The sequence below is a fragment of the Quercus robur genome, chromosome 3 (assembly GCF_932294415.1).
Source record: "Quercus robur chromosome 3, dhQueRobu3.1, whole genome shotgun sequence".
Classification (NCBI taxonomy): Eukaryota; Viridiplantae; Streptophyta; class Magnoliopsida; order Fagales; family Fagaceae; genus Quercus; species Quercus robur.
The window spans coordinates 35,375,083-35,447,171 of NC_065536.1; the positions used below are offsets into that span (position 1 = coordinate 35,375,083).

Genomic DNA, 72,089 nt, shown 5'->3' on the forward strand with positions numbered 1-72,089 from the left:
TATGATAATGGGTACTTAAATGATCATTAGAGTCTAGAATACCAGATTTTGTCGAAGCAAGATGGGTGCCTAACACCTTTCCATCCTGTAACCTAGCCCCCGAACCATAGATCTTAGGTTCGTAGAGTAGTCTTTAATGTTGGTAGATTGTAACTAGAAAACAAGGCCATGCAATTCTTTTACTTGATTGTAACTAGGAAACAAAGCCATGTATAGTTTCTTTCTATCAATTGTAATTTTTTAAATAAATAAGAACTTGATGTTATTCATGTATTTTGTATTTTTTTTTTTCTTACTTTTATGTAATATAAAAAAAATAAATAAATAAGTGGCGACTCCACATAATCCCGAAAAAGAGAGGTGTCGATGCCTATCTCATTTTTGAGAGCCAATTCGGTCTCTCACAATCCTCACATAGCGTTAAATGATTTACAGCATGGCATCATAGCACTAAACAAGCATGTTCATCATATTCATCGATTAACTCATTTTAGACAACCAGATCAAATGCATATACATGTGATCATGCATGACTTACCTCACTTATCTTACTACGTCACAACACATGCATCAATGCATGTTCATGTTTATGTGCATGTTCATATTATTCATCAAGCATAAAACCCTAATCATATAATCTAAGCAAAAGATATTAAAACATGTTATACTATTGACCTAAACCTAAACATGTGAAAAATAAACTAAATAGAAGCTAAAACATGCATTTAAACAAAATAAAAAACAAGAACAAAAAATTCTGGGTTTCTAGGCTGAGCCTACACACGAATGCAAAAACCTGCATACACAAGAACATGAAGCTGCGTACGCATGCACAAGCCTACGTACGCAACCCTGCCCAGAAATGCAGCAAACACACACCAATCAAAATCTAATCTAAGCAACCTAGCATGCTTTCTAAACAATCAAACAACAAGCCTAAACTACATAGGAAGATTTTAAAGCAACAAAACAAAGATAAAAACAAATTTAAAGAAAAATAAAAATAAAAAAAGATAAAAGCACGAACAAGTACCTCACACAAGAAGCTTTTTAGAGCTTGATTTTGACCGTTCCCCTCGGTCAATCTACAAAACAAAATACCCAAAGGGTTAGTAAGTTTAACTAGAAGGATTTGGACTAAAATAAGTCCTAGCCAAAAAATTTTGTTTAGGATGCTTTTCAAAGTAAAAAGCTTCTCTTGAATCACTTTTTTAGAGTAGATTCTGTGTGTTTTTGAGAAAAGGACCGTGGGGCCTTTTTACAGTGTTCAAAGAGAAGGGGCAGAGGTAAAATGAGGTGTCTATAACCACGTGTGTCCATCATCCAAAGTGCATGACTATCTTTTTAACAACATACATAAATATAGCATGCACAATGCAAACACACAAAGTAGAAAGGAAAAGCAGACATATCCATACCTAAAGGGTGTGACCAACGCAAGGTATAAGGAAAGGAAGCCCTAGTCTAAGAAAGTTGCTAGACATGGTTCTAAATGGAAAGGCTAGGAAAGAAAGGACCTCTCGGAGGGGCTAAATCCCCTAATCTACTAATCTTTGCCCTTTTGCATGCATTTAGAAGTTGCACCCATGCTTCGTTCATACATGCAAAAAACAAACAAAATACGAGGCCAGCAAACAAGCATAGGAGAATAAACAAAGAAAGAAAGCATAAACAAGCACACAAAGCAAACAAGCAAAAGAAAGGAGCATGCAAGCAGGCAAACACACAAAGGGAACAAACAAACATGCTAGCAAACAAAGAGAACATGTGAACAAGCACAAAGAAAAAAAAAAAGCATGTTATCAAACAAACAAGCAAAGAAAAGGTGTCCTTAGGGGATTAATGTGGGTTTGGATTTGGTGTCCTTAGATCTATTAGACTGGAGTACGGACGACACATGTGCCATCAAGAAAAGCTCCTAAAAGGGACTTGGGATTTTGCGTATAAAGACGGGTGTGAACCCGTACAAAATCAAAGGTAGGAATGATGATTGATGACATGGACAAACAAGCAAAGACATATGCATGAACATGTTGACAAAAATGCAAAGATGCAACTAAAGCAAAGAGGTCACACAAGATGGCATAAAGCAAGCAAGGAAAAAAGGCATAAAAGGTAAGGTGAAGCATGCTATCACATATACGAGGATAAAGCTAATCAAGTTATAAGGCACATACAAGGCTAACAAGATAAGCTTTAACATGCAAAGCCAAGCAAGAGAGAGAAAGGCAATCGACAAACAAGCCAACATCATCAAAATGTGATCTCACTCACATGGTTGTGCCCAAACAAACCACAAAAGGGAGAGGATGCAACCAAACAAGACAAGAAATGCACAAAAAGGCATACAAACACATGCTAGAAAAGGAGAAAAAGGCATGTGAAGCAAAGCAAGGATGCAAAAACCTAGATCTAAGCATACAAGCATGGATCAAAAGATGGAAGCATGTATCTAAGCAAAAAGCTAGATCTAAACAAAGATCCAAAGGAAAAATTTAGATCTAAGCATGGAACATCCAAACATAGCATCTCAAGGATAGATCTAAGAAAAGGAACACACCAAAGCATGTAAAAAGACCAAAAAAGCATAAACATGCAAAAAGGAAACTTATCCAAACCCTTTATTGAACTTAGGTGTTCGAATGTAGGCCTAGACCAATAGATCTAGATCTACACCCTACCCAAAAGCAAGACACAAGAAAAAGGCATGAACAAAACATTTAACGTTATAAAGTACTCAAGCATAGCATCCAAACAAGGCATTTAAGCACATAAATATGGAAAAAAGCACAAACAAGAAATTTAGACATATCCTAGCTCGAGAAACAACATCAAAGTAATAAAACATGCTAGGAAAGTAATAAAACATGTTAGGAAAGCAGGAGAAAATGGGCTTTTGCCCATAATTTTTAAACTATGCAGCAATTTATCCCTTTTTGAAACTATATAGCAATGTGTCCCTCTTTTGGAAATCGATTTTTAGAAAATTGAGTTCCCCTTATAATTCGGCTTTACTATTTCCAAGTTATCTTCTACATCTATCTGGTGTTTTGGTTATAATTTTTCTCATAATTCCAATTGATTTAGGATTAGTGTCTTTTGAAAGGAAATTTAATTCTCTACAACTTTTCCAGAAATAGAGAAAACCAAATTTCAATGTTTGCAGGGCCAAAAATGTGATTCAAGTCGTTGTGAAAAATCGTAATAGTTTTTTAGCATTGTTTGAAGGGAAATCGTATTAATACCGATTGGTATTATTTAGGTTTGGTATTAATAAGATTTCAATTAGTACCGATTGGTACTAATAATTTCCAAATTAATACCAATCGGCACTAATAAGAAAACTCAAAATATCGATTGGCAAAAATTGGATCGATAATAAGAAAACATGAGTTATAAGGGGAACTCGATTTTAGAAAATCAAGTTCCAAAACAGGGACATATACCTAAATAGTTTGAAAACAATGATAAATTGCTGCATAGTTTAAAAATTAAGGGCAAAATCCCATTTTCCCTTAAGAAAGCAATAAAACATGCTAGGAATTTAAAAGAGAGCAATAAAGAGGAAAAACAAAAATGGCTATAGATTGTAGCAAAAAAGCTACATCTACACTCTCAAAACCAAGGTAGATGGACCAAGGAGGAGGAGATGGGAGCAAGAACACTACCCCAAGATTTTTGAAGATATAAGAATCAAGGATTTATTTGTGTGTGTTTGGGAGAGGATTTAGGAGAAAAGAGAGAGAAGAAAGCTCTAAAAAATACTTTAAGTTGCCCAAAAATTGTTTTTTCTTTTCAAATCTAGGAGTTGGGGGGGAAGGGGGGGGAGGGATTTAAATATTTTTTACCTGACTCTTGGGCTACTAGTGTGCACTTAGTGCACGACAATTACTTTTGCTAACGTCAGCACTTTTGTCTTTTCCTCTAGCTTTTCTAGTTTGACTTTGATTGATCATTTGAAGGCCTTTCCCCGTTCTGATTGACTTGATCTCGGTACTACTGGAAAGGTATGGAAGTCTAGTTCCCAAATTACTTGCAATTTTGAAAATCAGACAGTCAAATCAAAAGTTATGGCATCAAGAAGCAAGATGATGCACCCAGCACGGTTTTCAAGATATCTCAACCGTTTTAACTCCAATTTTGACCCATGAGTAGTCATTGGAAAAGGAATTCAATATTGTTTGTAATGGAGTTGGTTTCAATCCATCCTGACGATCGAATCAAAATTAGGTTTACGGTCACTTTCGTGAGTCAACTTTGGGTAAAACTTTGTCAAAGTTGTTAAAAAGCTCCCATAAGCTTGGATTTGATGCAAAATCATGAAAAATGTTGTTTTCTGTGGTTTTGACCAATTTTGACATTCAGTCAACCCTAGGTTGACTAGGGGCATTTTGGTCATTTTAACCTGAAAAGTCACTTAAAGTGCTCTTATGCCTGAACAGGTTGAAGCATGATAATCTAGATATTCCCATGGTCCCCCAATAAAAAAAATGATACTTTTAGTATTTTTGAGGCCTAGCTCGCAAATTGAGGGCGAACAAAATACAATATCCACATCATGTACTTTAGAAAATCATTTCCAAGAATAAGTTTTCAAGCAATTTTGGAAAAAGAATTTCATGGGATTTTTTGTAGGATAAATCTTTAATGGTGAAAACTCTCATGATTTTCCTAGAAAATTTTAAGGACTTCAAAGTTTTAAAGTTCTTCAAAAATATCCTTGGAAAGCTATTTAAGAAAGTACATGGATTTGAAAATATTTTTGAAATCAATTTCATGGACTTATTTTAGAAAACAACTTGGAGATTCTCTTTGGAAAAACATTTATACTTTTTTTTTCTTTTTTTTTTTTGCTAAACATTTAGGGACTTGTTTATAAAACAATTTTGAAAAAATACTTTTGGAAAAAAAAATAGAAAATCATTTTGAAAATAAGTTTGAAAATCAACTTTGGTTTAGAGAGTATCAAGCCATATTGTAATCTTTAGTGAAGGGTATTTTAGCATGGAAATATCTTTTCCCACAAGAAAAATATCACAATACAAATAAACCCAAATATGTGTTTTCACTTCTCATACCCATAAATTTCCTAACATTTATTTGTATATATCTAGGCATATTCAATGAGATTTCACATACATAATTTATGAATAGAGAAATTAATCATGTGCTTAGATTAGGGATGGAACCAAGATCACACTCACCCTCAACCCAAAAAAGGGAAGAAAAAAACACCACAATTATAGATTCACATACATTAGAAATGTATAGAGTGGTGAGAGGAAAAAATCATATCAATGTTAGGTTTTGAAGTTGAGGGAGAGAAAAAAAAATACTTAAAAATTGAATTGGGCAAATCGAAATTCATTATGGAAGTTGGAGGTTGTAAAGGCCAACAACAAGTGGAGGCGTGCATGATTGAGTGGTGCATGGGTCAGTGAGATTAGGCTGATCAACCAATTCTCATGTGGAGTGGGTCAGTGGCATCGAGGTGAGTCTCACATGGATGATGGGTCAGTGACTCTGGTGAACTGGCTGTGGCAGTGATGGGCTGGACGGCATGGATGAGTGAGTCACTGAGTCTTAGGGGCTATTTGGATTTTGGTGTTTCCATCACCCATCACTCTGTTTTCATCACTCATCACTCAAAAATGGTGGGACCCACGCAAAGAAAGGCTATTTGGATTTGTTTTCAAGTTTTGTTTCCCTCACTCAATTTTCTGATTTTTTAGTAATGAGTTAGCAAAACGGAAAACAAGTTTTGGATGTTTTTGAGTTATGGAAACTAAGTTATGATGGCATTTTTGTAAATACACACACATTGACGGACCCACGATCAGAGCACTTCTCAGGTCCAGCCGCAACTTTTGACAAACCGAACTGATTTTTTTATGTTTTGGAATGGGTCTAGCCACAACTTTTGACGTTTAAGTTTTTTAAGTTTTAAAAATAGGTCCCACATTTTTAAGTTTTTAAAGTTGAAAAACAGATCTGAGTTAGGTGGCAAACCCGGTTTTGGAGATATTTAGGGATTATTGAGTGATAGGAAATGAGTTATAGAGTGATGAGTGATGATATTTGAGTGATGAGTGACCATTTTTTTCACCCAAACAGCCCCTTACTCTCTCTCTCTCTCTCTTTGAATTTGGTTTGTTAACTCTAGGTCAAAGCTAATAGGTTTTTAATTTTTTAAAGTTTTGTTTCTGTTAATTTTTTGGGTTGGGCAATTAGACTAGGCTAGTGGGCTGATAATCTTAGAGAGGAAAGGGCTAAGGTTTTGGAAGAGAAAGGTCCAGCTATAAAAATAAAAAAAAAAATTTAAAATTATACTTGGAGGTAGAGCTGTAATGAGCCGAGTTTTGCCGAGCAGTGTATGTTCAAGCTTGGCTCGTCGGTAAAATTAAAAAGCTCAAGCTTGGCTTGAACTTGAGACAAGCCTAAAATATTGTTTGAGCTTGAGCTTGTGGGAAAGCCAAAAAGCTTGAGCTTGGCTTGGATTGGCTTGATTCATTAGTCAAGCCAAGCTTGAGCTTAATATCAAGCTCAAACTTGAGCTCAGATCAAGCTTTTAAGCTTGAGATCCAACAAAATTATCTTATCAAATGCTTAAATCTCCCAAAATCAAGTAAACAAAAATAAGAAAATAGCATACTCATTTTATTATGCTTCTAGTCTGACCTATGATTAGCCATTGTTCATATTGCAACTTTACAAAATTAAATTCATCCATTCATTTTTTATTGTCTATAGCTTCATCAATTGTTTAAAATATAATTTTTACATCCACATTAGATGATAAAGAACTAGAAAAAGACTTGTTTGTAACTATTGTAAATGAGAAAGAATTAACATGTTTTATAACTTTACATTACATAATGGATAAGGAAGGATCATATGTGGCCCACTTATAAATTTTTTTAAAAAGGAAACTAAAGTCTAAAGTGGTGCTTGATCAGTTTAGAGGAAAGTGAAAAATTAAGGTAAAGGGTAGTGGTCCATTATGAGACATTTTATTATTAAGAAATGTGTAATGAGTTTATTTAGAAAGCACATATAAAGCCTATAAATGAGTCTATACTTGACTTGTTTTGTATCGAGTCTTATAGCTCACAAGCTTGTTCATGAACAAATAGTTTTGCTTGGGCTTAGCTTGTTTACTAAACAAGCCTAAAACTAAGGCTCAAGCTTGACTTATTTATAAACTAACAAACATGAACAAGCTTTTTATCGAGCCAAACTTGAGTTATTTATGAACAACTTGGTTTATTTACAGCCCTACTCGGAGGGGAGAGGGCCTAAGTTTTTCATTAATATCATTCAGGTCATAAACTCGACAATGAATGATTGTTCTGCAATCGATAACCTGATACATGAAGCACGGTCAAACCTGTTTTTAAAAGGTAAACTCAAATCAATGTATTAACTATACCCCAAAGGGGAAAAACAATACATAAAAAAACTACTTAAGAGACACGTAACTCAATAGGGTCAGTTTCCTTGTTAAAAAGAAAATCAGCTAAACACATGGGAATAATTTTTTCCAATGTTGAAACTACTGCTTTGCATTTCTAATATTTGTTGTTGGTTAAGTTTTTGCTTGAGAGCATATGCCCATCTAATGTTGAAATTTGAAATTGATCATTTTGAACATTTTTTATTTATTTAATCTTACTAACTTGGGATCATTGATCATTTGTTCAATTGTAATGTGCTCAGTTTATCTTTCAATGTAATTTTTGGGTGGATTCATTACAAAATGTTTTTTCATTTCCATTTTAGAACATGCACATTGCATTTGACAAAATATCTCACTCACTCTTGCATTTGTTAAATTAAGTTAAAGAGTTGTGCCTCTTCGTTTTAGTTGCCCTTGATCATCACTTTTTTTCTCATGTGCATTTAAGCATACTAAGCCATCAACATCTTTGGCAACGTAGCACATTAGAACTTTGCACAATACCTTTCCCAAAACAAAATAAATAAATAAGCTGCAACAATTTAGTAGTCTTCCTAAATAAAAATGTGTTATAATTATGTTTTATGTATTAATATATGTACATAACTAATTAGTTGCTTTTAACCACACCCAAAAAAAAAATTAATTAATTAAAAATAAACTAATTAGTTTGCAAGTTTAAAATTGCATGTCATTGAGATATTCAGTTTTGTATAAGCATATTTTATAACTTTTTGTGGTAAAGTATGCCACTTTATATTTTTATTTGATTTTTTTTTTTAATTTGTTTATCACAAGAGAAGAAACAATTATGTTAAGCCAATTTTGAAGACATGACATAGTCCATTAAGGCCTTTCATTAGCTATAGTTAGATAATTGTCTTCTTCTTCTTTTTTGCTTTTACATAGTATATTCTCAAAACTTTCAACCAGAATCTAATCACTGTTTGCGACGGGTGGGCCTATAATGAGGTAAATCGTTGGCCTAGGGAATTTTTTTCAAAGTGTAGGTAGTCGGACTCAAAGTAAGGAGCACACCCCATCGAACCTAGTATAAACAACTTGAGACTGAGTGCCCAACCAACTCGGCCAACCGCCTAGGTTATAGTTAGATAATTGTCATGTCACCATTTTAAAACCTTACACACTTCTTCTTCTTCTTCAAAGTATAAGTACAATTTAAATCATTTTCAAAAACAAACAAAAACAATAAGCAACAAGCAAAATACGTTTATGCCCAAAGGAATTAGTGACCCATTTTTTAATTTATTTTTCCTTAGTTCAAATCAGATCAAATTTTTCCTTAGTTCTTTTGACCTAAATAGTATGAAAAATTAATAAAAAAATATTTTCCCAAAAAAAAAAAAAAAAAAAGGTGATCATTTAGGTGTTAGTATGACGTTACATGTTTAGTTGATTGAAGAAGATTGATCCCATTTTGAAAACCCAACACTAGACGCCATGTCCCAGAAGCCTCTCTCCCCACAGGACTGGGAGTCCCTCATCGAAGATTTCCAACACGGCGGTTCACGCCGCCGCAAATGGAGCTCGACCCCCTCACTCCTCGACCTCGCTCTCTACTCAATCCTCAAAAGGGATTTCCCTCTCAAAATCCAACTCATTATCTTCCTCGAAGAATTCTCAGACAATTTCCCAGATTTCGATCAACACTTCTTAGAACGACTCATCGACACCCTCAAAATCATAGTCCAATCCCCAACTGATAATCTTCACATTACTCTCTCTCTCAAAGACCAAATGTTAGTTTCCACCACTTCCATTTTCATCTCCACCATCCACCAATTTAACATCGTCATCATCGAGAGCTTGGTCGAGTTCCTGTTGATTCTCATCAACCGTCCCAACCATGGACCCGACCGCCAGACACGTGGCGTGGCTTGTGAGTGCTTGAGAGAACTCGAGCGATCTCACCCTTGTTTACTCTCCGAAATCGCTGGTCATCTCTGGAGTTTGTGTCAAAACGAGCGAACCCATGTAACTCAAAGCTACATGCTTTTGTTCACTTGGGTCATTCATAATATTGTTGTTCACAATGCGAATGTTTCCATTCTTAACACCTCTGTTCCTTTGGTTCCTTTCAATGTTCCGCAATCGTTGTTGTTGTCATCCGATGGTTGTTCTTCGAATTCGAATTCGAATGGGACTAATAACTATAATTACAAGGAGCTGAGGCGGGCCATGGCGTTCTTGCTTGAATCGCCGCAGGTTTTGACGGCTTGCGGGATGGTGGAGTTCATGGCTATGATAATTCCCATTGCGGTCGCGTTAGAGTTACAGGCGTCGATGTTGAAGGTACAGTTCTTTGGGATGGTTTATTCCTATGATCCAATGTTGTGTCATGTTGTTTTGAAGTTGTATTTGAGTTTCTTTGATGCGTTTGATGGGCAAGAAGGCGAGATTGCTCGTCGTCTTATGTTGATATCTAAAGAAGCACAGAGTTTTTTGGTGTTTCGGTTGCTTGCTCTTCATTGGTTTTTGGGTCTTAACCAATTGGTTTTGAGCAGCAAAGGTGATAAGAAAAAGAAGCCAATAATGGCTTTTGATTTGATGGGTTTGAGCTTTTATCCCAATGTGTTTGATCCGCTTGCTCTCAAGGCCTTGAAGCTTGACCTGCTCGCGCTATGTATGGAGAGCTTGAAATCCAAGAGTGATTCAGAGATGGGCGACTCTGTGGAGAAGATTTTTGCAGATGGTATTGTGTCTGTATCGGCTTACAAGTGGTTACATCCACGGAGCACTGAAACCAAAGTGGCCTTCCGTGCCTTCCATAAGTTCTTGATAGGTGGTTCGTCTCATTTTGACACTGATCCTTCTACCACTACAGCTATCATGGAGTCCACCATCTTCCATTCTTTACAGGTATTTTTGTGGATTTCCTTTCTCTTTCTTTATTCTCCTCTTGTTCACATGCTTGAAATAAACTTACTCTGTTTGTTTCAAGGCGAATTGACGAAATATTTACTTGTAGAGCTTATTGAAGATATGTCATATATTACTAAAGATAGAGCTAACAAAGACTTTCCACCAAAGTAAATAGATATATATGGTATTTACATTTCCAGATATATCATATATGTACTAAAAAAAAAATACCCAATTTGATTGTTTTCCCCCCTTATCATGTTTCAATGAGGGGGATGTTGTGCTAACTCTGTCAAGGTAGAGTGGCAATAACTGGAGCAGTGCAATGTTATTTGCAGTGTCATAGAGTGCTCCATTTATACGAAGTTTGAACTTATAAGCACTGCTACCATCAAATGAAGTAGGATGTTACTATAATTATTTTTGCTGCGCTTCATGAAATTAATTCCATCATAACTTGTCAAAGACAGAAAATGTAGTCTGACAAGAAGGGCTGACGGAACAAATAGATCTGCTTAATGATAAAGCCAGAACTTCTTATTTAAATTTTTACACAACCGTTTTCTTGCTTCAGTTTTTCATCAAAACATTTACTAATTTGCACTCTTTGGTTTTAAAGATATACAGCTCTTTTCAAACCAATACTTGCTGCATTTTGATGTACATTCCAAAACCCTTCAAGTATCATGATGTGATCGATACCTTGTTAATAAACAAACGAGAAATCATTGTGAAGGATGTTGCAAACCAAATTTATTTGAACTTTTTGGAGATTTTTGACATTCTGTACAATCTTTTTCTTCTCCTTTTGAAGAGTGTTGTAAGCAATACTTATTTGAGCTCATTTGAAGATTTTTGACATGCTATAAAATATTTTTTCCCTTCTTGTATGTAAGTAGCTTTAGTGTCTTAGGGTGAATTGGGATGTTATGTTTGATACGAAAATAATAAGATCAACCTTGAATGGTAGGGTTGGGAATGAACAAGTGGTGTATATGTTGCAGTTTGTGGGTTTTCAGAAAAGTGGAGAAAATGGATCATGTGTTGTATTTCTACTGTTACATTTTCCATTTTGATTAATGGGAATCCTTCAGATTTCTTTGGAAGCTCTAGGGGGATTAGGCAAGAGGATCCTTATCTCTGTTGCTTCTAGATGTTGTTATGGAGGCTTTGAGCCATATGTTGGATGTGGCTGCAGCTGCTGGACAGTTCGGGCTTCTCTGTGGGTTCTACAACTAGTACTTCGATGATGGTGTCTCATCTTTTATTTGCAGATAATACCCTTATTTTTTGTGATGCTGACCCTAATCAGTTGGTTACTTTAAGGGAGATTCTAACTAGAATTGAGGAGGTTTTAGGGTTAAGAATTAATTTGGGGAAATCAGAGTTGGTACTAGTTTGTGAGGTACATAATTTGGATGTGTTGGTGGGGCTGTTGGGTTGTAGGCATTCCTCCCTTCCTTTGAAATACTTGGGACTTCCTTTGGGGGCTAAATTCAAGGAGTTGTCAATCTGGAATCCTATATTAGAGAAGATGGAACAAACACTGGGTGGAAGAGACTTTATTTATCTAAAGGGGGTAAGGTAACTCTTCTTAAAAATACTCTCTCCTCCTTACCTACTTATTTTCTTTCCATTCTTCCTATACCTGGGAAGATTGCTAATCGCATGGAGAAATTACAAAGAGATTTTCTTTAGAGTAGTATGAGTGGTGATTCTAAGTTACACCTGGTGAATTGGGCTAAGGTTTGTAATCCAATTTAGGTTTAGATGATCGAGATGCTTTAACTCTGCTTTGTTGGGCAAGTGGCTGTGGAGGTATGGTTTAGAGACAAATGCACTATGGAGGATGGTTATAGAGACAAAATATAGGAATGCTTAGGGGAGTTGGTGCATGTAAAAGGTGATAAGTGGGTATGGTGTTAGCCTTTGGAGGTTGATTAGAAGTGGTTGGCTGAACTTCTCTAAACTCCTACGGTATCATGTAGGTGATGGTACTAGAGTGAAATTTTGGAAGCATGTGTGGTGTGGGGATTGTACCCTCAAAGAGGCTTTTCTAGATCTTTACTTCCTTAGTAGGGCTAGTGACTCTTTAGTGGCGGAGGTTATGTGTTGGTCTGATGGGAGGATTCATTGGAATTTTCATTTTCATCGTTCACCATAGGATTGGGAGGAAGATTCTTTTGATTGGTTTATGGACATTTTTTACTCTTCGAAAGTATGGGAGGTTGGCCTTGATAAGGTTTGTTGGAAGCTAGCATAGAGTGGAGGTTTTGAGGTTAGAAGTTTCTATCTTTCTTTCTACCCTCCTACTCTTTCTTTCCCTTGGAGGTTGGTGTGGCAATCGAAGGTCCCTCCAAGGGTGGCTTTCTTTTCATGGATAGCTTTGTTAGGTAAGATTCTTACAACTGATAACCTTCGCAAAAGGCGCATTATTGTTCTTGATTAGTCCTACATGCGTAGGAGGTGTGGAAGCCGGTGGATCATCTTCTATATCATTGCCCCATAGCTTTTGAGCTATGGTCTTTGGTGTTTTGTTTGTTTGCTCTTCATTGGGTTATGCCACATAAGGTATTTGAGTTGTTTGAGTCTTGGCAAGGTAAATCCAAGCGACATCGGAATATAGATTTTTGGAGACTTGTGCTGCATTGCTTTATGTGGTGTATTTGGAGTGAAAGAAATGCTAGATGCTTTGAGGGATGGGAGCGATACTTGCTAGAGAAGTCTTTTTTCCTACATACTCTCTTTGCTTGGAGTGTGGCTCCGTCACATTTTTCTTGTTTTTCCATCGTTGTTTTACTTGATTAGTGTAATTTTGGTTCTTGATTTTTTCCCCCACAATACATCCCAATGTACTCGGGTTGGCTATTTTTTTCTTAATAAAATTTTCTCGTTACCTATCAAAAAAAGTGGTGGCATGGATTAGGAACAACCAACATATATAAATCCAACAATATGTATGCTAAAATATAGGATTCCTGTTTTTTTTCCCATAGTAAAACTTTGTAAAACTCCATAAATTACACAATATTGAAGGACCAGATTCCTAAGTAGGATTCATATTATCAACTCCCAAAATTTGAGGTTAGATTATGTTGATTGAACTGCACAAGTGATTTTTCTTGCCACTTAATTTCTCATTATCATTATTACTGTCATTAGTATTTTATTGGTGTAGTTACAATGATGTATCTATGATCGGATATTTCAACTATCTTTCTTGTAGGACAAATCAGTTTTCAATTGGATAGCTGCATTTTGTAAACCATGATGTAACAGTGTCATTTTGTTTGCTTTGAATACTACCAGAATCAGATTATCAAAATAATAATAATAATACTACCAGAATCCAGTAGTTTGTATTATTTTAATCGGTGGCATCATTTATGAACAACGTTACCACACATGATTCAGTTTTGTCTGCTTTATAGCTTTCAGTATGGAATTTTATTTTGGTTTTTTTGTTTCTCTTTGTTTATGTTTCAGTTGAATTGTAAAATATAAGATATTAGAAAAGGAGACAAGAAGAATGGAGAGAGAGGTAGTGAGATTTGAGAAAAGGTGTAAGGCTACATTACTGAGTCCCTCACTTTAGGGTTTATTGCATGATTACAAGAATAACCTTATGCTAATATAAAATAACAAAAAGTAACCATTACTGTTTCCAACTTCTAATTTTCAGGGGATGCTATTGGACATGATGTTAGAGTGTCAAAAGTTGGTTCCGGTGATTGTTGCTTTTGTTGACCGCTTGTTGGGCTGTCAAAAGCACTGTTGGTTGGGAGAGCGCCTGCTTCAGACATTTGATGAGAATTTGCTTCCAAAAGTTGTAATGGATTATAAATTGGCTTCTTTCTTTCCTTTATTTGATAGAATCGCTGAAAATGATACAATACCTCCAAGCAGATTGTTAGAGCTGCTGATCAAATTCATGGTTTTCCTTGTTGAGAAACATGGCCCAAATACAGGACTAAAATCATGGTCTAAGGGAAGTAAGGTTCTTGGTGTCTGTCGAACCATGCTGATGCACCACCATAGCTCTAGATTGTTCCTTAGACTATCTCGCCTCCTCGCATTTACTTGCCTTTATTTTCCTGATTTGGAGGTACGTGACAATGCAAGGTATGATTACTAAAATCTCTCTCCTCCCCGAAAACCAGTGGGGGAAAATATGATGTCTTTTACTTTTATACAGTTTAATAAGCTTTTTTTCTAAATAAAGTAGAGATCAATAATGAAAGCATAAGGGAGCTGCAAAATATATATGACATGTTAGCTGTTGCTGATTACTTCTTATATTCTCATCAAGCATGGGATTTTGCAGGATCTATCTGCGGATGCTGATCTGTGTACCAGGAAAGAAGCTTAGAGACATGCTAAACCTTGGGGATCAGCTCCTTGGCATTTCACCATCTCCACTTTCCAACTCAATTTTTAACATCCAGTCTCCTCGAACCTCTCACAATATCAAGAAATCTAGGAACATCTCATCCTATGTTCACCTTGATCGAGTGGTACCCTTACTTGTCAAACAATCTTGGTCATTGTCTTTATCAACTTTGGGTGTTGACAGTAACAAACCTGGTTACCTAGAGGGCATCAGAGACAGTGAATCCCCAGTTGAGGAGAGAGAGTTTGATGGAAGTGCTGAAATCCACATCCCAGAGACTGAAACAATTAATCAGCCACAGGAGCCATTGCGAGTGATGGATTCGAAGATTTCAGAGATCTTAGGAACATTAAGAAGGTATTTCTCAAGCATACCTGATTATAGACATATGCCAGGGATTAAGGTTAGAATATCCTGTACTTTGAGATTCGAATCTGAGCCTTTTAATCGTGAATGGGGAGTAGACTCCCCTGCTAGTGGGTTGGATAGAGTAGATGCCCTTCCTGCTATATATGCAACTGTGCTTAATTTTTCGTCCTCTGCACCATATGGATCTCTTCCATCATATCACATACCTTTTCTCCTTGGTCAACCTCCCAGAAATGACTATGATTCTCATCAACAAGTGCCTTTAGATATTGTTTTAGTAGAAAATGGTAATGGTGAAGAGGAAAGTTTTAGAGCTCCTGTAATGATTGAATTAGAACCACGGGAACCAACACCTGGTCTGATTGATGTTTCTATTGTAACAAATGCGGAAAACGGTCACATTATTCGTGCTCGGCTTCATAGTATTCCAATAGGCATAGAAGACATGTTTCTTATGGCTACTGTCCCATCTGACATCCCAAAAGAGGTTATACCTGGTTATTACTCAGACTTGTTCAGTGCTCTTTGGGAGGCATGTGGTAGTTCATCCAACACTGGGCGGGAGACCTTTCCACTGAAAGGAGGCAAAGGAGTTGCAGCTATTAGTGGGACCCAATCAGTCAAGCTACTTGAAGTCCCTGCAACTTCTTTGATTCGGGCTACAGAGCGCTACTTGGCTCCCTTTGTTGTAAGCGTGATTGGTGAACCACTTGTCAACCTTGTGAAGGATGGGGGAATCATTAGAGATATCATCTGGAAGGATGTGGCTTCAGATTCTTCTCTTGTTGATACCACCTCAGTAGCTAGTTTTGATAGAGGCCCACTTCATCTTACATACTTTGATGATGAAGATGAGAGGGACAGTGTTGTCAGTACCAGCAAAAGAAAGATGGGTTGCTTTCTTATTTTGATATTTCTTCCACCAAGGTTCCATCTTCTTTTCCAAATGGAAGTATGTGATGTTTCAACTTTAGTTCGAATTCGAACTGATCATTGGCCCTGCTTAGCTTATATTGATGATTATTTGGAAGCTTTATTTTTGGCGTAGGGGCAACTTCTTTCCATAATGAATTGAGTACTGCTTCAGTCATCTGTTCATGTCTATGATGCTGTAAGATCATCAGCGATTTGTTCTAAATTATATTTGTTTCATTCATAGGAGGGGTTTGTTTTTGGCACCCAGGTAACTTATGTAAATACCCATATAAGCGAGTTCCTTCGTATTGAATTCTTTATCTTCTTTATAAAGTAAAATAAAATAAAATCAGAAAATCTAATTATGCATTCTTTTTGCCAATTTCCCCCTTTTTCTTCAACCCTCCCCTCCCAAAATGAGTTAGATGATCCATATTTTGCTGTCTTTATATATCTGTAAATTGCTTTAGACAGAATTTGTTAGATGCATCGACTCAATTCTTTGAGATCATCTGGTGTAATAAACTACAGAGAATTCTTAAGATCTTCAAGAGTTGCTGGAGATTGTTGATTTATTTTCCCCTAAGGGTGCGTTTGAATTGACTTCAAACTAATTCCGGAAATGATTTTCCGGAAAATTCGGTGTTTGGCTGTCTCAGAAAACGTTATTTTCCGAAAAATCATTTCCGGTTGACCACGAATTTTCCGTTTGACCACGGAAAATGGTTTCTGCCTTCATTTTCACTTCATTTCACTTCCGGAAAAAGAGAGAGAGAGAGAGAGAGAGAGAGAGAGAGAAGAGAGAGCCCAGATCAGAGAGAGAGAGGGACGATCGCGCCGACGAGCGCACCGCGCCGACGAGCGGCGCGATCGACGAGCGCGATCGACAATCGCGATTGATGAGCGCGATCGTCTCTCGTCGATCGCGCTCTCGTTGATCGACGAGCGCGCTCGTCTCTCGTCGATCGACGAGCGCGCTCGTCTCTCGTCGATCGACGAGCGCGTTCGTCGATCGCGATCGTTCGTCGATCGCGCTCGTCGATCGACGAGCGCGCGTTTGAATCGACGAGCGCCGCTCGTCGGACGCTCGTCGGACGAACGTTTCGCCGGATTTGATGTATTTTCTGGTAAAATACATAAATGAACCAAACACCAAAATGAAATTTCCGTAAAATGAATTTTGTGACAGCCAAACACATGACAACGTTTTCCTTTCCGGAAAATAGCATTTCCGGAAAATAGAATATTTTCCGGAAATGATTTTACGCGAACCAAACACAGCCTAAAAGAAGCATTTGCGCAAGTCATTTTCCCCCCAAAAGCTGGATTGCTTCTTTTTTTTATGTTATTGCGAGATTCCGATGTGGAACCATCAAGGAAAAGAATTAGGATTTGAATTGGGGGATAAATAAATGAGTAAATTTACACCGATCTTTCTTGAAGTTTTATAAAAAAAAAAAAAATTGTTTCCTTAACATTACCTTAAAAAATAAAAATAAAAATAGTTATCATCCCATAATTTTTGGGGCCTTAGGTCTAAGCCTAAAGCCTGCCCTAGTGTGAGTTGTCTTTACTGACAAATTACGTTGAAGTCCTTGAGGACAACCAAAGTCCTAATTTTTTTGGCCTCTACTAGACAATGACGAAAAATGTCCCAACATTATCAACAAGGTGGAAGGATCAAATAAGCATTCAAAAAATTTGATGAACCTTTTACAAAAAGCTAAGTGTTAATAAAGTCACTTTCTGAGCTACTTTGTAAGAGTTAGATTGCTATAAAAAAGATGGCCAACCAGTAACTATTTTTTGGTTTTCTACTTTGTCCAATTTCTACTCTTTCAATATGTGTATGTGTGGATGACCACTAGGAGGAAGAGATCAGATAAACCCCATTCTCATATTTCTCTGTCTTGCCCTACTATTTTCTTTATTTCACAAGTAACCCTTTGATAGACAACAACGAATTCGATATAGTTTCTTTTTCTATATAATAAAGTGTCTCTTTGTCTCTTTCTTTATGTAACTGGTAACAAAGCAATCTCATTAACCTAAAGAACAAATAGATCCAATAAAAATCCCTGTAATGGAATGATTAACTATGAGAGTGAGATACATGATTCCACAATCAAGCATTAATTCTATTTCATTGGCGATCACTTAAAATTACTAGTGCAGTAGAGTTTCCTATAAGATTTTATTTATTTATTTATTATAATTTGATAGTTGGGAGAGGAATGATTTGAACATTAGACGTCTTAGTTGAAAATACCATGAAGTGCTAGATGAGCTATAAGGCTCTTGGAAATTGTTGTCACCTAATTTGTTACACAAGTTCAGGCCCATGAGTGAAACCTGAAGCCCAAAGAATTTGGACCTCAAAAGAACAAAATACCAAGAATAGTATATGGTCTGAGGTCTGGCCAAAACCATTTAAGAATAGAAGATCGAATGAGTATAGATGGTTGGGATGGCAACCTTTTGCATAGCATCTCTTCATTAAATGATAAGAGGGCCCAAAGTCGGCCCAACCCTCCTTGAAAAAGGAATAAAAGAAGGCCAAGAATGGTCCTAGCTAGGAATAGCCTTTAAATAAGGTAAGAAAAGGCCCAAACAAGACCCAAATCTTTTTTTTTTCTTTTTTAAGAAATGATAGAAATGTTGAGAATAGCCTATTGCAAGATAGCCTGCAAATAGGCCTAAAATGGCTGAGAGCCTTTGCATGAGAAAAGAACTCAGTAGTATTTAAAATTGTTATGTCTCTTTCTCTATCTGTCTCTAAAGGTGTATTTAAAATTTTCATTTTTTTAGTTAATTCTGTCAAGCTATCCGTTTGTATTATATCTTTTTCATTTGATTTTAGTCTTTCATCAATTTTTTCCTTTAAACTATTACACTTCTTGTCTTCTTTATTAACTACTTCCACTTTTTCCACTTTTACTTTTACTTTTACTACACTATCACTATTTGCTTTTTCTTTTAAATTATCATTATTATTGTTTTTCCTACCTTTGTTGACTTTTCCTATCTCATCCTTTGTTTCAAGTTTCCTACTTAGAGATTCTTTAAGACTACTATTTGCTTTTGGTTTTTGCATGTCTTTTATAACTTTTCCTACTACATCTTTTGTGTCTAACTGTCTACATAACTTTTCACTATTTTATCTTTCAATCTTTTCTTTTACTTTGTCTTGTACTATAGTACTAGTCCTTTCTTGTTCTATTTTATCTTTTAACTTCCTACGTGGAGATTCTTCAAGAGTACTATTTTCTTTCTTACTTGTCTCTATTAGGCTCTTTTGTCTTTTAAATTTTTCTAGTGTATCTTTTACTATACCTAATGGTGCCTCAAAGGAATGGAACCAATGTGTTGAACAATAAAAGGGTAGAAAAATATTTATAAAACATAAGTCTAGAACTGTTTCTCACATACAACAAGAAGAGTAGTTTAAAAGAGGTGGTGAGGGAAAGAGAGAAGACTCCTTGTTATTATTTTCACCCTAAGACCTCAAAATAGTAATGCTAGCTCGTTACTAAATAGACTTTTGTTCTTAAGTTAGGGTTAAAGGGGAGAAAATTAGTTGTGTTGATCTTATTGAGAGTTTTTAAACCAAGATTGGAACATCCTTAAGGGCTAATATATGTATAATAAGTGAAGCTATTGACCCTATGTTATTGAACAAGAAGAAAGTTTCAGAATGCCTTTGTTTAGGTAAAGGAATAGGTTGTTTTTTGTCATAATTAAGGAAACGCTTGACCAAACGTGATTGGCTGCATATTCATAAATGATTCAACTCGCAAGAGAGCTGCTGTCTATGGCATAACACATCAAAAGTTGGCCACGGAGTCAGCTTATTCCAGGGGCCTAAAAATGGTTTATTTGAAACTTTAACCACACACAGCAGGACCTATAGGTCTCCATTTGGGTGAATTTCAAGTATCTACCCACTTTTCATGAGCATTAGGTGCTACAAATGTCCCCAGCCTATCCATAACACACATGACTTGGGCTCATAAAAGTAGTCTAAAAGAGTTTACCCATGCTCTTCAAACCACACTCACTCAAATTTGTGTAATGGCGCTTGAACTTAGACCATGCTTAAAAAAATAAAATTTATACATGATTTGGGCCCGAGGAGGTTTGGCTCGATTGGAATTAGGATTTTAAAAAATAAGACATGAAAACAACCATCAACTAATATATACATATAGATATATGAAATCCCTTAGGAAATTTTAAAGTATGCAGATTAATCGTATATTAACCTAACTCCTACTAAGCTGTATACCTCTATTTTTTCTCTTTGAGGCTTTTAATTAATTGTGGGTAAAATATTATTTTGGTTCCTAAATTTTGCCAAAAGTTTGTTTTTCATCCCTAAACTTTAAGAAATTCATTTTTTCATCCATAAACTATTGAAAAGTTCATATTTCGTCTCTAAACAATTCAAAATGTTTTATTTATGTTCTTAAACTTTACTAAAAGTTTGTTTTTCATCCTTAAACTATTGAAAAAGTTCTTTTTTCATTCTTATTTTTGTCTCTATACTATTCAAAAAACTCTTTACAAAGTTTAGGGATAAAAAAAATAAGTTTTTAAAATTTAGGGACGAAAAACAAACTTTTAATTAAGTTTAGGGACCAAAATGGTATTTTACCCATTAATTGTTTATGTGAAAATCCGGTTTGCACGGGAGAAATGGCTCCTCTCACAGAATCGGACCTATTTTGCAAAAAGGATCAGGCCCAACTAATCTGAAACTCTTAGCCTTAAGCCTAGACCAAGTGAAGCATCGGGTAGCAACCAAACACGTGTCAAAGGATAAAAATATAAATAAAGGCCCCTTCAAAGATCCAACAAGTTTTTGAAAACACTTAATAGTGTAAAATTGAGAAGGGTCAAAATCTAGAGGAATAGGGTCCAAGACTCGCACAATCATAGCAGTTTCAATCGTGATTTTGGAAAACAAAGCTTCAAATAGGCATTGCACGATCAACATAATGATGCACCTAAATCTAATGTTGAGGAGGCTGCTTCCACACTGATATTGTTTGATATATACAGTTTAATAAATTGCTTATAGAAGAGAAATTTTTCATTTTTGATAATTTAATAGTTACAATTATAAAAGGTTTTTCAAATAAATTATAGTATGCTATGCCATTGCAATAAATAATAATCACAAAGCTCTTAACAAAAGAGAAAATTTTTGGCTTAAGAGACTTTCTTGTCAATTTCTATTGCAATATTTTCCCTACAAGCCATATTCTTATGACGTATTAGATTTTTTTTTTTCTCCTAGATATTGAAATTATAACTAAAACAAGAAAATGAGTTTTGGATTACAATGGCAACCTACGAGGTATAGGACTGTAAATGAACTAAGCTGTTTATAAATAGCTCAAGTTCAACTCAATAAATTGGTTGTACATGTTCGTTTATTTAGCAAACAAGTCAAGCTCAAGCACAAGTTTAGAATCAACTATTAAACAAGCCGAATTCGAAAATAATAATGCGCTCGTAAGCAAGCTTATGAACATGCAAGGTGGATATAACTATATGTAGTATTATATTTTTATATGTATATTTGTCCAAAAATATATTTATATAGACTTGAAAATAAATTGTATAAATTTGTGACTAAGTTCATATAATATCAAATTCATATTTGTAGTTTATTTTAATAATATAAATAGTTCATTCGTAGTAAAATTCATAGGTTTGTGAAGGAGTAAGAATTTTATTCAATTTAACTAATATTGGGGGGGAAAAAAGTTAAGTTAATCAAGTAGCACATAAACAAGCTCAAAACTTTATTTACTAAAAAATGAACCATGCTTGAACATGTATGTAAACTTGTTTGATAATAAACTCGAGCTCGGCTTGTTTGAAATAAAATTAAATTAACAAATTTGAAATTTTAATACTTGGCTCGATTTGACTCTTTACAACCCCCAAGTCAAGGCAGCAAATTCAATCTTTCAATGTGATCTTTTCAAGCAATTCATCTCCAACACAAACAAAAATGCTAAGAAAGGATATGCACAAGCTTTTGCCATGAATTGGTTTGGTAGATGACACTAGATGAAAATTGAAAAAAAGCACATAATAGTCTTTTTTTTTTTCTTTTTTTTTGGTTAAAACATAATAGTCATTTAACAGGGCTTCTTAACCATTAATCATACTTTAATGACTCAGTCAAAAGAAAAATTACTTTTAATGATATTGCACTTTAGGAACCATTCACATGAATGATGTAGATAAAATAAGTGGAACTGAATCCTACTACAGTATATAAATTGATTAGGATGCATCTCAGCCCATATGGAAACTTAGAGGGGAATAAGAATCATAGTTTTTGGTACAACATGTGCATTCGAGAAGTTTAGAGTGCAAAATATAATTAGGGATATAGTTTAGGATTATAAAGTATATCTTCCCCAAAATTTTACTGCAAATCTACAAAGAAAAGAAATAAAAACCCAATTTGTGTCGGAAAGAAAAATTAGATAGATTCAAATATGATGAACCGAGATTATTTGCCACCCTGACAAAAATGAAAAATGTATAAGGCTGGGGCATTTAAACATGGAAATAAAAAATTAAAAATATGCTAACTCAATTAAGAAATATGGATTAAAAATCAGTTTGTTTTAGTTCATATAATACAGCTTTCACAAAGTATATTAGACTGACCTCCTCAGAAAGTACAAAAATATGAAACTAAGAGGAGTTGTGGGGGAAAAAAATCAAAACCTACTTTCTAACCCAAACGACTATCTTCGCTCATAGGTTCTTGATCCAGACAGAAACCTCCCAGAATCAACAGAGCTCCTACTTTTTAACTCTACATGCTTCTCTTCCTTCTGATCAAGTGCCAATTTTTGCTTCCGCAGCATCTCATCAGCATACCGCCGCCACAAGACTTCCTTCTCTTTCCTTGGAATCTTGTTGTATCGAGGATCAGGCTTTAGAAGGCGTTTAGCTGTTGACCATGAATTGAGGACTGTTTTCCCATTTTCTGTATCTTGGGCAGATGCTTCAGCAGTCAAGACTTCAGCTAACAAAGATCTGAACTCTTGTGCACATCGCTAAAAAGACAACCAGTGAGATCAGTATCTTGAAGGTCAATTTATATGTCCACTGTCACAGTATGTGAGCTACAACTGTGTGAATTGCTTAAAGAACAAATTAATCAAATGCGTTTAAGTGGGTCACATTGGCCACATAGCCAAATTGCCAAAGTACATTTTTCAAGCTTTGCCTTCAGCATTGCAAAATGCAATACTTCACTCACCATATGATCAATTGCACAAATAAGGTAAGAGAATGTCATTGACATAACACACCCCCCCCCCCCCCCTCCTTATCTTTAGTTTTTGCTTTTTATCTTTCTTTTTTTTTCAAAACTGCTTCCTTCATAGTAAGCAATAAGAAATATCTTATAATTTATGGCCATATGGAACATATGTATTCAATGCATTGCAACCAGATTACAACCAAATCTATTCAAATAATTTATGCCGAAGTATAAGAAAAATAATGCATTCAGCTTCCCATCTCTGAATCTACCAAAACTTAGTAAAGTTGATCTTCTGGAACCAGTGCCTCAAAATAATTATTTCTCATATAACGTAAATTTATTTAAATCAAAACAACATATGCTCTTGTTCAATTGGAGCCAAGAGCAAATACATCAATCAAAATGCAGATCTATTTATAGTTATGGAAGAATGAGCAATCTCAGGATGATACAGGTTCCAGGTCAGATTTGCAAAATAGATATTGAAATGGAAATATGACTATGATCATGTTATCTGGAAAACTTTCATTTTTTTTTTTTTAGGGAGAATGGGGTTTGGGCCAAGATGGAGGGATTGAATTCACTCGTACATTACGATAGCCTGCTTCACAGTATTCATTAATGGCTCACCAATGGGTTTTCTTCAATAGCTTGAGGGGCCTAAGACAAGGCAACCCCCTTTCGCCTCTACTCTCTCTTAATGATGGAGGTTTAGAGGCAGATGTTGCATAGGACAGGGATATAGGTCATATATCTGGCTTCAATGTTGGGGTGGGAATCAATAGAGGACTCAAGACATCACATTTGTTGTTTGCTGATGACACAATATTGTTCTATGATACAAAAAGGGAGCAACTCCTCTATGTTTGAATGGAATTGACTTGTTTTGAGGCTGTCACATGGTTGAAAGTCAATTTGAACAAGAGTGAAGTAGTCACAGTAGGAGATTTGGGAGCTTGGAGGAGTTGGCTGATACTCTTTACTGCAAAATCAAGAGTTTGTCAACGAATTACCCGGGCATGCCTTTGGGCGCGTCCTTTAAGGCTTCGACAATGCAGAATCCCATTATAGAGGAAATGGAGAGATGGTTAGCGAGGTGGAAAAAGCTCTACATGTCGAAAGGGGGCAGGCTAACCTTACAAAAGAGTACACTTTGCAGTCTCCCCAAATACCTACCTCTCATTATTTACTATCCCAACTTGTGTCAGACCATTCAAAGAGATTGCAAAGAATTTTATATGGAGATAATTGGGGGAGGAGTTTAAATTTCACCTGGTGGATTGGGATAGTGTGCTCCCCAATTGTTTATGGTGGTTTGCGGGTGCACAAATTGGGTACATTTAATCAAGCCCTCCTAGGGAAGCGACTATGGCATTTTGCAGTCAGTGAATAGAACTCACCAGTATAGTTTATCGAAAAGTATAGAGCTGATGGGGATATATTTGCTCTCCGTATGCATTTTGAAGTGGGAGATGGGGTACGGATGAGGTGTTGACATGATAGGTGGTGTGGGGACCAACCTTTGAAGGAGTTGTACCCAAACCTGTATTCACCTCCAATTGACTCTGATGAATCTGTATCTTCCTGTTTGACAAGTGAGAGTCACTGGGACGACTATTTAATTCAACAGTTTAATGATTGGGAATTGGACTCCATTGCTTCCGTGCTTAGCTTATTGTACTATAGTATGCCACATAGGCATATAAATTGCAATGGTGTTTGAGAGGTAATGGGATGTTTTGAATGTGAAAGCATCGAAGATGCAGCTGAAGACTTCTTTCTTAGATTACTTTGTGATGGTCCACAGTCATGGGTCTTAATGATAGTGATATCCTCACAGAATTACCAATTCATTTTCTTTTTTAGTAATTTTTTTATAGCAATTCATTATGCTACCTTGCGCAACATATTTTTCTTGAGGTGGCTTTTACTTACCAAAAAAAAAGGTATATGTTAGCTCTATATGCTCTAATTGGCAACCAGATAGAGAATGGCTAATCAAATTTTTTTTTATAAAAAATATATATATATTAGGATAAAAATATAGATAAAGTCAAAATTTAAAGGCTGCCTTTTTTGTTATATTATCCGTTATATGTATAATGTATCTGTAATTCTGTATCACAAAATCCACCTACCCTCTATTTTTTTTAATCACAAAATCCAACTACCATCTGCTTGTTTTTAACCCTCTACTTATTACTGCATTTCTATTTTACGAAAATAATTCATCAGAACCTAAATCACTGACAATTCCAGCTGCACAAATTCTGAATTCTACAAGTCAAAAACTGCATACAAATTTTAAACATACCAACAGCATCGTCTGACACAAAATGTGTGGAGTACTAGTCAGTTAAAATTAATTTAATGTAAAGTTTTTTTTTATATGTTAATTTAATATAAAGTATTTAGATTGAGAGATATCAGGTCATTGAACAAATACCTAGGACTGGACACGAAAGGAGTTGGTGTATGATCCAAGTTGGGTGAACACTTCAGATCTCAAGCCAAATGTCACCCAGACCAAACATTTTGTAGTCCAACTGGTTGGCACCTCTTGGTGTTTCCAACAGATGTTAGAAACATCCAAAGTTTGAATCCCCCCCTCCCCCAACTATCGATTTATATCTATACACTAAAAAATTTATTCTCTTTAATTGTTAGGATTTCAACCTCAAAACTACCCCGTTCCCATCCATGTACTAAAGAAACCAAGATTTTAGGGTATAGTTTAATATAGTTAGAAGTGCACAGTAATGCTTCATTATAATCAACAATTCTAGGAGATCTGGCTGCAAGAAGCCAATTGCAAATATATTATAATTAATCAGCCCAACAAAAAACATGGCAGAGTCAAAGAATTACCTCATTCAGCATCTTTATGTGTTCCCGGAAGAGCTTTTCTGTGTCAGATACATCCAAGTCAGGGTTGGTTGCACGTGCTTGTGGATCCTTCTCCAATTTAGGCTTAGATTCTGTCCAAGATGCCTGATCACAAGTAGAAGAAAAAGGTGAACACATTAATTCGTGTGGATAAGACCAAACCCAATCAACTGTAAAACTATAGTTAGCAAGAACCAAGTGACCAATTGGACCTGAATGCTTAGACCTAGAGCATATAATTACTTTGTGTTTGTAGGCGTACGCCTCTGTGTTTAGAGAGAGAGAGAGTGCAGATTTTTTTGGAGTTACTTCCCTAAACAGTACAATGGGCATCATGGGAAATCTCAGCAATAACAACAATAATGCATAAGAATTCACCAAGGCGATGAAGCCAAAACTAATTTTTCCTTAAATATTTGATTGATAGACGCAGTAACAGGATTATGTGACCAGGGGTTGATGGTAACGTAAATTTTTATAACAGATTTTTTTTTTCTTCCTTTTGCTAATGGGGAGTAGGGCAGCAGGAGGATTTCACTTCTACCAGGTAGATATAATGAAATTTAAGGAACTATACTAAGTGACAGACTTCTCCTTTTACTGTCTTTTATTTTCTTTGATCCTTTTTTATAAGAAAAATGAAAGATAGCAAAGGTTCCACCAGGAATTGAACCTCTATCATTTTCTTTACTTTTTTTTTTTCTCAAATAAATTAAAATTTAATATTATAACTTTCAAGGCAGGAATGCAAGATCCAGAACAAAAATAATAATAAATAAATAAAAAGACATAGGAGAAAATGATAATGGCAGCATTTATAGCTAGGCACCATTTTGAAAGCTCTTCACCTGCTGTAACTTCTTTCCCCCACCCCCCAACACCCTTTCAATGAAAAACACAAAGGATGCAACAAGTAGTACAGGAGAGTGTACCAAAGGAATGGCAAATAGAAAAACAAAACCAAGATCAAAGACTAAAATTAATATATACTTCAACTTAATCATAAAAAGCTAAGGGTTTGGACGTCATCAGATTAGTGTTATTCGGAGGCTGTTCCAAATTGCTGTTGTGGTGTCTTTGGAGGGAGAGAAAAAACCAGTTCTTTGAGCATTCTGAGCTGTCTTTGCCGGATCTAAAATTATTTTTCTTTCATATTGGATGTCAATTGTGGGTAGTTTTTCTCTATGCTCGGTTAGTGATTTGATAGATCATTGCAATTGCATGCTTGATTGTACTGTCCCCAGTTGTATACATCCTGTATTCTTGGGTGACTTGTATTTTATTCTGGTCTTAATAAATCTCAATACTTATTAAATAAAAAAGAAAAAAATCATCCAACAAAAACCCCATTAATCCTATAAAGCTCAGTACCTCAAAGGCCCAGCATGTCTTTCTTACTACATGTAACACAAAAGGGAAAAGTGCTCCATATCTCTACTCTAATATCTACCAAAATGCCTTTCCAATGAACCAACAGTTCCAGAACCTTTTGAGGCTAACCCACCAAATATCAAATGGAAGGAATGCACGTGATGCAATTTTCCAAGCATCTGAGTTGCTGCAATTTGTTGAGTAAATTTACAAAATGAACATGACATCTTTTATAACATACTCAGTCCCTTTATTTTAAACAAATTCACTCAAATTCCTGCACATATGCAAAAATATCCCAAGTCATTCATGAAAATCAGTAATCACACTTGTATAGCCATACAGTCAATGGCCCTAGCAAAATCTTAATATTGCAACAGATCTTAAAATCACAAAGTACTACAGATGGCCTTTTTTCTTTTTTCTTTTTCTTTTTGTTATGGAGTACTACGGATGGCTTAACATGCAACATAACCACTACCATTCCTAGTCCAGCACCACCAAGAATGGAATCATTAGTGATAAAAATATGTTACCAGTGGATCTTTAATTGTCTCTACAAGTAAAGCCTGGAAGGATGAAACTGCCTCCTTCCTACGAACTTTCAGCCGCACCCTCTCCATTTCCTGTTCTTCTCTTTCCTTTCTTTTCCGAAATTCTCGCTCCCTTTCCTTCAATTTTTCCTGAAATCAGTATAAGGAGGTCAAAATTTTAAAACATTTTCCATAAAAATTAAAATTCAATATATAAAGGTCATATAGTTCCATTTTTAACCATTTAAAGTGCTACAAACATCTCCAAAATGGGAGAATTGATTTTAATATATATATATAAACAATCCAAACCATTATGCTCCCTTGAAGTAATAATCAATCAGAGATACATATATTTGTGCAGAAGTATACAAGTGCATAAGTAATAAACAAACTTGAGGGACTTCCCTCATCAATAGGTCCTTTCTTTTCTTTTTTACCTCCCAATTTCCCCTTTTTTTACACTTGACACGTCACACATTATGTTTTTATAACTAATCAATTCAGATCTCACAAGTTCTTATTCTAACTTATACACACATGAGAACAAAGGCACACTCCTTTTTTTACCTATTATTGTTCTCAACCTGTAAAATTAACAGTGCAAGTTGCAGACCCACTCTTTTAATTTTAATTCTCACATGTCCATATAAATCAGCAATGTAACATCTATATAATGTGATATCTGTTAATTTGGTATAACCATAACATGGCAAATTGAGCACCATACAAGAAGATTAAATGAAAAACATTAACAAAATAAATCAATATTTAACCTGAAAGAAATAATCAAGGGCTATTAAAAATTCAAATATAAACTCAACTATGCTTTCCCACAGAATATTTTTAGCAAAGGCATCTAGATTGGTTAAATATTCAAAAATAACCAAAAAGAAAATTACAGATGGGTAAACTTTCATTTGTGTTCCAGCATCTACGTTCAAGCATAAAGCACACTGAGAGAGAGAGAGAGAGAGAGAAAGAGAGAGAGGAGTTTCTAACAGAAAAGTAAGGAAAAATTCCAGACCTGCTCCTCCCTTTTGGATTTTGCTTCTCGTTCTGATTCCTCTTCTGCAGCCCTTAGTTCAGATATATACTCATTAAATAAAAACTCCCTATCCTCATGCTTAACAGATTTGTATCTTGGGTCATTCCTTAGACTATCTTTCACCTACAGCAACCAAAATACACAATTGATCCTCCAATGAAAAACTAATACATTTTTTTATACATATTTAAAAATTAATAAATAAATAAATAAAATCTAATAGACCAATTATCTCATGCTTGTTATTTGCAAGCGCACAGCCAGTTTCAAAAAGTTCTTTATCTGTTATTTAAACTATTACCCTTATCCTGCATTTAGATTGAAAAATATGTCACCCCTTGTAATCACTTCCAAATGTTCTGCAGGTCATTCTAAGATCTTCAAGATATAAAACAGCAAGTAATTCTAAGATCTTCAAATTGGCATGCTGAATGTCCACTGGTGTGGAGTTCCTTAGCACACAATTTGCATACACGCCCATCAACCAAAACTATCATATTGAGGAAAGATGAACTAACATTATCTTGTTAGCATCAGTGGCTCGGGAAACATAATTCAGACATCTAGAATTTGGTTCCAGGGTGCTTAATGTGGATTGTGTGGTTGGAACGAAATCGTCGTTCCTTTGAGGATAATGAGAAGACTTTGGACGAGTTAAAAGTTTTATGCCAACGTAGTCTTTGGGAGTGGTCTCGGTGTTGGGGTTTTACTGAATGTTCTTCTCTCTCTGAGTTTATGTCTTCTCTTAGCTTAGTTTCCTAATTTCTTGTTTTGCTGTGTTGTTTGTTTTTTTTTCTTCTTGTTCATCATCATGAACAACTTGTACTTTTCTTTTCTTTTTTCTCTTTATTAATAAATTTCTGATTACCTATCAAAAAAAAAATAAATAAAGCCTTTGACAAAATACAGCAAATTAGGGAGGTGTCTCTTCTTCCCCACTTCTAAAGGCCTTCAATACCCTTGAGCTTATTATTTGTGTTAATAACTCTAAGACGGTTTTTTTTCAATACACATCTAAAGCACTTTTTATTAGTTGGCACACATGCCTTGGTGAGTCCTAAACCCACAACCTCATCCTTCACCTTGCTCTACAAGGGGAGGAGGTGCCATTTGTCAATGAGCTATAACTCAATGGCACCTCCTTCCTTTGTAAGATTAGGGTGGAGGTTGACATTGTGTTCAAAACATGTATAACTTACCTATCAAAAAAATGGGAGGTGTATTTGAGCTAGAGTTCGCTGGTGATTACACATCCCAATCATTCCCTCCCCATATGCAACCATGGAAGACTAATTTGTTGCAACTTAGTAATTTCATCAATTCAAGCTCTGTAATCAAGGGCAGATTTGTAATTTCAACAACTCCTACAAATTGAGGGTAGTTTGGTGATTGAGTTCGGTCTAGAATTTTCCAATTCTAACAGCATCAGGTTACTTTACTCCTTTAAGTCTAAGTCACTCTTTATTACCTTATTGGTTTTCAACTTACTAGTCAAATTCAAAGTCCTAATTGAGTGGTTTGAGTATTTAAGCACATATTAATTGCAATTGCAGTTTTGTAAAATATAAATCTTAAATAGACTTTGGCTAGGAAAACAGAAGCTAAGGAAAAATCAAGAAACTCGGAATTTTCAATAATGGTGGGATACAATGGTGGTAAGTGGTGATTCTGTCCATTGAATTGGAACGGACACAATACTGATGCAAGATGAAACCAAAACAATGCAACAAGAAAATTACAGAACAGAAAAATAAAGGATAGGTAACCTAGGAGTGAGCACCAAGCAAGAGAGAACCTCTACAAGTCAGCACCTTGGGTTGGTTAGAGTTAGCACCAGGCCATCGGTAGAGTTCCAGAAGAAATTTTATTTATAAAAAATTTTGTGCTTTAAAGACATACTAGGACTAAACCCTAATTCTAACTAACTAGGAAATCCTTATTGAATTCCAAAAATACCCTTAACTTTAAGAAATTAAAAAAATACTAATAAACCCAATTAATTGCTAATACCTAAAATTCTTACTTATCAAAAAAAAAAAAAAACTGCTAATACCTAAAATAAAATTCTAATTGCCCAATATAGATTAAATTGACTTCCAAATTTAAATAAAACTAAATTACAATAAGTACTTCTTTGCGCTTCCCACATCAGATATGGTTGCCACCATTGTTTGTGTCCATTGATATAAAAAGAAGGCAGTTATTCCAGAGAGGATATGATAGCAATGGCTGAGGTGCAGAGTCCCACTTTTGGTGGTTGTGGCACTTTTGAAGTAGTAGACTGTCAATAAGATAACTGATTCTGAAGTTGGTGACAGTTGCTCAAGGGCTAGTTCACACGATTTTTCTTTGTCAGGTCAAATTTTGGTATCATTAATAAAAGTGAACTCCCAAATACTAAACCAAAATTTAAAATTATTTATAAAAATAAAAAGAATAAATTCCATCTGGAGTGGGATTGGTGAGGATTGAGGAACATTAACAAAAAGCTACAGCAAGATTTTTTATGGAGTGGGATTGGTGAGGAACATAAATTACATCTGGTTAAATGGGCTCAGATTTGTGAACCGGTTTGTAATGGAGGATTAGGTATAAAGAACCTCAGAAGATTTAATCAAGCTTCGTTTGGAAAGAGGTTGTGGAGATACAGGAAAGAGAGGGAGTTTCATCTTTGAAGAGGGGGGGGGGGGGGAGATGGTGCACTAACAGTGTGTTGGGTGGGTTCCTATAGTGAGTCTATGGAAATCTATAAGATGGGAATTGTCTACTTTTTCCCAATTTCTTTCAATTTGATGTGGGCGATGGTACTATAGTGAAATTTTGGGAGGATGTATGGAATAGTGATTGCCCACTCAAGGAGGCTTTCCCGGATTGTTAAAGACTCATCAATAGCTGAGTTCTTTCATCTCTCTAATGGGGTGCCCCATTTGGAATGTTCAATTCTCTAGACCGGTTCAAGAATGGGAGTTGGAGCCACTAGTTTCATTAATGGATCTTATATATTCCAAGGCTATTAGGGGTGAAGGGAAGACTTTGCTGGAAACCTGCCAAGAGTCGGGGGACTTTGAGGTGTGTGGGTATTATCATTCCCTATCCCAAAGCCTGATGGCATGTCATATCCTTTGAAGTCGGTGTGGCATTAGAAGGTTCCCTCTAGGGTTGCCTTCTGTTCTTGGACTGCTGCTCTAGGGAAGATCTTATCTACTGACAATCTCCAGAAGAGACATGTTGTTATGGATTGGTGTTGCATGTGCAAAAAATGTGGGGAGTCTGTGGATCATCTTCTTCTTCATTGCCCTATAGCTTTTGAGCTGTGGAAAATGACATATTGTTTATTTGGTCTCCAATGGGTTACGCCAAAAAGAGCTATTGAGATATCCGCAGCCTGGAAGGATTCTTTCAGCAAGCATAGAAACATAGCTTTCTAGAAGGCTGTGCCACATTGCATAATGCAGTGCCTTTGGCAAGAAGAGAATTCTAGAAGTTTCGAGGGATGTAAACAGAATATCCTTGATCTAAAAGCCTTTTTTCCTTCGTACTTTGTTCGATCGAGCGTTGGCTTTTTTTTCTCCTCCTTGTTTTACCCTTCTAGATTTGTTTGAGCATTGTAATTTGAATTGATTGTACTTCTCTCTAAGTACACTCCCGGTGTACTTGGTTTGTTTTCTTGTTAATAAATTTTTGATTAATTATGAAAAATTAAATTTAAAAAAAAATAATAATAATAACTCAAATTACAAAACAAACTCTATACTGTCTTCTTGATCTAATTTAATGTGAAGTATGTTATCAATACTATATATGTAATTGAAAAAATAAGAAAAACAAAATATATGCTCATGCATTCTCTGTATTATGGACTATTCATGCACCAACTCACAATTGTATGCCATATGCTAAGCAACCATTTCTACTAACTTTAGCATTGTCAAAAAATGGGTCCTTTTGCCAATACAAATCTTCTTCCAAGGATAAAAAGAATTAAAAGACCACTAATTTATTAAAGGATACCTTCACCCAAAACAATCCCTCCAAAAAGCACGTCAAATTTTGGGGAAAAGAATGCTCCAGCCATTAAAAAGTCTAATTTCTTAGTAAATTGCCACTTGTCCCCAAACCTTAAGCTAACAGAAAATGAGCTAATAGAAAATGATAAATTTAACTAATTTCCTTACACTATTTTCATTCCATCCTCCTCTTCTTCACTGACCACCCCACCTTCCTCTGTCCTGCCGCTACAACCACCTTTTTTGCCTCGACCAACCACTACCATTTTACCTTCTCCTCTTCCCAACATTGTGCCTCTTCCTAACTATGCTTCCAAACCTTCTCTTCCGGTCAGAGGGGGTAGTAAAGGTTCTTTCCGCATAGATTCCAAAACCTTTTCTTTTTCTTTTGACGGCAGGCGGGTTGATTCTTATGCCATTCTCGAAAGTTGTCGGAATTTTAATAGTTCCGTTTGGTTGAGTCGTAAGGGAATGTTATGGATTCTCTCATGTTTTGCCAATATTCATGATTGGGTACCAGGAAAGGAGTTGTTGTACAAAAGATATAGAGAAAACAATAAGTTTTACGAATTTCGGGGAAGGTCGAATAAGGCTGGTATTTTTGCGGATATAGCTGTGTTTTTTGGTGGAGCTCGACGTGGTTGTGTTATGGTACCTGCGAGTTCAAACCGGGCTGGGTGGTGCTTGTTCTCTAAAGAATTAGATAGTTTCCTATCTGGTTCTAACAGTGTTGGGGGGGAAGGGAGGACATCCAGTGGAGTTGCTGGTGGTGGTCAGATGGATGGCAGTGGACATGATGGGAAGAATTTTTTCAAAAATGGCAACCAGCGGAAGTTTAGGAAATTTGAAAATTCTAGAGCTATTTTGGGACATAACGTGTTCATGGGAGAAACTGCTGTTGTTACAGTTTCTAAAAAAAATGGCAGACCCACGCGTGATTTCATTTTTAAGGTGACTCCTGACACCTTGGAGCTGAGGGTGTCTTTTTCTGAAGGGGGTAAAAGGGTGGTTTCGTGGATGAATCCACTGGATTCTCACAAGTCCAGCAAAAGTGGGAACCCAGATGGAGGCAAACGAGTTGTCTCTTGGGCGGACCATGTGAAGGCTCTAAGGCCTGTTAAAGATGGGCCTGTGGTTTCTCAGACCCAAGCCCAAGCTCTTGCCCAAGCCCAAGCCCGAGACCCCTTAGCTTTCCCGTTAAAAAATATAACCCATTCAGTGGCTGTACCTACCTTCGATCCTATTGGGGTGAACGAGTTCATGGTCTGCGTTCAGGGCACGAATGGGTCAGGCGAGTCCTCGACGGAGCCCAGGGCAGCGGCAGCGATGATGGGTTTTGAGGCTCCAATGAGGGCGTTACTCCCTTCTAGCCTAGTTCTGGAGGTTCGTACTCCTTTCTCGACGACTTCCCAGTCAGCAAGGGGTAGCGGCGGAGGCGCCGACAGTGGGTTCTAAAGCTCCAATGGGGGTGAAACTCCGTTCTAGCCCAGTTCCAGTGGTTCGCGCTCCTACCTCAGTGGCTACCCAGTCAGATCGGGAGGTTGAGAGGCAGATTGGGGCTGATCCGACGAACACGGTGGTCTTTTATAGTCTTGGGCAGCTTGACGGAATGGAGAAAGATTCACACCCAGCGGTGCCGTCGCCGGTCAATGCATCGGTGTGTGGTAGTCCTCTCCATAGTCATCAGTGGCAAGTGTCAAATCAGTTTTCTCCTTTGAACAATGTGGGTAGGGAGGGGGATCCTTGGTCTGAGGAGGTGGAGGACGTTTTTACGGAGTTATTAAGCATAAGTGACAATGAGGGGTGTGACACCCATACCGGTAGGACTGCTGTGTATGCCTATGGTATTGGGGAGAACAACTGAAGTCCACTAGAGTGTGTTCCATTGTCTTGTTGGGTCCCTAGGGTAGCTGAAGATTTGGTGTATGGTGGCTGAGGAAGGCGAGGTTGATGCATCAAAGGTGGAACATTCGAAATGGGTGTCTACAATGATGAAGAGCTTCTGCAAGATTGTGGGCTTTCCTATTGTTAAACATGAAGCTCAGTGTGTGGCTTTATTTCGTTTATTAGAACAGGAGTGTATGGAGGTAGTCAATGATGGGTGTATTCAGCCACCTGTTAAAGCTGGTCAGAAAGGTCTAAGAGAATTGCGGGGTCTGTTTTCTTCAGTTAATTATGATGGGACTCTCCCTCGGAACAGAGGTTCGTCGTCTGGTCTTGGGGCTATTGGTAGTAATTAATTTTTTTTTTTTTTTTTTTGATAAGTAATAAGAATTCATTGATAATAAAAAGATACACCCAAGCACACAGGAAGTATACAAGGGGGAGCAAGTCAAGAACGAAAATTACAAAAGTCAAGTAAATCCAAAATAGAAAAAGGATGGTTTCTCCACACAGAGAACCAATCAAGTAAGGTTCGGAAGAAAAGAAGCTTGAGGTCGGGCATAGCACGCTCAGAGTCTTCAAAGCATCTACTATTCCTCTCCTTCCAAATACACCACATCAAACAAAGAGGAATGACCTTCCAAATAACTCCATTGCGGAGGCTATTGGTAGTAATTAATGTCTTTAAGACTTCTTTCTTGGAATGTTAGGGGGTTAAATAACCCTCAGAAGATGGAGGTTTGTAAGAATCTGTTGAAGGAATGGAGATGTGATGTTGTATGTTTGCAGGAAACTAAACTTGCTTCTATAAATTCTGCTCTTGTGCGGAGCTTATGGGGTAGTCCCTTCGTTGATTGGGCTGTACTAGATGCGGTTCAAACATCTGGGGGGGTTTTGCTGATTTGGGATAAACGGGTGGTCGAGAAAATTGATGTATCTGTTGGTCGGTTCTCTGTTAGTGTTCTTCTTAAGGGAGTTTTGGACGGTTTTGAATGGGTCTGCATTGGTCTTTACGGCCCCAATGTTGATCATCATAGGGCTGCTTTGTGGGAGGAGCTGTCTAGGGTGCGTGTCAGGTGGAACACAGCATGGTTTTTATTAGGTGATTTTAATATTATTAGATTCCCTTGTGAGAGGCTTGGTTGTGAATCCTTTTGCCCAGCCATGTTTGCCTTCTCGGACTTTATTGAGAATAATTATCTAATGGATTTACCATTGGAAGGGGCTGCTTTCACCTGGTTTAGGGATGCTGAGCCGCAAGCTATGTCCCGTATAGACAGGACCCTAGTCTCTGTGGATTGGGTGGATCATTTCGGGATTATGTCTCAAAGGGTGCTCCCTCGAGTTATTTCTGATCATTGTCCGCTCTTGGTCGAAGCTGGTGGAGTGGATAGGGGTCGCTGTGCTTTTAAGTTTGAGAATATGTGGCTCGGAGTTGAGGGTTTTGTCGAGAGAGTTAAACAATGGTGGGAGGGGTATAGCTTTTTGGGCTCCCCAAGTTTCGTTCTAGCTCAGAAATTAAAGGCTCTTAAAGAAGATCTTAAGAAGTGGAATAAGGAGGAATTTGGAGATTTGGCATTTAGGAAGAAGTGTTTGCTGTCTGAATTAATGGGTCTAGATGCTAAGGAAGAATTGTTGGGCCTCTCTTATGAGGAAGAATCCCGCCGAACTCAAGTTAAAGGAGATATTGCAGCTTTAGCCGCTTTAGAAGAGACTTTTTGGAGACAAAAGTCTCGTGCTTTGTATGTGAAGGAGGGAGATAACAACACTAGGTTCTTTCATAGACTAGCGAACTCTCATAGAAGAGCTAATCACATTAGAAGCATTGATGTAGATGGTGTCTTATATGAGGATGGTCCTACTATACAATCTCAGAGTACTCTCTCGAGCCTTCCTACGTACTATCTATCATTATTTGTCATTCCTGTAGCTATGGCTGATAGATTGGAGCGTATTCAGAGAAATTTTTTATGGGGCTCTTCAAAGGAGTGTTTCAAATATCCGTTGGTGGCCTGGGAGAAAGTGTGTTTACCGATAGATTTGGGTGGTTTGGGGATCAGGAAGTTAGTGCATTTTAATAAAGCCTTGTTAGGGAAATGGTTATGGAGGTTTGGGCGAAAAGGCACTCATCTTTGGAGGAGGGCTATTGTATCTAAATATGGAGAGGGTCAAGGGGGGTGGACTACTAAAATATGTAGAAGGGCCCATGGTTGTGGTCTGTGGCGGGGTATTCATGATGGTTGGGAGGGGTTCTCCAACCATGTGGCCTTAGAGGTGGATGATGGCACTCGTATTCTTTTTTGGCATGATAAGTGGGTTGGAGATAACTCTCTTAAAAGACTCTATCCTCAGTTGTATGTGTGTTCTAATGACAAGGAAGCTTGCATTTCTGATGTATTATGCTACCAAGAGGGTGGTAATGATAAAATCTGGAATTTGAGATTTCATAGGGATTTTCATGAAAGGGAATTAGGGGCTGCCTGCTCTTTCATTGAGTTAATTCAATCTCGGATCCCTAGGGGTGGTGGGAGGGACACTTCTCACTGGAGTCTCAAAGGGAATGGCAAGTTTGAAACCCGGACCTATTACAATATCATTAGGGGTGCAGCTGCCTCCAATTTCCCGTGGAAAAGTGTTTGGAAAGCTAAGATCCCTAGGAGGGTGGCCTTTTTTGTGTGAACAGCTGTTCATGGGCAGATCCTTACATTGGATAATCTTATGCTTAGGGGGCGTATTTTGGTGAATAGGTGTTGTATGTGCCATCGGAATGAGGAAACTGTGAATCATCTTCTCCTCCACTATCCGGTAGCTCACTCTCTGTGGGTTTATATGCTTCAGATCTTTGGGACATAATGGGTCATGCCAAGCTCTGTGGAAAGCTTGGTGTATTGTTGGAGTTTTGGGTTCGGAAAATTTAATTCAGACATTTGGAATATCGTTCCTGGCTGTTTGATGTGGACTGTTTGGACGGAAAGAAATTGACGCTCTTTTGAGAATATTGAGAAATCCTTGGTTCAATTACAAGCTCTATGCCAGAAGACATTATTTGATTGGTCTAGGTGTTGGGGCTTTTCGGATTGCTCCACTATTTTCAAGTTTATTTCTTCTCTTAGTTTTGCTCTTTAAGTTTGTTCTTGTTCTTTGTTGCTGTTTGTGTGTTTGTTGCTTTTCCTTGTGTTCACCATCATGAACACCTTGTATTGGCATGCATTTGTTTGCAGTTTGTTTTAATAATATTCTTATTACCTATCAAAAAAAAAAAACTAGTCTAAGAACCCCTTTATCATATGGACCCAAGACCCTCTCACTCAATGATAACACGTGAACTTTGGACTGAATAGGGAAGGAGCACATGCTTGATAAAGTATCACACAAGCCTATGCTGATGGGAAAGGATAAATTTAAAAATTAATATTATTATGTTCTAAACCCTCAAACTATACATACACCTGAACATATTTCAATACCATTCTATTGAGCAAATAAAATAAATAAATAAACTTATATCCAGCAAATAAACTGAGACCAAAATATGAAGTAGAACTGCACCTACCTTGGACCAACGGGAATGAAGAGTTATATCTCCTTTTTCTCTAAGCATGGACTTGAAACTGGAGGTAGAAGCTGCACGCAGTGCTTGAGCTTTTGCTTCAGCAGCCCTCTTTAAAGGAAGGACCCTGCAGGTGAAGCAGACATCTTATCTAACCAATAATAGTAACATCTTATCAGATAAAAGGCAATTACCATGTTAATCCAAAAAGGTTATAGGGCTAAAGGACACTACCAAGGCGAATCTGAGAATCTGGTCACTAGCCTACTACTTGCTGACTCATGTTGCATTCAAGGGTAATAAGAACTTTCTGTCTAGGAAAATTTCAATATAAATTCGAATAAGGATCCGAGGAAAAAAAAAAGTACTCAAATGTAACAGCATGGCTGAGTCTATTGCACCATATGCTAAACAGAGACACTGGCATGGTACACAGACCTGAATGACATGCTCATGTGTGGCACTTCTCATATACCAGAAAACATCATTGATTGCGACAGCTATTTTTTTGAAAAGAAGTCCCCTGAGATCATCATCCCACCGAATGACACGCTCATTGGTTGTTGATACTTAAAAGTTAAAACTCAAGTTTTAAATTAAAAAAGAAGGTCATATTAGAGGGAAATTCAAGAAAAGTTAAAGTTAAAAAATAAAATACTGAAAGCATCTCACCTTTCAGTCAATTAGTATTTGATGATGGACAAGGATAATTGCGAAATTTTTTAGAGTTGCTTACTAATGAACAAGTGACCATAGGACCCAATATCAGAATCTTACCCCAGAACAATCCATGTTTGCCAAGACTTTTATATCACAAATGAAGTTTCACATTAAGAACACAACCAGAGTGTTGAAAACAAATCCAAGGACTGGAAAAAATGTTGGTTCCCTTTGCTCAAAACAGTCTACGATGACTAGAACTCCATGATGGTGTCCACACTACATCAACACACCAGATAGGGCAAAAGTTTTTTTTTTTTTTTTTGGGCGGGGTAGTTGAATGGGAAGAAAAGGTTTTAGGACATAGTCATATTTATAAATAAAAAAGGAAACCCAGCCCGACTTTGGTTATTGTGATCAATAGGCCATAAGCAACATCCAGATTTTTCCTTATGTGTTATATTTTAGGTTCCCCAATTAAATTCACACATGGTTGAATTGATCAATGCAACACAAACATTGTTGTCTTTTCCAATGACAGTTAAATTCAATGCTGTTGTGTGTTTGACTTTAACTAAGGAAACCTAAGGTAAACACCTAAGGAATTGTACCTAAATTTTTCCCTAAAAAATAAACATCATAAAATAAAAAGAGGAATCAAACCAAAGAAGATGGAACAAAGTATTTAACTAAAATATCTGCAACCGCTAAGGGCAAAGGGAAGAAAAAATGTACTAGAAGAGAAAGGGAAAAGAGAGGGTGGGGGGCGTAAAGCTTTTCTTGTAGTACATCATAATTTTTGGTGCATCCATTCCACATGAATAGAAATAACACACATAAATTAGGAGTCGTGTCTAATCATGCACATCATGACCTTACCTAGTTAGACCATAATTATGACCAACACAGCAAACTAACTGAAATGGCTGGGAGACAATGGCTGAAATGTTCCATGTAAGAGTTTGAATGAAAGAAAGTTAGCATAATGAGATCACACCCGCCTTCTCTCTTCTATGGCATTAATTTTTCATTTTTTATTTATTTTTTTGAGAAATAAAGGAATCCAAACCTCTTCAAGTATCAAACTATTCCCTCGGGTGTGTGCAATACCCCCATCCCACACACACCAAGTAATTATAGGAAGGAATCCCTTGGATGTCGCCCCAAGATGCTAGCTAAAGGTTTTAAACCCAAGATCTCATGAGGCCTTAGGAACCACGAACCCAAGCCCTTGGGGTTTTCTTCTATGGCATTAAATATTTCAAGTTGGTTAAAAAAGATTAGAGTTCACAGCAAGTTTAGAAAATTAATGGTCCAAAATAAAATGCTTATGGACCCCAACAACAAAACATATGTGGGTGACGACCACCTGAGGACATATTTCTTTCTCGCTTAGGCATCCCATAAGGGAACCAGCAATTACCATCTACCAATGTCATAAAATAGGTTGTTTATGTTATAACAAAATAAGGCAGCACCTTAATGGCACTGATTAACACCAACTAAATGACCAGTGTGGGACCCATTGATGTGAATGCTGATTAATCGCAGAAATGCATGCATGTACACTAGGAAAACTTGAGCCATATTCAACTGCCAAGTGATACCTCTCATTCAAAAGATGCTCTCGATCCTTGCGGTCCAAGGCCTCAAACCGTGGATCATTGCCCCATTTCTTTCTGAAAGTTTGATAATCAGTACTGTGATCAATATCCTGGAAAATGAAAAGGTGGACAGTAAGAAATCAGCACTCTCCACAGCACAGAATCTAGCAGATTTTGCTAAAGGAACATTTATTTTGGTGTTTTTTTTTTTGGTTGGGTTGGGGGGGGTTGTTAAGGTGGTCGATGAGACCTCTGATACTTCATCCAGTAATTGTTTAAACCCTTCTATTGCAGCCTTCTGAGCTGCTCGTTTTTCCTTGCGTTCCTCCTCAGCACGTGTTTTCACATAGTGTTCAAACAATGACCTCCTGGCAGAATAACTTGGAATTGCCTGCAACAAGATAGGCATTTCACAAAAAAGAATAAAAAAGAACTCCTAAATTAATGCTTGGTTATTACAATCAGTTCTGATATGCCAGTTATATGACTTCCATTGTTGTTTCCATGGCCCTCCATCACCACTGTGCTAGCCCAAGCTTGGGGCAGACAGTTTCAGTTTCAGCTTATTCCTTGCTCTAAGGAGGAGGTGGAAGAGTCTTGACAAAGCCAAGCCATGTCCATGTGAGATTTTGAAACACAAACATACTCTTTCTAGATTTTATTTTCCACATTCTGTTAAACCATGCTCAATTACTAAAAGGGTAAGCTTAAATTAAATGTTTAAGGTCTAAAGTTCAAATCTCAAAGTGCCATATCTTAAGTTGAAATATATATAACGAAAAAATCCTATTAACAATAAACTGGACTGGGCTATGCCAGGCAGAGCTGAGCCAGGCAAGCCACTAATTGTATAAAAGCCCAGCCTGAAATATGGATGTGCCAGAAGAGAGAGGCCAACCAGCCCTTATGGTCCAAGTCCAAAGACTCAAGACACGTATAGCAAGTCAGCACTTCATAATATTTGCAGAATTACCATTTCCTACAGCTATAGTATGTAAGAAGTGAAATCTTTACTGAAGTCCACAAAACAGTCTTGAGACAAAGTTCATGTAAAACTTTGCTTTATATAACAGATTACTCAATAATCATAAAACCTTCAAAATATAATTTGTAATCGATGGACTCAACAAACCTTGAAACGTGGATCAAACACAATTTTTGGCAGTTCCTTCTCCCATTTCGAGAATGGTGCCACTCCTCGTTCCTTAAGCATCTCCTGTGAAATTCGTGGGGAAAAAAAAACCAAAAAGAAACACCAGACATTAGCATTTCTCAACGGGCACATTTAAAGTTGCTTCAAGTACATATCAACAACAAACAAGGCCTTTCATAAAACTGGGTCTGTGCAAGTTGAAAAATCAAAGAACGCCAAAACGCATTAGATATGCAAAAGATCATTTAAACCAGAGTCAAAAATGGATTAACAAACAAAAAAATGAATTTGATCTTATTTTTGGTTTCTTTTGCCTTTTTTTTGGGGGGTGGGGGGTGGTGTTCAAAGGTGTTATATTAAAGCTAATATGAAACATATAAAAATTCAAAGCTGTTAATAAGTTCAGAAATGTTCTGTTTGAGAATTCCTTAACTCTGATCAAATTTCTATAACTTATCCCAAAAAAAAAGTTGAGAATTTTTTAACAAAAATAGCAAAATTTTATAAGTAATGAGTATTCGACCACTTTAAGGAGTATATCATTATTAATTGAAATGCTGATGTAACCCAAGGATAAAGAAGGGTGTAAGGGGCTACTTTATAGATGATTCTTATCAGATCTATTTAAATCATTGGATTTACATTAAACATAACAGAAAATAAGATTTGATTATAATTAAAGTTTTGAAATATTTCCCTAGCAAAAAATTTTCAACAAGAAATATTTTTATGGAAAACAATTTGTTCTCTATTGTTTGGTTGAGATCCTGAAAACATTTTCCAGTGTTTGATTGCAGAAAAATTTCTATGCTATTCTAAATATAATTTCTACACTTCAGCTGCGCCAGAAATGTGTGTTAAAACCAACAAAAACTCACAAAATGTTGAGACAATAGTGTTTGTGCCAGCATCAATGGTTGCAGGAATAGGTTTCCCGGGGGGGGGGGGGGGGGGGGGTGGTGGGGTAGGAGTGGTTGTGGTGTTGCAGATGAGGAGAGGAGGGTGATATTAGTAATATGGAGCAGGGGGCCAGAGGGAAGAGGAAGGGAGATGTACGAGGTAGTGGGGTGCAGAGGGGAGAACAAGTGATAGAGGCACAAGGGAGAGGGCACAAAAACCCACTCCATTTGCTGTAATTTTCAACAGCACCAAATATGGAATACATGAATAATTCAAAAAAAACTATTGAAGAGAAACGAGCCAGTGCTCCCACATTTACGCAGGAACTGGAAGTGTACTTAGGTTGCTACAAGCATCATCTAAATTTACATATATTATCCAGAAAATGTATCTCATGGAAAACATGTGAAAATTTTTCTGGATAATATCTTACATTGATACAAAAGGAGTCTAAAAGTATTGGATTTTAGTCATTACTTGACACAGGTACCCTTGTAAAGATACATTGTTTTTAAAGGAAAATGGATATTCCATTAAAATAAAAATAACACCTTTATATATATATATATATATATACATATTTTGTTAGATCAACATATTCTCACCCCCCCCCCCCCCCCCCAAAAAAAACCCAAAAATAAATGTAAAAAGAAATTATACCAAGACACAAAATCCAAAAATGGAAGGCAAACAAAAACATGGGATTAATATTCCTACTTTAAGAATTTTCAACAAAAAAGAAGAAAGAAAGACCTTGAACTGGATAACACACTCCTCCTTTGTTGGTCCACTATCTGCATCCTCTGAATCTGAGGACGATTCAGTCATATTACCATCCCCATTAGCATCTTTTACCTTTTCTCTGCTGTTTTCACTTTGCAAACCTTTAGCCATGGTATCAACTGCTCTTGAGCCATTTAACTCTGATGCTGCAGTTCCTGATGGTGTGGGACCAGGAGAGGAGGTGACAGGAGTTCCAGAGTCCTGCAACTTTTTTTTAATCAAATCCAGTGCAGATGATGATCCTGGCACAACTGAGGCTTTAAGAGCCAAAGCATCACGACCACCTGTGTTAATGGCAGGAGCATTCAAACTAATTGGAGCAGATTCTTTTTCAGTTGATAAATTAGTTTGTGTTGACAATATTGAATGTTCTTTTAATGTGTCTCTGTCCTGCTTCTTTTTCAATTCTGTAACTTCATTTGGGATCTGCCAGCTGCTTATCTGATAAAGAAAGAAATAACAATAAACACATGGAATAAGTTTAAGTAACATCTAATAAGATTTAAATATTTGATTTCATTACTTTTACTTCTAAAATTTGAAATGAGACCAACTTAAATATGGGCTTGTAGTTTATTTGTAAACATGACTAGCAACTTGATACAACAAAAGAATTTGAGAAACTTCATGAAACATCATTAACATAAATATACAGATTTCCAATACAATTCCAGAAGTTATGCTAGAAACATGAGTACACATTTGAGACTCAATTAAAAAGGAGGCCATGCAAATGAAACACGTAATTAATGCAACACTAGGCTGCATCAAGAAAAACCATGAAAGCATGTGATGAGAGGCTTCTAACGTTCTTAAGTAAGGTAATAAGGACTGACATTTTTTTTTTTTGGAGAAGATAATAAGGACTAACTAGAATGCATATGAAATGGAATACAGGTCTACCAACGGATTTATTCTGGTCAAGGAAAATGGGATCACCCATCCCATTCAAAAGAATCATGATGCACCCACTTTAGCATCATATTATTGTATTGGCATCTAAATCATATAAAGAGACTACTTTCATCTCTATGAAATTAGTTGACCAAAGAATAAAACCTTTTGTGCTACATGCACAAGTGCAGAAAGGATCAATCAGGAAAAGGAATCTCTCCATTTCAAGGGTTGTATCCATTTCGTCCATTTCATGGTTCAGATTTTATTTTACAAATCTAAAGGTGAATAGACTACTACATCATTTAAAATTTTGAAGACGTGGTAGTCTATACATTTTTAGATGCAGAAAATAAAATCTGAACCATGAAATGGACAGGATTTGAAATGGAGAGGATCTTGTTCCGATTAATCAGATAAAAAACACAAGAACAAGCACCCAAACTATTCTTTTAGACTATGGTATTCCACAATATCAATAAATTTAAATTTCAACAAACAATCTGTACCTTAGTTTTGTTGTTGTGGTAATATTTTTTTCCATCACTTGTTGTGACCATTACCCAATCAGTACCAAATATATTTACCCTGAAGACCAAAAAACACCACACAACTTTAGAAGGAAAAAAAAAAAAAAAAACTTTAGAAAGGAAAATTTTTTATGTACTTTTGGACAGCAAAGATCAACTGCAGCAACTCTAATAGTTAAAGAAAATAGATCCGGTAAAAAAAAATAACTAAAAAGAGCTTAACAATAATATGGCACTAAATATATCACAGCACTTCCCAGAATTTACAGAAAGCCAGAGGACCAAATTTACAGAGATCAATCTATAATTCAAATCAGGTATTTAGGCTCTTATATGGCAAAGAAGATTGTCAAAAATAATAATACTAAATGGGTCCATACAGTCAAAGAACATAGAAGGAATGACTTGCCTATAGTATCCATGAGATAGAGTATCAATATGCCCAAATCCAAATTTAAATACTTTCTTCTAAAATTTTGGACAAACAAATATCAAGCATAAAAGAGAAGCATTTATTTACTGAGTGCTTCTTGCCTAGTAGGTCTCTGCAGGTGGAATCTAAAAATCAATAAAGCAGCCATAAAAGGCAGACCTTCAATGGTCAAGCCATAAAGGGCTAACCTTAATTACTTTAGCACCCACAACAGCTCCAATTACTTTTAACACTCAAACTTCTTTCAACTGACGCTTTACTTGATTAGACATTTGTATCTTATACCAGAACATCACTTAAGCTCATATTTCTTTTCTTGTCAATGCCCCTGACACCTTCAATTTTTATTAGAAGGGGAGAGAAGGAAATTTAAGAAAACCTCGACAAAAGAATGAAGGTAAAATCAGACATTGTTAAAAGAAATTTAACTTTTTGCAGAATTAACCAATAATAACAAAACAATCCTCATGACCAACTCAGATGACAGGAGTGAAGGCTATATTCAAAACCACACAAGAAAGAGATTCTCACAACAAATCTAACGGGGTTCTGTACATGTTCAGTACCATACAACCAAAAAAGCCATAAACTTTCTTCTATCTTTTCTCTTCTCTACTACTTTGTCATGGGTGGATCTCTCTTTTTCTTCATTGAGTCAAAATCTTTTGAATTTTCTGTTGAAGAAGGGGGTACTTTTTTCTTATTACGCATTTTTGAGAGAGGCAGAGATTCTTTACGATCTGTGTTCATGGGCAAAGAGAGTGCCAAGAGAATGTTATACATGATGGAAGACTTTATTTCCACTAAGCCCCCTGGTCATTTTGCGCGATCTGTTAGAGATGGAGAGACGGTTTTTATTCTACAACTGGGTTCAAATGCACATGGCTCTTTTCTTATGATTTCAGAACTTCTCCATGGCCGTCGGAAAGGCTTCTTAATTGTGCCGGAAGGAAAATCGGGTAGTGGTTGGAGAGGATTTAGTTTGCACCTAAGGAAGGCTATAGCTCCAGGGACCCTTGCCATCAATCTGCCTCCAAAGCTTTTACCGGGGTCTATCATTAAAGACTCCAAATCTTTTGCGGAAGCGGTGGTGCAAGGCCGACGTCGTGAACCCAAAACACACAGACAGGCAGCGGTGGAGAATGCTTTGAACCAGGATACTCGTGACGTTGCGAATCCTTCGCATTTAATGTTGGATTCTCGAAACTCTAACTTACCAAATCCGGGTGTTCAGACCCAGGATTCTCGTGAGAGCTGTCTTGGGAAGGAGAATGCTCTGTTCGGGGCTGTCTTTTCAGATGATGCTGAAGGTGGGGTGCTTTTGAACCTGTATATTAGGCTGGATCGTGGGCCTCATGGTAAGTGGAGGATTAGCTGGTCCAATGTTTCTGAGGTGGACCCTCCGGTTGACCAAGCCCCTAACCCAAAGCCCATTGATTTTATTAAGCCCAAACCTTCTTCAGCCCCTTCGGTTGGCCTTAATCCAAATCCAAAGCCCACTGACCCTTTTAAACCCAAAATTTATTCTGCCCCTTCGGTCAGCCAAAATCCAAAGCCCACTGACTTTTTTAAACCCAAACCTTTTTCTGCCTCTTCGATCAGCCAAATTCCAAAGCCCATTGACATTTTTAAACCCAAACTTTATTCAATTCCAAAGCCTTCTGCCCCTTCAGTCAGCCAAAATCCAAACCCAAAGCCCAGTGACCATTTTAAACCCAAACTTAAACGTGCTTTTAAATGGAAACCCAAACCTTCCCAGCCTTCTTTGACTCAATCTCAGACTCACCCACGGTCTTTGTTCTCCTCGCCTGTCCCTCCCTCGCACCTTATCTCTCCGACACCTGCAATAGCTGATAGCGTTCAGTCCAACGCTATGCTATCGCTGACCCACATGGCGCCGACATGCACAGAGAAGTGTTTCTCAGTGCTTGACAGCTCTGAGGTCTCTGTGACTGAGTCTTTGAGTTCCGATGATTCCGTGGATGAGTCCCTGTGCTCCGATGGTGATGTGGCCTTGCATCGTGACATTCAACGGATCATCCATGAGCACACAGATAATGTCATCAAAAAATGGGGAAATTCAGAGCAATGGGTTCTTGAATTACGAGATGGGAAGAGGGTGGCTGTCCCGATCCAATTTTCTTTGCCACCGGGAGAGGTCGTTGCCGGAGTGGACGACTCGAACCAGTTGCCGACGGCACCGGGGGTGTCATCGGAATGTAAGGAGCTAAATTCAGAATTGGAAAAAGGGGCTGATGTTACCTTGGAGGATTGGGTTTCAGATTTTTGTTCCGATGATGCTTCCCAGTTTACTGATTCTTCGCCTCCTCTAAATGTTGAACCATTGGCTTTCTCTTTGCCTATGGGCGTCATGGATATTTCTGAAGGGTCAGCATCTCTGGATGAGGAGAAATTGCTGGGTAAGGACAATTACTCAGATTGGTTTCAGGAAAAATTCAGTGGCTTTGATGATTTTCTTGGGACATCCCTCAAAGGTTTGGAAGAGCCAGCAACCAAATTTCTGTTGGCTGTAGAAGCTGAGTTACAGCAGAGAGCCATTAAGGAACAAACTGATAAAGTTGTGAAGAGCTCAGGGAGGAAAGGAATTAGGGAATTGAGGGGTTTATTTAGCTCTGTCAATTATGGTTCAGCTTCTTCAAGGTGCATTGGTAATGGTAAGGACAAGGCTCTAATCACTTTCCAATGAATTTGAAGATCATATCTTGGAATGTTAGAGGTTTGAATGAGAAGGAAAAACGGCTCAAGGTTTGTAATTTTTTACGTTCTTGGAGGGCTGATATCGTTTGTTTGCAAGAGACTAAGTTGGAATGGGTTACAAGAGGAATTGTTAGAAGCATATGGAGTTGTCCTTACATAGATTGGTTATATTTGGGTTCTGAGGGTGCTTCTGGTGGAATTCTTCTCATGTGGGACAGAAGGGTGGTTGAAAAGATAGAGGAAGCAGTGGGGTTTTATTCAATTTCGTGTAGGTTCAAAAATGTCAGTGACCAATTTGAGTGGGCTTTCACAGGTATATATGGTCCAAATTTGAACAGGAATCGTCAATTTATGTGGGAGGAACTAGCAGGCTTGAACAGTTGGTGGAATTTGCCATGGTGTTTGGGAGGAGACTTTAATGTCATCCGCTTTCCTTCGGAGAGGTTAGGGGCAGGAAGATTTACTCGCTGCATGTATGATTTTTCGGATTTTATATCTCTTCATGGGCTTATGGACAATCCTCTGGAGGAAGGCTTTTACACATGGTCTAACTCCACATCAGCTTCTAGAATAGATCGGTTTCTCCTCTCTCCGGTTTTGGCTGATTACCTCTCTCATTTTTCCCAAAAAAGGCTTCCTAGAGTGCTTTCCGATCACTTCCCTATTCTTTTGGAGAGTGGGAGTCACCGCAGAGGGCGTATTCCTTTTCGTTTTGAAAATATGTGGTTGAAGGCGGAGGGGTTTCTAGAGAAGGTGAAGTCTTGGTGGGAAAATTACCATTTTCAAGGGACTCCTAGTTTCATTCTTGTCAAGAAGTTGAATGCTCTAAAAACGGACCTAAAGAAGTGGAACGAAACAGATTTTGGCAATATCTCAATCAAGAAACAGCAATTATGGAGCAAGTTGAATGCTCTAGATGTAAAAGAGGACAATCAACCTCTAACTGAGGAGGAGAAATTGGAAAAAGCATCCTTACGCGCCAATCTTGAGAAGGCAGCCTTGTTAGAGGAGATTAGTTGGAGGCAAAAGTCCAAAGTGTTGTTTTTAAAGGAGGGTGATTCCAATACGAGGTTTTTTCATAGGATGGCTAATTCTAATAGAAGAAATAATTGTATTGATAACCTTATGATTGAAGGGGCTTTGTCTTCCAACCAAGATAGGATTTCTGACCATATTGTTCAATTCTATATGAACCTATACTCTGAGCAGCAAGAGCAGCATCCTTTCCAGGATGTATTAGACTTTCCAAGGATTTCAGGGGATAATGTGGATTGGTTAGAAAGACCTTTTGAGGAATCTGAGATTTTTGAAATCATTAAGGAGTTTAATGGGGACAAATCTCCTGGGCCTGACGGTTTTTCGATGGCTTTCTTTCAAGCCTGCTGGGGGATTCTTAAATCTGACCTCATGGCTGTGTTTCACCATTTCCATGTTACAGGTCAGTTTGAAAAAAGCTTGAATGCAACCTTCATTGCTCTCATTCCAAAAAAAGCTTCAGCAGTGGAGGTAAAGGACTTCCGGCCTATCAGCCTTGTTGGGGGGGTTTATAAAATTCTTGCTAAAGTTTTGGCTACTCGTCTTCGCTTGGTTTTAGGAGAGATCATCTCAGCTCCCCAGAATGCCTTTATTCTAAATAGGCAGATTCTTGATTCCGTTCTTATTGCTAACGAATGTCTTGATAGTAGATTGAAGTCTGGTCAACCAGGATTGTTATGTAAATTGGATATTGAAAAAGCCTTTGATCATGTGAACTGGGGATTTCTTTCTAACTTGCTTGAGCGTTGTGGTTTTTCTAATAAGTGGAGGCAATGGATTTCTTTTTGTTTATCTACCGTTCGTTTTTCTATCCTCATTAATGGTACTCCTCATGGGTTTTTTGGAAGTTCTAGAGGGCTGCGGCAAGGTGATCCTTTGTCCCCCTTGTTATTTGTGTTGGTTATGGAAGCCATCGGTAGAATGTTGAATAAGGCTGTCCATGAAGGCCGTTTGTCAGGTTTTAGTGTAGGTGCTTCTTCTGGAAGATCTTTGATGGTTTCCCATCTCCTTTTCACTGATGATACTCTGATTTTTTGTGATGCTAATATTGATCAAATTTTGATTCTCCGTATGGTGCTCATTTGGTTTGAGGCTGTGTCTGGTCTGAAGGTAAATTTGGATAAGTCTGAACTAGTGGCTGTGGGGGAAGTTCATAACATGGATCTTTTGGTGGCTGTCTTAGGCTGCAAGCAAGGGTCTCTCCCAATGAAATATTTGGGTCTTCCTTTGGGGGCAAAATTTAAGGACAAGTCTATTTGGAATCCTATTCTAGAGAAGATGGAAAGAAAATTAGCAAGTTGGAAAAAATCATACTTATCCAAGGGAGGTAGAGTCACTTTAATTAAAAGTACTCTTTCTAATCTCCCTACTTATTTTCTTTCTTTATTCCCTATTCCTGCTTCTGTGGCTAACCGAATTGCTAGACTTCAGCGGGACTTTTTATGGGGTGGCCTAGGAGATGAGCCCAAATTTCATTTGGTTAATTGGTCTTCAGTGTGTACTCCGCTTTCTTCAGGTGGGTTGGGGATTAGGAACCTGAGAACCTTCAATGTAGCTTTATTAGGGAAGTGGTTATGGAGATTTGGGCAAGAGAGGGATGCTCTATGGCGTCAAGTGATAGAGGTGAAGTATGGTTGTGATTGGGGTGGTTGGTGTTCTAGCTCTTTCTCTGGTCCTTATGGAGTTAGTTTGTGGAAAAATATTAGAAGGGGGTGGCATTCTTTATCTCGGTTCATTATGTATGAAATTGGAGATGGATCAAAAGTGCAGTTTTGGCTAGATCGTTGGTGTGGATCTTCTCCTCTCGCAGACCACTATCCTGATTTATATAGGATTTGTTGTAACAAAGAGGCAAGTGTGGCGGATCTAATGAGGTTCACCAATGGAGTCCTCCATTGGGATTTTCAGTTTTGTAGGGAGGTGCATAATCGTGAATTGGAAGCCTTCAGAAGCTTCATCAATTCCATTTATTGCACTCCTGTAAGGGGGAACGGGGAAGATAAGAGATGTTGGCTGCCTTGTAAGAGTAAGGGGTTCACGGTCAGTGCTTATTACCATCTTCTAGTTGGCCATAGTGAGCAGTTTTTCCCTTGGAAAAGCATTTGGAAGCAAAAAATTCCCTCTAGAGTGGCTTTCTTTGTATGGACAGCAGCCTTGGGGAAATGCCTGACAATTGATAACTTAAGGAAAAGAAAGGTTTGCATTGTGGATTGGTGTTATATGTGCAAGTGTAATAGTGAAACTATTGACCATCTTTTCCTTCATTGCCCGGTTGCTTCGGAGTTGTGGGATATGGTTTTTGGGTTATTTGGAGTTTGCTGGGTTATGCCATTTTCTGTTGTTGGGCTTTTGGCTTGCTGGCAAGGTCGTTTTGGCCGCCATCGTAATGGAGATATTTGGATGGTTGTTCCTCACTGTTTGATGTGGTGTATTTGGAAGGAGAGAAATAGTAGGTGTTTTGAAGACAATGAGCGTTCCATGCCCGATCTCAAGCTTCTTTTCTTTAGAACCTTACTTGATTGGTTCTCTATGTGGAGAAACCATCAGTTTTCTTCTATTTTGGATTTTCTTGATTTTTGTAATGTTCGTTTTTGATTTGTTCTCCCCTGTATACCCCCAGTGTACTTGGGTGTCTTTCTCTTTTTGATATCAATGAATTTTTATTACTTATCAAAAAAAAAAAAAAACCATACAACCAAAATCCAAATAAAAAGAAAATTTCAAGGTTGGCTGGAGTAACATACAGCAGGTACAATGTAAAGAGAGAGAGAGAACAAGAACCTACCATAGGGTGATTAGGCATCAGTTCTAAGATTCTTTGGATCACTCCCAAGAAAAGATGCATCAGACATCAAGCAATAGTAATTTTCAGATAATTTACCCTATACCTTCAAATATACGTCAATCCTGTATAAATAACAGAGACCAAGTAAACTTGGAAGCAAGCAAACTTGCTAGGATATCCAACAAGAAATTTAAACCAGTCAAGACCTACTGTAAGTGACTAGGCAATATTTTGACCTGCCAAACAATTTTTTTTTTTTTTTTTGGATAAGTAATGTAATTTTTATTGCCATCAAAAAATAGTCTCACCCAAGTATTCAGAGAGTATACAACTGGGGACCATACGATTAATCAAACAAATTACCTGAATTTATCAAAACACTAACAGACCATAACAACTGACTATGCAAAACTGAGATCCTACTTATCAAAAAAAAATTGCAAAACTGACATCCATTCCAACAAAATCTTAACTCAACTAAACACAACTCGTGAAGCAAATCTATATAAGACTTCCCTTAAACAACAAAATTACAATAATTTCCATATGGCTATGAACCTAAAGAAAGTCAAACTATCTTTCTTTCTTTTTTTTTTTAAAATGGGACTGTTCATCTATATAAATTCCATATATGTCAGGCCTTTTAATCTGACATGTTTTATACTACTTACTCTATAGAATTGCTCAAATGATGACCTTTATTTCTGCAAAAGAAAAAAAAAAATCCCAACTGGCTGGTCTAGTCCTTCCTCACTTATTACCAACATAGACATGGCATACTGATTAACTGATTCGATTCAGTTATTTGATGAAGCCAACAAAGTTTGTTTTAGAAATACAGAAGGCCCAAACACATTATTAATCGTTGGCAACCTGAACATGGAACAATATGGAAAAAATCTAGACAAGGTATTTTTGGTCAAGCCTTTAAGTTAGAATCAAGCCAGGCAGTTAATCAACATTAGCCATCAACCAGGCCAATGAGCTCTAATTCAAATGGCACTCACTTCTCCCATACGACTAGATTGAAGGCGAAGTTGTAGGTCTGAAACCCCATTGGGTGCATGTCAAGCTTATCAACCTAAAAACATTGATCATTAAATAGAGAAGTTCTCTGGCTTTAACAACATCAGTTTGTACTTTTATTTTTACTTTTAGCATGTCATATAATCATCCAGCCAATTGGATGGTAAAACCATTACACCTGTGACCAGACGTTGTCAAGGATCAATGGCCCAGAGGTATAAAATATCACAAAATAATCCTTTAATAGTTCAATTTTGTTTTCACTGGGGAGTTTAGTGAAGTGGGAAGTTGTGAGGAACAACCAAAAACTGGAGTGCCAGTCATGAAGAACTCCAGAGAAATTGTGGGGTTCACACAGCAATTAAGGCCACTAAACAAAAGTATTCAGGGCATACCACAGAGACATTCTTAATGACCATGCATATCCTACCTCTAGCAATGTTTCTCTAATCTCTTCTTCCTCTTTTTTTATTGATTTTTTTGTTGGGGAGGGAAATGGGGGTGCAAAAGTTTTCCTAAATCATTCTGCTATGCCCATCTCTAATTCACTACTCTTGGCAACTACTGAGTAGAGACAAATCGACAGCAATAAATAATCCACAATAGTATCTTCTATAGCATATTAACAAACATATGGATACTAAAACCAGCAAATTGAAATACAAAATGCACATAGACAAAAGAACCAGATAACAGGAATAGTGACTGACAACTCAGGAATCTTCTGTTTTCTACACACACAAGATCAATCAAAATATATAAACATCCTGCGAAAGAATGAACTTACGTTGAAGCTGGAGTTGGTTGCACATGAACTTTACCAAGCTGCACCAATAAACCACACACCAACCCAAATCCCCCCCCAAAAAAAAAAAAATCAGATGCATTGAGGCTAATATAAAATTCACATAATTGCCAAATAAAATTACTGCCAGTTCAAACGATCCTCATTACAGATATTAGGAAGCCATGCAGTAAAAAAAAAAGCAGAAACCTAAAGAAATTAACTATATGGTGGAAATAGTATTCATCAAATAAAACCTATTGAGAATAACCCTCCAGGCAAGTGTCTAGTTGGTTTAGCCTTTTTTTTGGATTTTTTTGCTTATGTACAGGTTTTCAAAGCCTTACTTTTTCTAGGTTCAGTTGCACTTTTTCCCAGATTATATTTTAAGCAAAATAAACAGGTTTTTAAAAAATTATTAAATTCACCATTTCACAACAGCTTAAGCTTTTGCGACAAGTGGTAATTTATTATGGTATCAAGAGCAAGTAGTCCTAAGTTCGAACCATGTCTCTCCTATACCTCCTATTTAAAAAATTAAAATTAAAAATTAAAAATATATATATCAAGTTAAAAACCTCATGAGTTGGGACCCACTTATTAAGGGGAAGTCAAGCTTCATACATGAGAGAGTATTAGAATAATGGTTAAATGATTCAACTTACCATTTCTAATAATTTAAACTTTTAGGACAAATGGTAATTTATCAAAACTAGTCTTCTTCTTTTTTTTTTTTTTACAAGTTTTATTAGAAAATTATGAATATCAAGTAAACATGATTTATACTAAATGCATATTGCCTCTAAGCTTTAAAAGTACAATGATCATCAAAACCAATGAAATCTATACAAACCAAACCATTAGAGAATTCCTAATGACAATTCCAAGAGAAACCATGTCACACTATAAACAAATGCCACTTTCCAGGGCTTCTTCCTTCTAAGCTACATATGCATACCAAACTTAATTGAAGATATAAAATTAAATTGGAAAAAATAATCCAGCACCTCATATATACTTTTGGACACCAATTTTAGTATTACTAATGTTTTTTTTTTATAAGTGAATAATGCATCATTGAAGAAAAAGAAAATTACACAAGGAACCAAATTTTACGGTACTTGTTTACTTGGATGCATGCTCTAGATGGCATCCCCTTGATGTCTTTTGTTGATTTTATTGACTCTCTTTCTTTGTGAGTTGTACTCTTTGAAAAGGGCTTGCACACAATCTTATTATAAGTCATTCTATTTTCCTTTCCTAATCATATTCTTAATTATAAATTATAAATAAATAAATAAGATAGAAAGCAAATCTATATTCCAAAAAAATGGTCTATAAATCAAATGCATCACCAATAAAATCCACCTGCCTATATTCCAAAAGCTAAAGCTGTTTACAATGTAATAATTAATTAGAAAATCAAAAGGCAGTTAATAAGATCACACAATTGCAGTACTTGAAGGAAGAAAATCTTAATGTAAATACCTCCCCCATAAAGCCCAGAGGTTTATCATAAGTAGACTGTCCCGTCAGAGCATTATAATAGTAGACAGCCCCTGTCTCAGTCTTGTGGGCAGTCCAGGCGTCTAATTGTTCATCGACAGCAGCTCCATCCGGAATTTGAACTTCCTCTACATGTTTCCTAATATCTACAAAACACCAAGTAATATTTTGATGAAATGAAAAACGTAACTCCATAAAACATCAATGAAGAAGAATAAACAATTCATACATTGTTTCATCAGTAATTTAGTACGAAACCATGGGCATACCAATACCCGGAGGAGGTAATTCTGTCTGCATTCCCAAAGTTCCTGACATCAAATGATCAGGGGCAGAAGATGCAGCTGTTGCTGTAGCAGTTCCCACAGGAGTAACACCAGGAGGTTGAGAATCAGGTAACGGAACAGAAGGGAGAGGCATACCATGTGCCGGCAGAGGAAAAGGTCCAGGAAAAGCAGCAGGGTATGGCAGGAACGGTAGCCTAGGTATCCCACCCATTTGAGGGGGCTGCAACCAGAGTCCCTGAGGAGGGGCCATAGCAGGAAAAGGTGCATAAGGAGTGCAAATTTGAGGCTGAACAGCTGAATTTGATACAACAGGGGCTGTTGGCATAAGGGGTCTTGGGACTGCTGAAGAGGAAGAATCCATAGCAGAAGCTTGAAGAGTACTAGAGGATATTGGAGCAGACATTGCTATTCCAGGGGGTCCAGGTGTCCCGGGAGTTCCAGGCATTCCAGGAGGGATGGAAAAAGATGGTGCAGAGGGCATCCATGAAGTTGCTTGGCTCAAGGTTGAAGATACAGTAATTGTTGAACTTGAAGAACTATCAGCGGGTAATGAAAAAGACTGAGAAATAGCAGGTGCAGATGTCAAATTACCAGCTTCTTGCGAGACAGCACTTGATGTATTCTGGAAACAAGCAAAGAAATTAGAATAATTAGCTCTTGGAATAAAATCAAAGAGCTTACTGATACTGATTTATAAGCTAAAACAGTCATAATCTTTCAATTTTCATGGCTTACAAGCAATAACTAGAGACAATAAACAAAAAATACTGCAACAATTTCTTGATGAACCAAAACTCATAAATTGGAAAAATAAAATTATTAGCTTAAACAGTCAGACCCTTAAGATTGACAACTGTCACCAAGAAAATTCAACAGCTAGATACGAGCCATAGCATAAGATTGTTTCAGCGTACAATCTATCTAGTTCGTTTGAACAACATTTCAGGATTAAACTCTTTGTCAAATCTACATGCAGTTATGATAACAAGGGCCTAAGCATGTGAATTTTCTTCATCTGTGAGTGGTAATAAATGATAAATGTCTAAGCATGTGGATCATGTTCTTATATATATCTGCCAAACAGGTTTGTATTTCCTTATCTGTTTACTCATCATGATGGAAAAACACTTATGGTGCCATACACTAGTAATAGGGCAGTAATCAGAGTTCACCTAAGAGAACCTCACGTTTACTAGAGAATATGATCGTTACCAACTTACCGTGCTAGTTTGGAACTGCTGGATACTAGGGTAAGCAATACTACTTTGTGAAATGTTGTATGAAAAAGAGGGACTCGCAGATGAAGACGGTCCAGGAACCAGGGGTTGAACCACCAATGGAGACGCAGGTGAATTAGAATTAACAGCCTGCATTGGAAGTAACAGTATCAGAGATAAGTACTACAAAACCCATCTAGAAGTCTGACAGACAAAAATAAATCGATACTGACAGAACTAGATGCTGACTGTTGCAAGCTTCCAGAAGGGGTGGGAACATTTGGAAGCACGCCGTATGAGAATGAAGGTGCAGGAATTACAAAGCCAGGTGGTGCATTAGCATATCTTGCTTGGGCAGGTCCTTGCATTAAACCAGGTGTACCTGCACCCGGAGCAGAAGCAGCAGCAATCGGAGTTGAAGGGCCGCTGCTAGATGGCACTCCAATAGGCAAACCGGATACAGGTGCTTGAGAAGTTGGTGGCTGCATTTCCTGCGTTAACCAAGCTGGCGATGCCATATTTTTATCTGCATAGCAAGCTAAGAATCTTAAGCATACAACAATTGAACGATTGACTCGAAAGCAGAACTGAAAAAAATAAAATAAAATAAAATAACAAATGGTAGAGCTTCACCAGCACTGGGATATTTTGTTTTTTGTTTTTTTAATTGTTTTGGCGGTTCGCAAGGCCTCATGAGATCCATGGGGTCATGCCTTCAAAATCAAAACTCTCTTTTTAGAGTATATATAGATGCATACTTGGCGTGTGGGACAGACGGAGGACTACAATAAATACTTATATAAAGCAAAAACCAGATTAAGTTATTAGTTACAAGTTTTAAACAAGTGTGTTTGTGTGTGTGTGTGTGTGTGTGTGTGTGTCTCTCTCTCTCTCTCTCCCATATCGAGTAAAGTTTATGAGGTGATTTCGAATGAGGGCACAAATCGAACTTTTATGCGATCTTTGACAACCTCTCTCAATACTTTTTTTTTAAAATTTTCTAGCAAAATCGACACAGGCAAATTTTAAAAACCCTAAAAAAATGGGATCCATTCTATTCTATTTTGAAATAAAACTTAAGGAAAGGACAGAAACTTAAATATTAAAATTAAAAATTAAAAATAAATAATAAATAAAAAAAACCAAGTACAGCGGCCAAAGTTTCACTAAGAATTCCTGACCAAAAAAAAAAAAAAAAAACTTGTCTAATTTTATTGAAGCGGCGGAAAGGAAAAAGATAGGGCAAGAGATACTAACCAGAGAAATAGAGGAGATGAAAAGGTTCTAGAAACTCAGTAGGCCAAGGCGACACTACTCGTTGCTTGTCTCCCTGCCTGCCTCGCTCGCGCGCTCTGTCTCGCTCTCTCTCTCTCTCTCTCTAAACTCTAAACTCTAAACTCTACTCTAAACATAAAAATGCCTAAATGCATGATAACATTACACTTTATACCAATACCAACTGCTTTCTCAAAAAAATAATAATAATAATAATAATAATAGTAGGACAAAACTTTTTTTTTTTTTTTTTGAGAAGGTAGTAAGACAAAACTTAAATATCTTACCTTGGGTGCTATTGTTTATGTTTAAATTTAGCCATACAATTATTTAATTAAATAATACATTTTCATCCCATAAAAAAAATTATATATTTTACAAAAAGAACCTAAGAAACATAGATAAATATTATGCCTAAATCTTGCTCTTAATAATAATATGATATATAATATAATAATAATAATAATAATAATACCCACTGTGCCACTTAAATAACGGTACACTCTGTTTCCTTTGTGGAAAACTGAATTTTATACATAATTTCAATTTTACCCCTTTTAAGTGTACAATAAAATGTCATTTTCATTATGTCACGTCAATAAATTATTTAAAGTTGTTTTAGGTTACAAAGATAATGTGGCATAATGAAAATGATGTGGACGATGTGGTATTATCTTATTATGTGTGACAAGTTTATGTGATATTTACACTTTAATCGTTTTGAAATAAATATATTTTCTGAAAAATGTTTTCCCATTTTTATGTGCTTGTTTGTATGTAAATAGACTGGGGATTGCTAACGCAAACGTAATATAAATTTAGGTGATAAAATCCAAATTATTAAATTTTAGGATATAAAATCCAAAGGCCCCGAGCTTTAGGTGTGTAGTTTATACTTTAACCTTTAATTTTTTTAATTGTCGCGTGCAGTTTTGGTTGTGGTGTGTTAGTGTAATAAAAAAAAAAACCTTGATTTTTTTTTCTTTGTGGTAGAAATGTGGGAGGATACAGAAGGGTGTGTGTGTGTGTGTGTGGAGGGGGAATTTAAAATGTCTCCCTTGAAAATATCAGAATGTGACAACCAGTTGAATTGCAAGACTCTAGCTATTTTGCCCAATCGCTTTCTATCCTCTTATGATACAGGAATATCGAATAAAAGAGCCAATAAACCCAGCTCATGCCCTCTTACAAACCTAAAATAGTGGAATCCTACGACTTGGACTTGGACTTGGAGGCCCAATTATCCTTAAACTGGTCCTATTAGTCAAAGTCCATTAAGGATGGTCATATAACATTTATTTAGTCAACGTTGACGTATGCTGATTGTGAAAAATATCTAATTATTTATTTTCATTCGTATTTTAGATGTCTTGAAAATCATGGAGTCATTTAATTCTATTTAATTCTCTCATGTTCAAATGGGTTGTTTGGAACTCTATACATAGATGTTCATCAGTTCATGTAATTGAAATAAAGCAATTAGATGCAAAATCTTGTATAATAAGAAAAGACACCGCTTTTACACATTTTATCTCAAAATTGCTCCACAAAGCATTCACATCAACTCTTCTAAAAGATTCCGTCTATTTTACACAAAAAATCTACTTTTTTCTATTTTATACTATCACTTTTACAAAACACTCACATCAGTTTATCTATTTTACAAAATATTTCAATAAAATATTCATTATTCATCAATTTTTTATTATTTTCCCTAATGGTCATACTTTTTTTAATTTAAACTTAAATTTTAAGTAAACTACCAACACCGATGGCTCGGCCAATGGAGCCGCTTGTGGTGAAGATCTGATGGTCAAACCTTTGAAATAGTGTTTCCGACGACCACCACTAAATCGGTGTCTCCGCCCACCGTGCTGCTAGCACAGGTGGCCAGACCACCAAAACAATGGCTTCGGCAACAACCGACAGATCAGTGTTTTCGACCATCATTCTGCCATCAATGAAATATTTCGATGTGTCGTTTCAAGGTTACGCATTGAAGAGAGATATATATATTATTTACTATTAGTATGATTTTAGTTATATATATATATATATAAAAAAAAAAAAAAAAAAAGGCACTGATTTGAATTAAAAAATTTAATACAGACTTTAATAAAATTCCAAATAAAATCATGCTTTGTTTGAAAAAAAAATCTCAATCATAATTCTTTTATAATTAAATTATATTTAGATATATTTACAAGTAAGGAAGCTTCCTTTCCCCTCACTTTTAACCCCCACCACACATCTGACCCTCTCTTTTATTTTTTCCTTTTACATCTAGGGGTGTTCACGATGCGGTGCGGTGCGGTTTTATGCCATTTTTAGCACTGCACTTTGCGGTGCGGTTTAGCCAAAATCATAATTGCACCGCACCTCATTTTTCGGTCACATGTACGGTGCAGTGCAGTGTATAGTTTAGCTAAAACCATAACCGCACCGCACCTCATTTTTGCCGTTATATGTGCGATCTGATGTATAAAAATTCACCTGCTATATAAAAATTCAACATATAAAATGTATCAGTAATATCACTGTCTCAAATTCTCAGGTATACATCAAACATGTAATGAAGTCAAGTACCTTGAATAAGATAGAGTGGCAAGCAACTTAAATGTTTTAACTATCAAAATCCAATGCTCTTTAGTCCTCACTTTAGATCAAGAATATGAAGTAAAGAGTTTATGTGAAACACCAGGTACAAAGCAAAAAGGATTTACCCATACTCAAGCAATTCTAGTCATGCTTACTAATTTCAAGTTTCAATTATCAAAACCATAATGTAAACAAGTCTAAAGAAAAGCATGAAATGAATTACAAATCCAAAAAAAAGTATTAATTGTAAACCCAACAAGAAATTGTTTAAATGAACATGAACGCAACCAAAAAAAAAAAAAAAAAGGTATGTCCATCCGATGCTATACTTCTCCAGTTCTCCCCCTCCAAATTCTATTTTGTAGCTCACACTCCAAGTCTTCACTTAATCTTCTTTCTCTATTGCCAATTTCATAAATTCTATGAAAATAAATATAGAAAATGTTAGTAAACTAATAAACAAAGAACAATAAACTAATATACAATTTAAATATATAGTTTTAGAAAATTACCCGCTTCAACATTTTGCTCAAGACTTCCCACTTCATTCATTGATTCCCGAAGATTGATTGGTTTAGATGGGTTTTTTAACCAATTTTGAGCACAGATAAGGGCCTCCACAGTTTTAGGAGCTAATGAACTCCTAAAATGATCCAAAACACGACCCCCCATGCTAAAGGCTGACTCAAAAGCAACAGTAAATACAGGAATAGCCATGACATCTCGTGCTACCTCAGAAAGGATTACATATCTAGTAGAATTCACTTTTCACCAAGCCAAAATATCAAAACCCTCCCTATTTTTTTCACTAGCTTCATTAAGATATTTGTCCACATCAGTAGTGCATTCATTATCATCTTCTGTAGCTATGTGTTTATCAAACTCATGTGAAGCAATCTTCCATGGATCATAAGGAAAACTAGCACTTGATTCTATTGAAGAACCAACATTAGTGGCCTGCCCATTGCTACTAGCACTTGATAATTCAGTACCCTTTGCATAGTGGTCATACAAGTCATCTAAAGCATCCCTTACCAATTTTAAAGCAAACTCTGCCTTCTCTTTTGAATACCACTTATTAACCAATATTTCAAATATTTCATCTTATATCTTGGGTCAAGAACCACAGCAACAAACATTATCAAATTCATATTTTTAAAGTCTCCCCAATACTGCTCATATTTTTCCTTCATAGATTATGTCATTTCTTTTAAGAGAGGATCACCATCAATGCCACACAATCTATGCAATTCATTTTGAATGCCCACTAGCTCACAAAAATAAGTATTTGAAGTGACAAATAAAGAACCAGAAAAACGTAGAGTTACCTCATAAAAAAGCCGAAGAAAATTACAAAACATTCTAACATTCACCCAATCCTCACCTTTGGGAGGACCTATGTGCTTCTGTTTCCCATTTCCATCTACCTCCATAAAGTAAGTAATAAATTCCACATCCTCTTCATGCATCCTATCAATGGCTATTTCAAACTTCTCGGCTGCCTCTAACATAAGATATGTGGAATTCCATCTAGTAGGGACATCAAAAGATAATAAACTCTTAGATTGGATTTTTTCATCCTCTACAGCTTCCTTGAACCTATTCATCCTTTTTGAAGATAATTTAACATACCGCACTGCATTCCTCACCTTAACAATTGAGTTATGAATGCCTTTCAATCCCTCTTGCACAATGAGATTCAATATATCAGCAACACATCTCATGTGCAAGAACCGGCCTCCCAACATACAACCATCCTTCATCTCCAACTTTTTCTTCAAATAATCAAGAGCCACATCATTAGGTTTAGCATTATCAACTGTGACAATTATCACCATTTTGATACCCCAATCATTCAAGCACCTTTCAATAGTTTTCCCAATTATCTCCCCTTTATGATTTGGAACTATACAAAAATTCAAAATCCTTTTTTGATAGGTCCAATCACCATCAATATAGTGGCAAGTGAGACACATGTAGTTGAGGTTTTGAATGGAAGTCCATGTGTCAGTAGTCAAAGACACCCTTTGGCCCAATTTCAAATAGCTTATCAACTTCTCCCTTTCCCCCAACCAAAGTTTAATACAATCCCTTGCCACCGTGAGACGAGAAGGCACAGGAAACCTAGGCTTAACCACCCCCATAAAGTATATAAAACCATCATGCTCAACAAATCTAAAAGGTAGCTCATCCACTATAATCATCCTCGCAACTGCCATCTGAATTCTCTCAATAGAAAATTTAGCAACAACAAGCTCATTACTAAACTCTCCCTCAACACCACCAGTTTTTTTTGCTTGGAAACTCAAATGGTTTGGCTCGTGTCAATGACACCCAGAATCTTCTGACATTTTAGTATATGAGCCTGCATGGATGAGGTCTCATTCCTCCTTGCAGCATTGTATTGCTTCTTACAATATTTGCATTTTGACTTTTCACGATTTTGTAACTTAACAAAATGCACCCAAACATCAGATGGCTCTCTAGTGGACCGATTCTCATTAACTCTAGTTTTTTTTTTAGGGGTTCATCATCCACAATCAAAGGGTCATTAGGGCCATTTGGTGGTGGTGGATTTGGATTTGGATTTGAGGGAGCATCCATCTAGGGCCATTGAAAAAACACACATATATATAGGTTAGAAAAGGAGTTTTGTAGGAGGTCAAGGAAAAAAAAAAAAAAATATATATATATATATATATATAGTAGGGACACATATGATATTTGTTACTATACAAAACAAAAATTTTTACTGTCATCAGATGGAAGATTCATGAATTAAGTTGCAGATTATCAAAATTGTTTCAATCTAATGACATCATGTTCATTGATTACTGGAGAGGATAAATAAGAAGTGGTTTTTCTAAACATGCTAGTGCAGTATAATTATTCTTGAAGAACATAGCCAACTAAGATGAAATAGAGTTGTGCAGATCAAGCTTGCAAGTTGAAAGATCTGAAAGGTCATGAGGAAATATAAAAAAAAGTTACATTGGAAATTGATCACAACCTATAGCTTAGGTTCTCACTTAGTTGCCACTTGCCATAGAATATATAAATAATAAAATAACAAATTCCTTGAAGATGGAAATTGATCACAACCTATAGCTTCTGACAATCTAACATAAATAATATCTAACATAAAAAAAATATATCTAACTTAAATATCTAACATAGGAAGTTCCAAGTGCTAATATACCAACACAACAATCAATAAAAAAATAATATACTTAACAAAGAAAAACTTTAACAATAAAACAATGAGATACGGCTAATAGTCTGGTGCAATGGCAGTGAATTGAACAAAGAAAAACTTTAACAATAGATTGATTTTAACAACTTGTCCTGAGTGAATAGTATAATAGGCCAATAGATTAACTTTAACAAAGAAAAACTTGAATTGAACACATGAATACCTCAATAGGAAGCAACTGGTACAGCAGTGAGTAGTCTAGGACTCTAGGTTGAAGTGTGGCGGCTATGTTTACAAAACAATTAGATATTGCTAGGATATTAAATTATTAATGTATTGATCTTTTGTCCTTATTTTATATATATATATATATATATACATAATATTAAATAAATAAATATATTAATATATATAAAGGGTGCGGTGCGATTTGTGCAGTTTTTATATTATAACACTGCAAACCGCACTGCATGATGCAGTGCGGTACACTGTTACTTGCGGTGCGGTGCGATTATGCCATTTTGCGGGCGATTTTGGTGCGATTTGGTGAACACCCGCCCACATCCTTTCTCTACTTCCTCTCCCACGATCTGTTCTCTTTCTTTTTTTATTTTTTCTTTTTTTTTTGATATTTTCCTTTGTCGTAGCTCAGCACTTGTTTCTCTCTTCTCTAATGGCAGCAGCAAGCTCTCCACAAGCAAAGAAAGCAGCAAGCTCTCCATGGCAGTGGTGACAACGGCCTTGATTTGAGTTTGGGTTTAGGTTGATCTTCCTCAAGTTTTCGGCTTAACCTCCTTTCGAAACCTCTGTAAATTTTAGAAATCTCTTATCAAAAAATGGTCTCGAAGCAAAAATTCATCTGCAAATGAATCCCAAGTTGAACCCGATTTAGAATCTCAAAAGGTATGCATTTAGCAAAAGAAAACTTTTACTTTCATAATTCTCAATTTTTGCAAGAATGTCTAATAAGAACAGGTCATAGCACAATACAAAATCCTAAAATTTACATTTCCTTGGATAAATATTAACTCTCAATTGTATTGACCAAGATATCACCGAAAATAATTTAAATTGTGAAGTAAATCAATATTTAGAGAGATGTTGGTTTTTCTTTTTGTCCCAAAAAAAAATTGTTGTATGTTATAATTATCACATGAAACATATATTCATGCATGGCAATTTTTTTTTTTTTTTTTAAATGTCTCTCATGCATTCATGTATCTTTTTCCATTGTATCATGTGAACTTTCATTTTCAAGACCATGCAGGCGATAATAGACTAGAGGAAGAGTCTATGAATGGAGACCACAATCATAGACACAAATGAGAGGGCTTGGGAGGAAATGGCACTACCACTAGTCATAGGGGTTCCCACAAGCATAGAAGTTCTGACAATGGCTTTTCTTCCGCACCTTCTCCTTCCTCGAGAAGTGCAAGCCGAAAGAGTAACTCTAACACCCCAATAAAAAGTAATCTGTTTAGAAGCTCGAGCAAGAAAAGCACACAATCAATGCCCTCTTCTACATGTTATAAATACAGAATAATTGTATTGTATTTCATAAATGAAAGAATATACATCACTACCTTTATATAGGAGGCATATGTGTGCAGTACAAGTAGAGTGTAGTACAAGTACAAGTGTGCTATACAAGTAACCTAATTGGGCCTAAAGCCCAATAACATAATACACGTTAACAGCCCCCCTCAAACTCAAGGTGGATGTGAGACCAACTTGAGGTTGTCAACCAAATCACGAGTGCGTCCCTTAAGAAGTGACTTGGTGAAGATATCTGCAAGTTGATCTTTGGAAGAGACGGAGAAAAGCTTAAGAGCACCATGGACAAGATGATAACGGATAAAATGACAATCAATCTTGATGTGTTTAGTCCGTTCATGAAAAACATCATTATGAGTAATATGAATGGCACTCTGGTTGTCACAATAAAGGGGAGTAGCAGAGGAGGTGGACACACCCTAATCCTTAAGGAGCCATCATAGCCAAAGGAGCTCAAATGTGGTATCAGCAAGAGCACGATATTCTGCTTCAGTACTGGAGCGGGCCACAAAAGTTTGTTTCTTGCTTCGCCAAGAAATTAAAGAAGAACCAAGGAGAAAACAGTAACTTGTAGTAGACCTGCGATCAGTAAGATCTCCTGCCCAATCAGCATCAGAGAATGCACGGAGTACAAGAGGAGACTGAGCTGAGTAGAAAAGGCCATGAAAGAGGGTGCCCTTCAAGTATCGAAGAATGCGCAGAACAGCAGCATAGTGAGTTGATCGTGGAGCAGACAGATACTGGCTCACCTGATGAACAGCATAGGAGATGTCTAGACGAGTAACTGTGAGATAAACTAGGCTGCCAACTAATCGTCTGTAAAGAGAGGGATTAAACAATGGTTTCCCCCCTAAGGGAGTCAGATGCGCATTAAGCTCAACTGGAGTGTCAACAGTCTTGCTATCAGTGAGTCCAGCTCGAGACAAGAGTTCAGAAGCATACTTAGCTTGAGTAAGATAAAGTCTATCAGTAGAATGAGTGATTTCAAGATCCAAGGAGTAGCTGAGATATCCAAGATCTTTCATCTCAAATTGCTGACTGAGAAAATCCTTGAGTTCTTGAATGCCACTGAGGTGATCACCAGTTATGATCATATCATTTACATACAGGAGAAGTAAAATAGTGCCTTTGTCAGTGCGACGAAGAAATAAGGCAGAATCATAATGACTGGCCATGTAACCTAAATGAGAGATGGTAGAGCTGAATTTGGCAAACCAAGCTCGTGGAGCTTGTTTAAGGCCATAAAGTGCACGTCGAAGGTAACAAACCTTGTTTGAGTCAACAGAGAGACCAGGAGGAGGTTGCATATAAACTTCTTCATGTAAATCCCCATTAAGGAATGCATTTTTGACATCCATCTGAAAAAGATCCCATTTACGGGCAGCAACAACAGCTAAGAGGGCACGGACAGATGAGATACGAGCAACCGGAGCAAAGGTCTCTTCATAATCAATCCCATACTCCTGTGTAAAACCTTTTGCAACAAGACGAGCTTTGTAGCGCTCAATGGACCCATCAGAGCGAGTCTTAATCTTGTAGATCCACTTACAACCAACCACAGATTTCCCGGGAGGGAGTGTCACCAAATCCCAAGTATGGTTTTTAGATAATGCGTCAAGTTCCTCTTTCATTGCAATCTGCCATAAAGGGTCAGTGGAAGCCTCACGATAGGTGTGAGGCTCATGTAATATAGCAAGAGCAGTGTAACAATGATAGTCAAGTAAATGTGTAGGAATAGATCTTACTCGAGTTGAGTGACGAGGTGGAATGTCTTGTGCAAGATCTTCAGGCGGAGCAGGAGCAGAGGACCCAAGCTCAGGGTTGGGGTTGGGTAGCTCGTCTTCAACCTGTTCATCTTCCACCTGTTCATTAAAGGGTGAACTAGGAAAGAGATCAGTGATATCTGGTGGTTGGACAGAGAAGTCTACAAGAGAATCAGGAGCAACTACAGGAGGATCAGGAGCAACTACAGAAGGAATATGTGCCTCATCTGAAAAAAGATCTAAAACAGAGGAGGAAGATAGGGAGGCACGAAAGTGAGAGAGCTCGACAAAGAGGCGATGTTCCCAAAAGACAACATTGCGGGAAACACGAAGATGATGAGAGACAAGGTCATAACACCGATACCCCTTTTGAGTTTCGCCATAGCCAAGAAAACAACAAAACCTTGACCGAGGCTCAAGTTTGTTATGCTCATGTGGCTGAAGAAGAACGAAACAAGCAGAACCAAAGGAGCGAAGGTGGTGATAGTCTGGACATGACCCAAAAAGGCGCTCATATGGAGTTTGATTTTGGATAACCGGACTCGGAATGCGATTAATAGTATGAACAGCATGAAGAGCAACTTCGCCCCAAAAAGGAGTAGGAACTTTGGCAGAGAGAAGAAGAGCGCGAACAGTGTCAAGAATATGACGAAGTTTCCATTCGGCTCTACCATTTTGCTGAGAGGTACCTGGACAAGTTAGTTGATGAACAGTGCCATAGGAATGCAAAACAGCTTGGAAAGCATATTGAGTATATTCAAGAGCATTATCAGATCGAAAAATTTTGATGCGTTTGGAAAACTGAGTTTCAACCATTTTTGCAAAATTAGAATATACTTGCAATAATTCAGAACGATGTTTCATATTAAAAATCCAGTTATAGCAAGAGTAATCATCAACAAAGACAACAAAATATCGAGACCCACCAATACTAGAGACAGAAGAAGAGCCCCAAACATCAAAATGAATAAGGTCAAAGATATCAGTGGATATTGATTCACTAGTATTGAAAGGCAAAGCTGGTTGTTTTCATAATTGGCACGAAACACAATCAAAATTTTTTGTAGACACTGAACCTAACAAACCTCTAGAAGCTAATTGTTGTACCCGAGAGGAAGATGCATGACCAAGTCGAGCATGCCAAAGTGCAAGGGAAGGAATTGAAGAAGCTGTAGCAGCTGCAACAACAGAAACAGGAGTAACAAGTGGAAGACGAAGGTTGTCCACGGGAAACATACGCCCAACTCTGGGACCAGTCCCAAGCTCCTGTCCCGTCCTCGGATCCTGCACAATACACCCAGAATAATCAAAGATAATGCGATAACCCAACTCAGCTAATTTTCCAACAGAAAATAAATTATAAGAAAGGTCAGGAACATTAAAGACTCCAGGAATCGAGAGATTGGAGGTCGCAACGGAACCTATATTATGACCAGACATTGTGGAACAATTTGCTGTGCGAATATTAAGAGGGTGCGGTGCAGGTTTAAGGTCAGAAAATAAGGACGAGTGAGGTGTCATGTGATTGCAACAAGCAGAATCCATAAGCCAAGAGGTAGGAGACATACCAGATAAAGCTGAGAGAGAAGAGGAATAAGATGCATTACCAACCGTACGAATGACATTGGCGATAATATTTATAAGGTCATCTTTGGAAATGGTGAAAGTGGATCCAGAAGACTGAGACTTTGCAGAGACGGTAGCCATAGGTTGGGCACTCTCAGTGTTAGCAATAGTAGCAGCAGAAATGGAAACAGCTGATTTGTTGCGTTGATAGCAAGTCTCAATATTATAGCCAAAACGTTTGCAAAAATTACAAAAACGTTTATTGGATTGTCGGCGACGATTGTTGCAAGAGGAAGAAGACTTGTCTATATTCTTCATTTTGAAACAAAATATGCAAAAATAGACTGCACAAATGAAATCTACGCGAAAAACTGGGTAAGGAGAACCTGGACAGAAAAAGTCAACCCTGGAAAAGTCAACGGTCAAAGTCAACGGTCAACGGCCGATCAACGGTCAACGGCCAGCAGATGACGTCACAGGATGACGTGACGATGACGTCAGCAGAACAGTGGATGCTGACGTAGCTAGGGCTGCCGTGGCAGAGGGGATGACGTCAGCAGACCAGGTTCCGGCGCGTGTGAGCGCGTGGAAGCGCGTGGAGGCACGTGGACGGCGCATGGAGGCGCGTGATCAGCGTTGCAGCAGCTTTGAGCGGCGCGTGGGGGCGCGTGCAGTCTCCGATGGCGGCGAGGCTTCCACGAATGTGTAGATCGGCGTAGGACGATCTTAGTGGTACCTTCAAAAATGAAATCGGAGCAATATTCGCAGCGGTGATGCAAAGGGCAGTGGTCTGTGCAGTGTGAAACTCCTTAACGAAGGCGGCTGCAGGTCCAGAACCCAAGGACGACGGCTGGATGACGTCGGGGTTCAACGGCGAGAGGCTGCGGCGGCAATTGTGATGGCGGAAGCGTTAGTAAAAGAAAGGAAGTCACACTAATGAAGACAAGACTGCTAAGAAAAGGTCAGAGCAGTGGCTCTGATACCATGTTAGAAATACAGAATAATTGTATTGTATTTCATAAATGAAAGAATATACATCACTGCCTTTATATAGGAGGCATATGTGTGTGGTAGAGTGTAGTACAAGTACAAGTGTGCTATACAAGTAACCTAATTGGGCCTAAAGCCCAATAACATAATACACGTTAACACTACACATATGGGTCGCAAAGGCAAAGACTCAACACCCTCTCCTTCTGTCCTATCAAGAAATACAAGTCGCCAGCTCTAACTCCTCTTTTGAGCTTCACAGCCAATCTGACTCCTGTTCCAAACTCCAAAGCTTTGAGCTAATCTTAAGCAATAAGGTTATGGGAATTGGAGCTAAGACCTTTTTGGCCTTTGTCATTATGAAGAAAGCATTATGTTTATATTTGTGCTAACCCATTTTACGAACTATATATATAAATATATATGTATTTGTATATTTATGAGTATGTAAGCTAACATGTTGCGAACTAACATTTGCTGGATGAGAACTTTCTTTAGGCTTTAGTGTCTTTTTGCGTAGACTGGCAATAGTAAAGAAGCAGAAAGTGGAGAGCCTCAATGGAAAGCAGAGTACTGTTCCTTTTGCAGAAAGTGGAGAAAGCCTCAGTAGAAAATAGAGTAACATTTTGTCCGATCTATCTTCATTTTTCTAAAGAGTTTCTTTTAAATTTGTTTATAGTTATTTTGTAAAATTAATTAATTATTGAAGGGACGGGCAGTTCTGGGCCGGCGCCCCCCAAAGATCTAATGGATAAAAAAACACAAATCATCATTAAAATTTATTTCTCTAACCTAATTAATTTGAGAAAATATATATTATGATTAATGCATAGCCACAAACCTTATATTATTTCCTTCAATACTTTCTTTTTCTTTCCTAATTAATTTATCCCTGACCTTGCATAAGTGCCTTTTCCTAAGGTTGTTGAGTTGCAGATTTTCTTTAGCATGGTCATGGCCTTATTCTTATTTAAGTATTGGTTATTTGATAAAGATTATGAAATTGTAAAGATTATGATAAGATTAAACTATCCAAAATCTGTTTAGTGAAAATAATTTTTTGTAATTCAAATTTCAATCCCTACCGTATGACAAGCCAGTAGTAAGGCTTAAAGTTCTTACAATGTTAAATATCTCCCTTAAATATTTTATTACTTTGTTTTTGGCATAAAGAATTCAAACAAAGTTTTGAACTGATCTGTTAAGAATAAAATATTCTCAAAATTCTCCTTTTGATATGATATGCTACTCTTTCCATTCATTAGGATATGAGACCTTATATGCTCTTAACTTGAGGTTGGTAATAAAAAAAATTAGACATTAAGTGACCAATCACACCTAGAAAATCCTATGATTAATGATGACTCTACTCATCCTTCCAAACGGCTCACTATGGGGTCGGTTCATAATCTAGTATCCATTGCTTACTGACTCCACTAAAAACATAGAGGGTTCAAGCCAAATAGTTTTATTATTCCAACAAGTGATACTTTATTCATTCAACATTTTTATTCAAAAAAAAAAAAAATCACCAAAAAATTAAAAACAACATAAAATGAAAGTTGTAGGAAAAAAAAAGAAAAGAAAATTTTGAAATGCATAAAGAGAATGACAACTTGTGCAGAAGAGAAGGCATAAACCATTTAGGTTAAGTCATCCATTTAACTGATTTAAGGACTGGTATGGATGTCCTGGATAATTCAACTTGTGCAGAACAGAAGGCAACTTCGCTTCTTGGGTCAAAGAACTGGATTACCACCGTGTCATTTTTTGAAGCAATTAAATATTAATTTACCATTTATCCATGTGAGGTCAATCAAGACCCAAACACAAAAATTTCATCTGGATAAGAGATGAGTGTTGCTAGCAAGAGCATGGGAAACATAGTATAGTACCCACAAGATCACCTTAATCAGCTTGAACCACGTAAATAATGGCATTAGCCAAGAACATTCTAAAATTATTTTTGAACATCTTAATCAGTTTGAAAAGGAATGGGTGCGCTCAAACAGGAACCTCGCCAAGAGTATGGGAGATCAGTAGCAGTATAGATGATTCACCAGCACCTTCTGGGTTGGACCCCTTCCCATATATTGCAAACATGTCTATTCAAACCATAGATATAAAACACAACCAAAGATGACATTACCGCTGAGCTATCAATTTAACCTGTATATTTGTCATCATTATAAGATGCAACGAATCACTTCACACACACAAGAGAGGGGGAGAGAGAGAATTGG

General features: G+C 37.0%; 3 protein-coding genes across 7 annotated transcripts in view; 1 reads left to right on the forward strand and 2 right to left on the reverse strand.

Moving 5' to 3' along the window:
* The first annotated feature begins 8,867 nt into the window (after positions 1–8,867).
* On the forward strand, positions 8,868–16,382 carry LOC126717911 (uncharacterized). Of its 2 annotated transcripts, none has more exons than XM_050419890.1 (3): positions 8,868–10,336; positions 14,022–14,461; positions 14,649–16,382. In XM_050419890.1, the coding sequence occupies exons 1-3, from the start codon at positions 8,918–8,920 to the stop codon at positions 16,144–16,146; spliced, it is 3,357 nt and encodes a 1,118-aa protein (XP_050275847.1). In that variant the 5' UTR covers positions 8,868–8,917; the 3' UTR covers positions 16,147–16,382. The 2 variants fall into 2 exon arrangements, with proteins under 2 accessions (XP_050275847.1, XP_050275848.1); XM_050419891.1 differs by having other exon boundaries at positions 8,869–10,336; positions 14,664–16,382.
* Positions 16,383–22,605: 6,223 nt separating this feature from the next.
* LOC126717912 (pre-mRNA-processing protein 40C) lies at positions 22,606–58,311 on the reverse strand. 2 transcript variants are annotated; one of them, XM_050419893.1, is made up of 16 exons: positions 58,165–58,311; positions 57,141–57,433; positions 56,911–57,057; positions 55,679–56,312; positions 55,386–55,549; positions 53,901–53,938; positions 45,096–45,174; positions 43,663–44,133; positions 41,989–42,072; positions 41,107–41,247; positions 40,860–40,966; positions 38,596–38,719; positions 29,131–29,274; positions 28,107–28,253; positions 26,182–26,304; positions 22,606–23,101 (listed from the first exon to the last, which is right to left on the reverse strand). In XM_050419893.1, exons 2-16 carry the CDS (start codon positions 57,423–57,425, stop codon positions 22,787–22,789), a joined length of 3,003 nt encoding a protein of 1,000 aa, XP_050275850.1. In that variant the 5' UTR covers positions 57,426–57,433; positions 58,165–58,311; the 3' UTR covers positions 22,606–22,786. The 2 variants fall into 2 exon arrangements, with proteins under 2 accessions (XP_050275850.1, XP_050275849.1); XM_050419892.1 differs by having other exon boundaries at positions 55,673–56,312.
* Positions 58,312–72,085: 13,774 nt separating this feature from the next.
* LOC126717913 (uncharacterized) overlaps positions 72,086–72,089 on the reverse strand; it is an 8,233-nt gene continuing 8,229 nt past the window's right edge. For all 3 annotated transcript variants that reach the window (XR_007652783.1, XM_050419896.1, XM_050419895.1), the window contains one exon: positions 72,086–72,089. This exon is cut by the window's right edge. The gene's annotated coding sequence lies outside the window, so the exon portion shown is untranslated.

Bases quoted from the DNA above. Each gene is read 5' to 3' on its own strand.
- LOC126717911 (XM_050419890.1), top strand. From the start codon at position 8,918: ATGTCCCAGAAGCCTCTCTCCCCACAGGACTGGGAGTCCCTCATCGAA. The intron at 10,337-14,021 runs GTATTTTTGTGG...TCTAATTTTCAG, and splicing joins CCATCTTCCATTCTTTACAG to GGGATGCTATTGGACATGAT. The intron at 14,462-14,648 runs GTATGATTACTA...ATTCTCATCAAG, and splicing joins GAGGTACGTGACAATGCAAG to CATGGGATTTTGCAGGATCT.
- LOC126717912 (XM_050419892.1), bottom strand. From the start codon at position 57,425: ATGGCATCGCCAGCTTGGTTAACGCAGGAAATGCAGCCACCAACTTCT. The intron at 41,248-41,988 runs GTTTGTTGAGTC...ATCTTGTTGCAG, and splicing joins TGTTTGATCCACGTTTCAAG to GCAATTCCAAGTTATTCTGC. The intron at 40,967-41,106 runs GTCTCATCGACC...TTCATTTTCCAG, and splicing joins TACTGGATGAAGTATCAGAG to GATATTGATCACAGTACTGA.